The 68486-nt window shown below is 37.7% G+C and overlaps 7 protein-coding genes across 30 annotated transcripts; 5 read left to right on the top strand and 2 right to left on the bottom strand.

Annotated features, from left to right (window-relative positions):
- The first annotated feature begins 1599 nt into the window (after nt 1-1599).
- Nucleotides 1600-5462, top strand: LOC103937071 (zinc finger protein GIS2). Of its 5 annotated transcripts, none has more exons than XM_048576161.1 (4): nt 1600-1740; nt 2983-3190; nt 3827-3919; nt 4693-5462. In XM_048576161.1, exons 2-4 carry the CDS (start codon nt 3069-3071, stop codon nt 5249-5251), a joined length of 774 nt encoding a protein of 257 aa, XP_048432118.1. In that variant the 5' UTR covers nt 1600-1740; nt 2983-3068; the 3' UTR covers nt 5252-5462. The 5 variants fall into 5 exon arrangements, with proteins under 5 accessions (XP_048432118.1, XP_048432115.1, XP_048432116.1 ...); XM_048576158.1 differs by having other exon boundaries at nt 1608-1746; XM_048576159.1 differs by having other exon boundaries at nt 1614-1763.
- A 12766-nt stretch (nt 5463-18228) lies between these two features.
- On the top strand, nt 18229-30432 carry LOC103937070 (zinc finger CCCH domain-containing protein 19). Its single transcript, XM_048576155.1, has 10 exons — nt 18229-19808; nt 19895-19974; nt 21744-21931; nt 23064-23985; nt 24091-24218; nt 24595-24654; nt 24732-24782; nt 26711-26781; nt 27716-27870; nt 28043-30432. Exons 1-10 carry the CDS (start codon nt 18469-18471, stop codon nt 30130-30132), a joined length of 5085 nt encoding a protein of 1694 aa, XP_048432112.1. The 5' UTR covers nt 18229-18468; the 3' UTR covers nt 30133-30432.
- A 1671-nt stretch (nt 30433-32103) lies between these two features.
- Nucleotides 32104-40771, top strand: LOC125473404 (bifunctional aspartokinase/homoserine dehydrogenase 1, chloroplastic-like). Of its 20 annotated transcripts, none has more exons than XR_007255310.1 (10): nt 32104-32430; nt 32622-32977; nt 33065-33125; nt 36322-36464; nt 36593-36696; nt 37054-37152; nt 37333-37527; nt 38291-38356; nt 38565-38758; nt 40297-40771. XR_007255310.1 is itself a non-coding variant. In XM_048576151.1 (7 exons), the coding sequence occupies exons 2-5, from the start codon at nt 32765-32767 to the stop codon at nt 38345-38347; spliced, it is 561 nt and encodes a 186-aa protein (XP_048432108.1). In that variant the 5' UTR covers nt 32106-32430; nt 32622-32764; the 3' UTR covers nt 38348-38356; nt 38565-38758; nt 40297-40771. The 20 variants fall into 20 exon arrangements, 6 of the variants coding, with proteins under 6 accessions (XP_048432108.1, XP_048432104.1, XP_048432107.1 ...); XR_007255305.1 differs by lacking the exon at nt 36593-36696 and adding an exon at nt 36534-36592 and having other exon boundaries at nt 32105-32430; nt 33056-33125; nt 36322-36420; XR_007255304.1 differs by lacking the exon at nt 36593-36696 and adding an exon at nt 36534-36592 and having other exon boundaries at nt 32105-32430; nt 33056-33125; nt 36289-36420.
- An 876-nt stretch (nt 40772-41647) lies between these two features.
- LOC125473406 lies at nt 41648-43183 on the bottom strand. Its single transcript, XM_048576154.1, has 2 exons — nt 42926-43183; nt 41648-42293 (listed from the first exon to the last, which is right to left on the bottom strand). The coding sequence occupies exons 1-2, from the start codon at nt 43014-43016 to the stop codon at nt 41944-41946; spliced, it is 441 nt and encodes a 146-aa protein (XP_048432111.1). The 5' UTR covers nt 43017-43183; the 3' UTR covers nt 41648-41943.
- Nucleotides 43184-43481: 298 nt separating this feature from the next.
- LOC125473405 lies at nt 43482-46082 on the top strand. Its single transcript, XM_048576153.1, has 5 exons — nt 43482-43879; nt 44191-44260; nt 44514-44624; nt 45236-45308; nt 45446-46082. The coding sequence occupies exons 1-5, from the start codon at nt 43757-43759 to the stop codon at nt 45564-45566; spliced, it is 498 nt and encodes a 165-aa protein (XP_048432110.1). The 5' UTR covers nt 43482-43756; the 3' UTR covers nt 45567-46082.
- Nucleotides 46083-47617: 1535 nt separating this feature from the next.
- Nucleotides 47618-50410, top strand: LOC125473388 (protein FMP32, mitochondrial-like). Its single transcript, XM_048576117.1, has 6 exons — nt 47618-48126; nt 48266-48325; nt 48955-49031; nt 49158-49214; nt 49934-50000; nt 50088-50410. The coding sequence occupies exons 1-6, from the start codon at nt 47809-47811 to the stop codon at nt 50205-50207; spliced, it is 699 nt and encodes a 232-aa protein (XP_048432074.1). The 5' UTR covers nt 47618-47808; the 3' UTR covers nt 50208-50410.
- Nucleotides 50411-56646: 6236 nt separating this feature from the next.
- Nucleotides 56647-58157, bottom strand: LOC125473382 (GATA transcription factor 5-like). Its single transcript, XM_048576105.1, has 2 exons — nt 57652-58157; nt 56647-57556 (listed from the first exon to the last, which is right to left on the bottom strand). The coding sequence occupies exons 1-2, from the start codon at nt 57952-57954 to the stop codon at nt 56888-56890; spliced, it is 972 nt and encodes a 323-aa protein (XP_048432062.1). The 5' UTR covers nt 57955-58157; the 3' UTR covers nt 56647-56887.
- Nucleotides 58158-68486: the final 10329 nt, after the last annotated feature.

The following is a 68486-nucleotide window of genomic DNA, read 5'->3' as shown; positions in this document are numbered from 1 at the left end:
CCGACGGCCCTTGAAGAAAGTGTTCATTGTTCATCATCCGTTCATCCTAAGATCAAGCCCCAACGGTCTTTTGGATCAACAACATCAACAAATCCACACATCCAACCGTTCTTCAAGATCAAGCCCAAAAGCTCTTGAAGATCCGCTCATCCATCAACCTTCAAAATCAAGCCCAAAAGCCCTTGAAGAAATCCACACAACCATTATTCAAGATCAAGCCCCGACGGCCCTTGAAGAAAGTGTTCATCATTCATCATTCGTTCATGCTAAGATCAAGCCCTAACGGCCATTTGGATCAACAACCTCAACAAACCCACACACCAAAACCTTGAAGCCTTAAAGTTCTAAAGCTCTCAAGAAAATTCCGAAGGATCAAGAAAGCACTTTTCGTTCTTCGTCAAATCCTCCTTCAAGATCAAGCCCCGACGGCCCTTGAAGAAACTTCCACCATTATTCAAGATCAAGCCCCGACGGGCCTTGAAGAAAGTGTTCATCGTTCATCATCCGTTCATTCTAAGATCAAGCCCTAATGGCCCTTTGGATCAACAACCTCAACGAATCCACACATCCAATCGTTCTTCAAGATTAAGCCCAAAAGCCCTTGAAGATCCACTCATCCATCAACCTTCAAGATCAAGCCCAAAAGCCCTTGAAGAAATCCACACAACCATTATTCAAGATCAAGCCCAAAAGCCCCCTTGAAGAACTTCCACCAACTCAAGATCAAGCCTCGACGGCCCTTGAAGAAAGTGTTCATCATTCATCATCCGTTCATCCTAAGATCAAGCCCCAACGGCCCTTTGGATCAACAACCTCAACAAACCCATACACCCATTCTTCAAGATCAAGCCCAACGCCCCTTGAAGATCCATTCATCAACTGTTCATCCTTAGATCAAGCCTCGACGGCCCCTTGGATCAACAAACAAATCCACACATCTATTCTTCAAGATCAAGCCCAAAAGCCCTTGAAGAAAACCAACTATTCATTCAAGATCAAGCCTCGACGGCCCTTGAAAAAAACCAACCGTTCTTCAAGATCAAGCCCAAAAGCCCTTGAAGATCCGCTCATCCATCAACATTCAAGATCAAACCCTGAAGGCCCTTGAAGAAACTTCCATCAACCTTCAAGATCAAAGCCACGAAGGCCCTTGAAGAAACTTACAACTGTTCATCCAAGATCAAGCCTCGACGGCCCTTGGATCAACAAATCTACATCTTACGGAGATCGAATCAGATGACCAAATTTGAGAGATCGTAACCCCAAAATCATTAAACACCACAAAAATATTACTTTGTACACGTATTCTTGTATCTTGTTTTCAGGAATTTTTCGTGTTCATAATAACACTCAACACTTGTTTTGAATTTTAAAAATTAAATTTAAGTTGATTTACCAAACTGGCACTTATGTTCTTTCCAAAATTTTCCAGAACATTCTAGGAAAAAGGGAATTAAAAATAAATATTAAAAAAAGAAAGAAAAAGGAAACCAAAAGTGAGAGAGTAACCAGGCCGGAACATAGATGGGTAATTAGGCCCAAGGAGAGTGACTTTAGCCCAACACTTGAGAATGGGCTTGGAGGTAAAATCACATAAAATCCAGTCGAGCCCCAACCAACAATCCCAAATCACAATCGAAGCTCTGCGGCTTTCCGTCTACGAATCGCGCTCTCTCTGTCTATCGCTCTCCGCAAATATCTTCACTTCGTTGCTGCCACACAAGTCACAGTAGCGCCACCGTCTGTGTAACTCTTTGGCTCAGATTCCTTCTTCTTCTTCATTGCACTTTCCCTTGTCTACCATTTCTAGGGTTAGGGCTAATCTCGCTGTGTATGTATTCGTTGAATTGAATTAGTTTAATTTACTTTGGTTTAATGTTTAATTTGAGTTGGATTTTCTTCTGCTGTGAATTTTCTCTTTGATTTTGAATCGCTCAGACCATATATTGTTGATGTTACACGTAATTGTAATTGTGTGAGAGTATCAATTGAATATGCATGCTCGGAAAGAGGGAATTGGTGGAACCAAACAATAGATGATTTGGCCGAGAGCTGGGCTAGGTTATGGAAAATTTTATGAACAATGACCCTAACTAAATTATTTTAGCAAGTATTGGGAACTTTTTTGTGTCGTTTCATTTGTTCAGAAGTTTCTAAGTGAGGGCCACCGTAAGTTTGATACAAGGGTGGGAGTATGGAGTTAAAGAAATTCAAACAGTATCTTGGGTTGTAATTTGCAGAAGGTATTTTTTTTCAAAAATGAAGGCTTTTATGGCTGGTGGATGAGAGAGGTAGTTGCAACTTACAAGTAGGTTGAACACAGAACTTTGCTTCTCGAATACCAATAGGCAAAGAAAGATAGCTTAAGTGTGCACTATCATATATTTATTGTATATTTAGGATCATGCGGATAAGTAATGCTAACATTATTTTTGTACATACCTATGTTTTACAAAGAAAATTTGTTCTTCCGGGGAGATCTAAATCCCCAATGCTAAATGTTGTTTTGTTTGGAAGGGGAATTTTTCATAGAACTTTTAAGCGCTCTTGATTTCTACTTGTAATAAAGTCTAGATGATGGCTTCAGATTTTTTCAGTGGAAATATGTTGCCAGCTTGCTGATTTTCCTTGTGCTTCTCTTCGAAAGGCCTTGAAGTTTAGGGAATGTCTGACTGTTGATGATCATTCTGTTTAGCTGGTCTCAAGAAGTTGGAGTTTAGGGAATGTCTGACTGTTGATGTAGTTTGATGTTTGATGGGAATGCTTAATTATTAGCTAAGGATGCATGACTTTCTTTTGAAGGATGTGGTTGAGGAACCGGGTATTTAGTATCTGGGTTCTGAGTGTGGCAGTAAATAATTTTCTGTAATTTGTTGGGATTTGGTGTTTTCTATTATGAAGGGAAAGTAGTTGGTTTGGTTTTGACTCATGGATACGATCTTGGGTGTGGTTGTAATTTGGATGTGGTTGTGATGTGGACAGGGAGGAGGCAACGGCTGTTTGGTGTTGGTTGTGGTGGTGTTTATCATTCAATCAGTGAAACTAGGTCTTAATAAGAATTAATTAACATGAGTTCAGACAGCAGGAGCCGGAGCCGGAGCAGGAGCCCTTCAGATCGGAAGATCCGTTCTGATCGTTTTTCCTACCGTGATGCACCTTACAGGAGAGATGGAGGACGTCGGGGTTTCAGGTTTTATGGCCTATGACTATTTTTCTTTTCTTCTCGTCTTTATATATTTGGGGTAAGGAGAAAGTAATCTTCCAACATGTCTTCATTGGAGATGGTGTCGAATGTTACGATTAACCATATTTGTTGAGTGAGACCTCTACTTGAATATGCCTGTGAAGACCTTATGAAGTTGATATATGATAATTTTGCCTCTGGATAATAATTTTCTTTGCTTTGTTGTACATTATTTGGAGCTTTGTAAGTTTTCAAATACAAGTGTCAAATCATATTGATTGATTAATTACCCACTTCAGTGTAAGTCATTTTGCTTGTAGACAGACTGCCAGTGGTGCACAAAGGTTGTATACATTGTACTTTTTGTTTTGTCAGATAAATTTAGCTCAGTACATGTGGCAACTCCTTCACTTTTTTTGCAATTTGTTAGAAAATTTTGAAACCTTCAGAGTGCATACTCTCGTTTTTTAATTTTTTGGGTTTGAATGTTTCTTTCTCTGGTTGTGGCTCTGATTCTTCTTGATGATAAGTCAAAATCATGGAGTTATTTAATAAGCGACTTTCATTTAACTAGTTATGTTTTGAAATTTGGAATGCTGTTATATTCTGCTGAGAACTAAATGCATCTTTATTTTTTGCCAGCCGAGACAACCTGTGCAAGAACTGCAAACGGCCAGGTCATTTTGCTAGAGAATGCCCCAATGTTGCAATTTGTCATAATTGTGGTCTTCCTGGGTATGGAAACTTATTCTGCCTCATAACGTCATGATGTTGCATTATTATTTTTTATCTCCATTGTTCATTACAGTGTTTCTATTTTACTATTAAAGGTAACTGTTTATCAAAATATGGTTTTTTTTTTTTTTTTTTTTTTTTGGACCTTTGCTTTTTGGGAGAGGGTTTCAAGGTTTTAAGGTTCCAGAATTTCTAGAGTTAAAATCCAATGTGACGTTAGAATTTAGCTAGTTAATACTATAGTCTAGGGATACATGTCCTGAGTATGTATATTTTTCTTTTAACGCATCTACATCCCTCTTCTGTCTCTACCTGAAGTGCATCCCTCTTCTGTCTACACCTGAACTGCATCCCTCTTCTGTCTATACCTGAACTGCTTTGCAGCAAGACAAATGTTACTGCTTCATCTAGCGAGCAGTCCATTTCCATCAGAGTTACTCCAATAATTTAAAACTGATGTTTCTATCTCTTTTTTTCTGTTAAAATTTTATTTTCACCTTCGTAATAAAAAACAGTTTGTGTTCTTAGTAATAACAGCATCTTCTCCTCTGAGTCTTCAATGATTAAACCACTATTGCCACCATTCAGTACTGTCACTAAACTGATGTTATAACCATTTTGAGATAACCAGAGCGACCACTTTATAAGGTTACGTAGTTTCTTATTCACGGAATCATGGACCTGCGCCCTGCAGATATTTTTTTGTTTGCTGTTTATTTCAAAAATGGAAAGTGGGTTTCATTTCTAATTATGTGATTCGAATATTCTACTAGGCACATTGCTTCAGAGTGTACAACAAAGTCACTATGTTGGAACTGCCGGGAACCTGGTCACATGGCCAGTAACTGCCCAAATGAAGGCATCTGCCACACTTGTAGTAAGACTGGACATCGCGCCCGAGACTGCACAGCTCCCCCAATGCCACCTGGGGACTTGAGGTTGTGCAACAACTGCTACAAGCAGGGTCATATTGCAGCTGACTGCACAAATGATAAGGCATGTAACAACTGTAGGAAGACGGGTCACCTGGCACGTGATTGCCCAAACGAACCCATCTGCAACTTATGCAATGTATCGGGGCATGTGGCGAGACAGTGCCCCAGAGGCAATGTTTTGGGAGAGCGGGGAGGTGGAGGAGGTGCAGGTGGTGGAATGGGGGGACGCGGAGGCAGTTACCGTGACGTTGTATGTAGGAACTGCCAGCAACTTGGCCACATGAGCAGGGATTGCATGGGCCCCTTGATGATCTGTCACAACTGTGGGGGACGAGGACACTTGGCATACGAGTGCCCTTCGGGAAGATTCATGGATCGCTACCCCAGGAGGTACTGAGAGGTGGCAGAGTGCCCTCCGGCATTTACCCTTCGTCTCGAGCAAGCATTTCTTGTTTAGGTTTTAGATTGAAGGTTGAAACTTTAAACAGTATGAGGAGTTGAATTGAGATTTTATTTTAGAAGATTATTTTTGAATTTTTGGCAATTACTGCAAATATAACTGTATGTAATTACGTTTTATGTTGTGATGCCTGCGTATTTTTGTTTTCCTCTCGTTAGTACAGTAATTTGTTGTTCTTTTTCTGGTCAATAAGTGCCGTGCCAGCCCCCAAATTGGAGGGACCGGACTGGATTTGTCGGAAGGGACCGGACTGGATTTGTCGGAAAATGAAACGGGGTGGGGTTAATCCTAATTTTTTAACAACATAACCGGACTAACCCGTGCTTGAAATGAGCCGGTTTCTACGGGTCCACGAAGCCTCTTTTTTTTTTTTTTTTGGGCCAACTACTGTTTTAACCATGATTTTCTTTTATACTAGTGATACCAGGCTGTCAGAATTCGAACAGAACTTCAGGTCTAGGATTACAAAACCCTTGCCCCCAAATTATATTATTAACATTAAACTCCTGAAATTGTAAGCAAATAAGCTCAAAAAATAAAATGGAAAGTAGCAGAAAAACAAGGAAAATCTAAATTCCATTTCATCCATAAACAGAACCGAGAACACCACCAAAAAGGAAAAAACATCTTACCACGATGATGAGCATTTTTGGACGACCTCGAGCTTCGGCGGCATGGAATGGTAGTGAACAGAGCTTAGCTATCGAGTGAAGCGAGAGATAAAAGTGGGGCTAGACCTAGCATGTCGTGTTTTTCATGTTCAGTCGTTTGCTTGACATACCTAATATGTTAATGAGTCGTATCGTATAACATCCATTAAAATAACAGGTAAGACAAAATTGTCATTTGGGACGACTAGATTTCACCAGGAAAGACGACTGCAGGTCTTCTGTGGTGGTCGGTTCACCAGAAAACGATGAAGAAGGGTTTTTCAACACTAATGGCTCGACTCGACGGCACGGATCGGCTACTTCATGCTGCGGCTCACACGTGATTTAGGGTTTGAAAAACCCTTTTTTCTTTCTTTCTTTCTTTTTTTTTTTTGGAGAGAAACGATAATGTTAGTAAGTTAAATGTTAGATTAGCTACTGGCAGAATTCTAACCCATGCCATCATATTCAAGTCACTACAATTAACATAAATATAATAATATAATTGCAAACAATAATTTATGTAGAATATGTAATTTTATAAACAAAAACTAGAATTCACGATCAATGGTGAATGGTCATGCAATCAAGACTGAAATGATATTGACATTAGAACGTGTTTTAAAAGTTACTTGAATTGCGATGATCAATCTTGTAAACAAGTTTGCAGCAGAATAACCTTCGGTTCCTTAGCGTAGCGTCATAAGCTTGCTTGATAACATGTTGTGGTCTAGTTTACTGAAGGGAGAAAGAGAGTACGGCAGTAGAGAGAAAAGAGAGAGTTGAGGAATTTTTGTGATGATATTTTATGTGATAACTCGTCCCTTATTTTACGTTTTTATTAATTTTAAAAGAATGAATTGACAAAAATGCTCTTAAAGGCTAGGATGTTGACTTTCATTGACTAGCGTATTGTGAGATGTATGAAACGTTTTTTTAGTGTGTTCTTGTAGTGCTTGTCACTATGAACGCGTAGGTGCAAGCGGAATTGAATTTGGAGTTACGATAGAGATTGTATGGACTTACAAACGTGAAGGGCGATTTGATAATTTCTTGTGGAAGATATTTTGTGGCTTATTTTGTGAGCCACATGGGGCCCACACCCCATACTCCTCCCTCTTTTTCGTGTCTCCCATCTTCCTGGACCTTCGCTCATTTGTCACTATCTCTCTCTCTCTTTCTTTCACTTTCACTCTCTCTCACTTAAACTCTCTCTTTTCTTCATTTCACTTTAAACTCTAAAACTCTTTCTTCTTTTCTACAAATTGAAGGCTTCACCACCACGCCACTTATGGCTATCGCCACTCCGCCGAGTTCTCAGGCCACCTACAATGTGTCTCATCTCATCTCTCTCACGTACACCTCAAATCTCATCTCTCAAACTCCATCTCTCGTCATTTCCCTCGATGTACATCAATACACAACTGCACCACCTCGCCGTCCTCGGCGAACTCCATACCCTCACATCACCAGACTACCATCATCTGTGAGAACACTAGAAGTTAAGACCACACTCTAGACCTTCTGTATTCTTCTCTGCGCAACAGCAGTTAGGCCGAGGCTAGCCACCACCATTCTCTCCGGTGAGTTAACGTGGAACCAGACGATGAGGTGAGCATGACTTGATTAGGATTTTATCTCAGTTTTTAATGACTTTTTCTAGATACATGAGTGGTTTTTAAGTTGAAAATTGAGGGTTTTAGCCCTGTTCGTGTCTGTCCTGCGTTTTCCAATTTTCCAACGAGTGAAGTACCGATGTTCTAACCCATTTTCTAGCCTTCTCCACCACTCCTGAGTTTTGGCTTAGGTATAAACCAATCCTTTACATTCCTAGCTTCAAGTACATATTTAGAACATTGAAATTGATTGAGATTTGAAGCTAATCAGAGCCGTGAAAGTTTCCTGATCAAAATACTAGTGTTCTTCTTCGTTGGGTTCGATGACCCGAGAGTCAAAATTGGTCAACCCGACTTGATACAAAAAAAAAAAAAAAAAGCAACAAAAAAAAAAAAGAAAAAAAAAGGGCCTTAAGCCCAAACCTAGCCCAAAACCTAATCCAAGCCTTCGGCCTTTAAACCCTTTAACCCAGGTCCTGTCCATTCCCATTTCAAAATCTAAAGGGAATATTTCGTTAACTTTAACAGAATATTCGGTCTGAGAATGAAATATTTTGTTAAAATTAACCGTTGACTATTAATTGACTTTTTCAAAGGTTCTTGGAAACCTTCATAGGCTAATTTCGACGCCCTGAGTCCGTTTTTGCCATCTATTTAGTGAAATTTTAAAATTTTAATATAGTTGACTGACCGAGCGACTCTATTGACCTTTTAAGGTTGACCATTGACTTTTTCGTTGACTTTTTGTAAAATTTGTCGGGGACCCTCCTGAGTGTATTTCGAGGCTTTGATTCCAAATTCGCACTCCGTTTTCCCAAATTTAATCATTTTAGTTGAGTTTTACTAATGGGTCCCAATATTATGCTTAGGTGTAATTACTATCGGAGACTCCGGCTTCCTAGCTTGAACGGATATGACATCACAAGTAACTGTGAGTGGGTCTTTTCTTTTATATAGTGTATAAATAATTGTTAGTTTCCATTTATACATTTCATAAAGAGCTTTCTACAATACGCCTAAGTGTTGAATCTTGCCACCGCATTGAATATGAAAAACGTGTTAGCTTTTTCCTAAGTTTTGGGCATTTTAGACGACTTATTGATGCTTGGAAGAACGTTTCGACAACCACTTCTAGACTTTATACAAAGAAACTTACTGCGAAGGAAAATCCTGATTCGGAGACGAGTCTGTGGCCCTGAAGCAGGGCTATTGTGTTGGTAATTGTGTGCCACCAAAGACTTTACTCATCAATCCCACTACTATTATCTCGTCATCTTTACCAACCCTTTCGAGTTAGGAAACCATTAATAGTTTTGATTCCTTGGCAATATCCTTTAATATACCATCTATCAGAATTCCAACGAAGTTTACTTTTGTTGAGATTCTAGAAATTTCTTGAGCGACAACCTGGTGCTAAAGTGGTAGCACTCGATGAAAGAACATCTAGGGGATAACCCTTTTTGTCCACGATAACACTAATCTTTTCAAATGCACTAGTGATCATTCTAGATCTTCAGGAGGAAGATCGACTTCCGTTTAAGTCCGTTCTAAAGTAGATTATTTGCAAATTCCTTTTTCCGGCCTTAAGACATTTCAACCAACACTAGTTCCCATATTTCCTTTCGATGTTGTACTCATCATTTCGATGAGTATAGGCTTGTGAGTATGAGTTGTTATACCTACAATTAGTAGAAATCCCCATGTAGCAAGTATTTTCCCTAGAATCAACGGCACCACCTCACAAAACTAGTTCCTTACCAATTATCCAAAACTATCCATTTGAGCATGCTCTAATATGTAATCAGCCTATTGTGGCGCTACTAATTGACGATACTGTCCGATATCCAGAAGTTGTCAACTTGTATTCAGGTAGTATGATTTCTGATATCGGACACATGTACTAGTATCTGGGAGTGATACCTTCATGCCATAACGCCGGTTCACAGTTTCAGGGTAACTAACAATATCAAAACTATCAAAAGTATCATAAATGTGTTAATTAGCGGCGCGACTGATAGACTGATTAACAGTGACAACCTGAGCTGAAGAAAGTAAAATCGTGGAAACTTAGGAACAAGCCTTGTAGGAGGGCCGTAAACTTACAGTTATGTTAACCATATTACCCATTTATGTTAGCAAAACCTTTTCGACCAATCACTTTTCTGATCACTTCCACAAACAAACATTATAACTAAAACACGAGTTGAATTCCCGCTGTAAGAGTATCAAGAAAGCTGTGAAGACCTATTAGCATGTGGTGTAGTGAAATGAAGTAGTATGGTAGGTTTCGAGGACGTATATCTCTGGCGTCATTTCTCAAAATTTTACCTGAGATACCACTGAAGCGGGAAGTTGAGTACACCATCGATCCATTTTCTTATACTACATCAATTTTCCTTACTCCTTTTAGAACGACTCCTTTGACATTGAGGAAACTTAGTTGTGGAAGCTTACCGATTAGGAATTTACCCAACCAAACACTTTGTCTTAGGGAACCTTAAACCTATTCACTTAGACAATAGGCTGAACCTTAGGATCATATCTAGATTTTAGCAACTCCATCGGGTGACGATTAAAATCGTTAACCCCAACTTCGAATTGATGGTCTACTCGACCAACCTTTTTTAGCCGAGTTTTCTTTCGTAACCTGACGAATTCGTAGTAGTCTTACCAATGACTTTCCTATCTATCCTAGCAATGAGATTAAATCCTCTAAACACAACAAATCAGCCTTATACCAAATTTCTCAAGTGTTAGCCTTGTTTAGATTGGTACTTTTCTTGGGATACATAATCTTGGCTAACGATATTCTTTTCATTTCCCACAAATTATTGTGATATACAAGATACCCTAGGTTTTGTTGATTTCTATCGATAGTTTGTCAATAATTTTTCAGCTATAGCTCCGTTTTTCACAAAATTTATGACAACTGAAGAGTTTTCTTTCCCGAACATTATTCTTACACGTTTCAAGGACATTGATAATTACGAAATCCATGATGACGTTTCTTTTGAATGATTTGGTTACGTACTAATGTAGCATAACAAGTATTGCTTATGTTCCTAATGGTTGGAATCGTACAAAATGAACCATCTTACTCATGACTTAGAGTCAACAGTTACCATCTTTACTTGAAAACCGGATGAACTTCTCTATGGAGAAATGTGTCCAAAATCTTTATAAACCTTAGACTTCTCAAATACATCCTCATTTGAAATAAGCTAAATTTCTGTATTATCGTATATTGCCCGGTTATGCAAACGTAATTACTATTTACCACAACAAAAGACATATTTACCCTTAAACACTTCCAGCCTTCCTTATCCCATTCCAGTTAGAGTCCACAAGCATTGATTTGACGTTACTTTCGAATTCTCAAGAAATTGTTCGAGTGGTTATAATCAATTCATGTATATGAATGGAGTTGGGAAATATCATCATAAACTCTCGGTATGAGGTATCTTGTACATGTGGAGATTATGATGATGTTTCGATGATTATAGACCGACTTAACAAGTCAATTCACTTTCCGTTGGTCCAGATGGACAACATTTTAGATCTCTTGGTAAAATTGCCCATTCTTGAATTTATCGGATTTTCAAGCGTTTCGATCAGCATCTACTCTGATTGTGATTCCATATTCACCTCTTGGTGATGGAAGGCATTCTGGTTAACCTGAATACATGTTTACCTTACCGAACTTCGTATTGTTCTGAAGCAGACAAATCGTTAAGAAAAATCGCTCGGATATCTAATTTTTAGTTTTGAGCATTAATGCTTCAATCCCCTAACAAATACTCTGCTGAATAAATTTTACAGGTGATGATTAAATCTTCTGGAAGCTACTGTTGTAGCGAGATGTCATACATTCACTCCATTTACCTTGTATCCTAGATTTGATGGACTTGTTTTGACCCTCAAATTTTCTTGAGTGTTCTTTTAGCCTTCTCGACATAATTTTTTTTTGCTAAACTCGAGAGAAATTCAATATGAATTTGCTCATTATGGCGTTATGAGCTATATTGTTCAACTATATGGTGTGTGTGTCACTATTGTATTTCACCGTGACACATTTCTCACTTCTAAGCCTTAGGAAGTCTTCTTGAAGGCTATGAGTACTAAGTTGTTGTCTGATACCACACTTCACCCTCAGACTAATGGCTAGTCTGAACGAACTATCCAGACCTTCGTGGCATGTTGCGTTTATCCGTTCTATAGTTTTAGCATGATTGTAGTAGATACTTATCTTTGTTAGAGTTGTGTGTAACTGCGGTTACACTTTTAGTTTTTGGATATGGCACCATTTGAGACTTAGTATAGAAACTCTATACATAATACATAATTGGCAGGTGAGTATTGCAAATAGGTATTTGAATGATCGAGATTACGATGTAGCAAAAATTGTGCAATTGATGATGTCGCCAGTGAGTGTAGTGCGTGAGCGCAATCGAGGCGTTAATCAGATGATTTAGGTGTATTTCCCAATAAGGGGCATGATGATAATATTTCACCCTCGGAAATTTATCATTTGTTTATTGAGACAATAGTGAGTTGTTGGTATTGCGGGTTGCAGACCATAGTATCAATAACTTATTCGTTGGGTTCATTAAGTAAGTGAATAAATAGGTCGTCGACGTTAGTATTTGTATTCGTTTATTTAATATATCATTTAATTATTGTTTGGGCCAGACTCAAAGATACTACACTTATTCTCGGAGTATGTTACCCTACGAGTGCGTATGCGAAATCTTTCTATGTTCGGTTTTGATTTCAGTACAACTATTTTAACTTTACTTCACCACATATGTATTTTTGACGTTACGTTATTATGTATATATTTTTGACCTTATGCTTTTCTAAAGGTTTTATACTTCAGTATTGTACTGAAGGAGAAGGAAAGTTGGAGTTTGGAGGCATGAAAGAGGAATCATTGCAATCCGATCGCGATGAAATGGCATTCTCTTTCATGCAACCACTCTAGCTTGATTTCTTCTTTATGTATCTTCTATCTATCTTTGAGTATTTTATGTTAGCAACTTATTTCAAATTTCGGGGACAAATTTTTTTTAAGATGGGTAGATTGTGATAACCCGTTCCTAATTTTACGCTTTTATTAATTTTAAAAGAGTGAATTGACGAAAATGCCCTAAGAGGCGAGTATGTTGACTTTAGTTGACCAGTGTATTATGAGATATATGAAACATTCTTTTAGTGTATCCTTGTAGTGCTCATCACTACAAACGCGTAGGCACAAGTGGAATCGAATTTGGAGCTACAATAGATATTTTACAGACTTACAAACGTGAAGGGCAATTTGATAATTTCATACGAGAGATATTTTGTGGCTTGTTTTGTGAGCCACGTGGGCCCACACCTCATACTTTCTGTGTTTCCCATCTTCTCAGCCCTTCACTCATTTGTCACTATCTCTCACTTTCTCCCTTTCTATCTTTCTTTCTCTCTCTCTCTCTCTCTCTCTCTCATTTTCACTCTCTCTTACCTAAATTCTCTCTCTTCTTCATTTCACTTAAACTCTTTCTTTTTCTCTGCAAATGTAGGGCTTCACCACCACGCCACCTACGATTATTGCCACTCAATCTCATCTCTCTCACGTACAACTCAAATCTCATCTCTCAAACTCCATCTATCGTCATTTCTGTCCCTGTACATCAATACACAGCTGCAGCACCACGCCATCCCCTGCGAACTCCATACCCTCACATCTCCAGACTACCATCCTCTATGTGAACACTAGAAGTTGAGACCACACTCTAGACCTTCTGTCTTTTTCCCTACAACAACGGCTAGGCCGAGGCTAGCCACCACCATTCTCTCTGATGAGTTAACGTGGAACCCGATGACGAGGTGAGCGTGACTTGATTAGGATTTTATCTCAGTTTTTAATGACTTTTTCTAGATATTTGAGTGGTTTTTGAGTTAAAAACCGAGGGTTTAACCTTGTTCGTGTTTGTCCTTCGTTTTCCAGTTTTCCAGCGAGTGAAGTAGCGATGTTCCAGGCCGTTTTCCAGCCTTCTTCGGCACTCCTAGGTCTCGACTTGGGTATAAACCAATCCCTTACATTCCTAGCTTCAAGTACATATTTAGAACATTGAAATTGATTGGGATTTGAAGCTAATCAGAGCCGTGGAAGTTTCTCGGCCAAAATACAGGTGTTCTTCTTCGTTGGGTCTAGCGACCCGCAAGTCAAAACGGGTCAACCCGACCTGGCACATAAAAAGAAATAAAAAGGCCTGAAGCCCAAATCCAAGCCTTTGGCCCATTAACCCTTAACCCATATCCGACCCACTGCCATTTCAAAATCTAGAGGGAATATTCTTTTGGAATATTCCGTTAATTTTAACAGAATATTCCGTCTAAGAATGGAATACTCTGTTAAAGTTAACCGTTGACTGTTAGTTGACCTTTTCAAAAGTTCTCGGACACCCTCATAGGCTAATTTCAACACCATGAGTTCATTTTTAACATCCATTTAGTGAAATTTTGAAGTTTAAATATAGTTGACTGCCGGAATGACTCGGTTGACCTTTTAGGATTGACCATTGACTTTTCTGTTGACTTTTTGTAAAATTTGCCAGGGACCGTCCTGAGCGTATTTCGACCACAAGTAAAAGAGCAAAAAGATGCATCACTAAAATGACAGCTAAATTACTTATTAACACATTTCTCTTTTTTAAACTACCTATTAATAAAACCCTCTTTGTCAATCAAAAGAGGGTGAAAAGACCAAATTAACCTTATCAACAAAACTAAAGTAAAATGACCAAAATAAAAGTTATGGGTAATTTAGTAAATTAAGCACAAAATAATTTTACTGTTTTTTTTTCCAAGCTTCACAACCATACTAATTCTCAAATTAGAATTAATATTGTTAATATCTTGCAAATTCAATATAAAACTACTATAAGTAAGTATCTTGGTATCCAACATATTGTTTTCTAGAAAGACCAAGTTAATGGAAATGAGTTACTTAAGAGGGTAAAGCAAAAATTAGTTGGTTGGAAAGTGAGAACTCTTTTAAAAGCGGGGAGTCTTACTTTAATTAACTCTAATCTAATGGGTATGTCCCATCATGTTATGTCTTACTTTAAGTGTCCTAACAAGATTTGTTGACCTGTGCTTTGAAGAAAGTGGGCGGTCTGAAAGTTAGAAGATTGGATCATTTTAATAACGCTTGTCTTGCTAAATTGGGTTAGAAGGTGTTGACTGAGGATGATAATTGGTGGGTGAAGTTAGTCAAGAGTAAATATCTTAGAAAGGAAAATAGTTTGGATAATAAATTAGACAAAATCATTCTTTTGCTTGGAAATGTATCTTGAAAAGTAAGAATGTTGTTCTTAAGAGTATGAGATAGAGAGTGGGTAATGGTAAGGACATTTTGTTCTAGGCCCACAATTGGGTTTTTCCTTACCCTTTGTTCCATCTCTTACTTAGGATTGACAATCAAAACATTAATTGGGAGTTGAAAGTTAGTGACTTTATTGATAATAATTGTTGGGATGGGGGAAAGCTTTTGCAAGTGGTTCGTAATGAAATTGTGAGAAAATTTGTAATATTACAATTCCCTTACATGATTCCAAAGATGTGCTAGTTTGGGGTTCAAATACAAATGGTAAGTTCTCTATTAAATTGGCTACTTGGATTCAAAAAGGGACATTGACTCAAACTACAAAGCTTAAGTTAATTAATAAGATGTGAAAACTTAATATTCCTCCTAAAGTTAAGATGTTTGCATGGTTGTTCATTCGTGATACACTTCAGACTAGAAAAAGATTAAGTCGTATTGTGATTAATAATGATAAGACGTGTCCTTCTTGTAATTTCGAAGAGGAGGATCAAATGCATCTATTCTTTAATTGCGGTGTCATCAAATTGATTTAGGACCTTTGCTCAATTAAACCAAGCAATTTCACTAATGCTAACTTTGCTACGGTCATAAACTGGCTTAATTCTTTAAAGCACATTGATAAATAAGTTCATAGTGAATTAAGCTTGTGTTTGCTCCTTTGTTGGCAGATTTGAAATGACCGTAATAACATGGTGTTCATAAATGTTATGCCCATTTTAGTGAGATCTAAGTTACTAGCTATATCTATGGGTGAGCAATATCTTAATGCCAATTGTAAAGGTTTAAGAAGAAATACTGATGATATTTCCACGATCATTAAATGGCATCCTCTGAATTAGAGTTATATTAAGCTAAATTTTGACGGCTTAGTGGTTGGGGACAAGGCGGCAATGTGATTTGTCTTAAGGAATCCTAATGGGCACCTTATTGCCGGCGGAGCTTTAAATCTTGACAGTGCCACTATTTCTAAAATGGAGGCTAGGGCTCTCAAAGGGCCTTCTCTTTGTTCGGAGGAAGGGCTATACAAAGATTATGGTAGAATAAGACTCTAAGTTGGTCATTCAGTCAGTGTTTGACTAGGATGTGACGCCTTGGAGTCTGGTTCTTATTATTAAAGATATAAAGTAGACGACGACCAAATTTGCTTGCATTGATTGGAAACATATTTTTAGAAAAGCTAACTCTGTGGCGGATGCCTTCTCTCTCCCAAGCCTTCTTGTTGCTGATGTCATATTTTGGGATCACTGTATTCCTTCATTTGATCTTTATGCTCTACAATTTGATTTTGTAGGGAACGATTTTTGTGGCAAGTTTTCCCTTTAATATATTTTCTTGTTATTTTTAAAAAAAAGGACCATATTAGTTGCCCTCATTTTCTCTTCCACATTTTCTCCCATATAAAATAAACTTTTAGCGATGAAATAATTATTCAAAGCCAATCGCTAAAGATATGAACAACCTCTTCAGCGACTCAAAGTCGTCACCAAAAAGATTTAACGACTATCTTATATTTTCTTTCTTTTTAAATTTTAGTTTCAAAATATTAATAAGCACAAGCATATCATGTATACAATTTCTAGTAAGTATGAAGTATTGACCTTTGAAACTTTTATATACCAAACAAATAATTGTGCAATATTGGTGGTAAAAAAGCCATGAAAAAAAGGTCATAAGATGAGGACCAAGAAAAAATCAAACAAGTGTATAAAAGGCTTATGAGGGCTTGAATATACCAGCAAAATCTCTAGCAACCCACCCAAAGCCACCTTGTCCAATTTGTTTACACCAAGCCCCATCACAATTTAATTTAATTGTTCGAAACAGAGGCTTAATCCACTCGCCCCTGATCTCCCCACCTCCTTGAACCTGTCGACATGGCTGCTTCACTTTGTCCCCACCATCCTCAATCTCACGCCATTGTTGATGCAAGAGCTCCAAAGCAACATGAGGCTCCACATCAAGCTTGTCAAAAATCACACTATTTCTACGCTTCATATTCGTCAAAGACCACATACAATCCAACACATTAGTTTTTTGGCATCTTCAGTATCGTCATATTTACGACAAAGCCACTTCCAACACTCCAAGAAGTCACCACCCTCCACCATTACCAAATCCAAATCCAATTGGATTGGAGATCTAAACCAAAAAACACGGGCAAACAGACAATGGAAAAATAAATGTACTTGCGTTTCCATATCTTCCTCACAATGAGGACACAATGTCTCCAAACGAACACCATAGTGTTGCAAATTAGTACGCATTGCAAGAATGTTTTTGCATCCCTTCCATATAAAATGCAGTAGCTTTTGAAGGACCTTCAAGTGCCAAATTGCCGACCACACCGGATCCTTATTTTGTTCCCCACTAAATTTCCCCACACCTTTACGACCGAGCTCCCCGTTTTGATTCATCTCTTAAGCAACCATGTACCCCGATTTAACCAAATACACTCCATTCTTTGTGTAATGCCAAATAATTCTATCAGTACATCCGAGTTTGCTGAAAGGCATACTCAAAATAATACGGGCTTCCTCGTTGTTAAAACACCGTTCAATAATATCCTTTTTCCATATACCCCCGGGCACCACTAAATCCTCAACCCTTCCCGGCATCTCCACATGCCTCGAAAGGGGGTATCTCATGTTAGCTTCTTGTATATAATACATATATATATATATATATATTGTTAAATTGATCTACCTCTTAAAGGGTAGCTGTTATATAGGTACGTAAAATTGCTAAACTAGCATTACTCTTAACCAGTTGAAACAGGTACTTGTACTCAAAGCGACCCATTAGTTAATAGGCTACCAACAGGTTCACTTATTATCAATCCAAACTCATTAAGGTTCAACCCAAACACTTAATTTTTTGTGGCGTGTATGATTTTGCCAGGTATCGGGCCATTGAAAGAAGGCCTATAATATAATAGATTTTCTTGTACAACCAATTTATCATGTATAACTTGTCATTCATTGGATGTATACTATACTTTTTGAACACGAACAAATATATATCAGGCGATAAAATCACTAAAATTGAATACTCCATGAATGAGAAAAGATGGTGTAATCCACAAATCTCTTTCTACCTTTTACATACAACTCTCAATTTTCAATTGTTAAATTAAATGAATTGAATTAACAAGGTGCGTGAAGGTTAAAAATACGTGTGGATGGAAAATCCTCACATATATAGCATGATGCGTATAGGGCGGGCGTGTGGAATAGCATTGGAGCTTTTAGTAATTTTACCTGAAGCAGCCCACGTCCCAAACCCAAACCTACGAGCCACCAAAAAGCCCTTTTTGCTTACGGCATTTCTTCTGTTTGGCTGTCGTGGCAGTTGCCTCCTTCTCCTTCGCTACTACTCCCCTCAGTTAATACAATCGTTTTAGTGTTGTGTAACGATTAAACGACGACATATAGCCCTGCAGGGGAACCGGAAGGTTAAAACCCTAACCCTAGCTCTTTGGATTTTAGGGTTTTCAATCTCTGATTTCCAATTTCAGTTACTGCCATGGAAGCCGACGAGGAAGATGCTTCCAAGGTGAACGAGCCTTCGATTTCACTCCAAGACGACGCTTTACCGTTGCCTCATACAGGAGAGGAGCTCCGGAACACCGAATCACAATGCGACCCGGAGTCTGCACCTGAGCCCGAGCATGGCGGCTCGGGGCTTGGGGTCGAAGGAGAATCTGATTCGGTTGCGTCTTCGGTAGAGAGAGGCGATGGGGATGGAATTGGAGGAGGGTGTAAGGAGGGGGATACGGAAATGGTGGATGTGGCTGAGGCGGTGGCGGCGGCTGCGGAGACAGTTGAAACTGATGCAGTGGAGGATTTGCGGGTGGCGATGGAGAAGTCTGCTGCTGACGCGGGAGAGAAGATGGTGGTGGAAGAGGAGACGAATGTGATAGAAGGTCACGTGGCCGAGGACAAGGAGGTTGAGGAGGTGACGAATGTGGCTGAAAGTCACTTGAGAGAGGAAACGGAGGTCAAGGAGGAGATGCATGTGGCTGGAGGTCACGTGACAGAGGAAACTGAGGTGGAGGAGGAAATGACTGTGGCCGGTGGTCATGTGACAGAGGACACTGAGGTTGTGAAGGGGATGAATGTGGCTGAAGGTTATAGCACAGAGGAAGCTGAGGTTGGCGATGTGGATGATAAGGTACTGGAGACAGAGGTGAAGGTGTTGCCTGAGGAAGCTGCTGTGGCTAACTCGGACAAGCAGGAGGCTGAGGATTCTAATGTGGCTGAAACGGCTGAGGAGACTGTGCTTTCAGTGAAGGATGAAACAGAGCAAATGACGGGTGAAGCCAAGGGAGGTGAGGTTGAGGCCGAGACAGTGGGAGAGGAGACTGAGACCGAGGTGGAAGGAGAGGAGGATGGGAACGATGCGGTGGGAGAGGAGGATGGGAGCGAGGCGGTGGGAGAGGGGGATGGGAGCGAGGCGGTGGGAGAGGAGGATGTGAATGAGGCGGTGGGAGTGGAGGCAGAGGCCGAAGCGGAGGGAGAGGAGGCTGAGGCTGAAGCAGAAGGAGAGGAGGCTGAAGCAGGGGGAGATGATGAGGAGAATGCGGCAGACATGTTGGCTGAGACTGACACAGTTGGGGAGTTGGATATGGTTGATGATGTAATGGAGGAGACAACTGAGGCAGAGGAGACGGGGGCGGCAGAGGAAGAAGCAGAAGAAATGGAGGTGGAAGAGGAGGAGGAGACAAAAAGGGCCGGCAGTGGTGGGAAGAGGAAGCGTGTGAAGAGTTCTAAGGACACGGGAAAACTCCTTTCAAAGAAGAAAATGGAAGAGGATGTCTGTTTCATTTGCTTTGATGGGGGTGAGCTTGTGCTTTGTGACCGCAGGTCAGTTGAACTTTGCTTACTGTGTGTGCTTCTTTTGACGTTATTTCTGTGATTGGTTTATTGATTAGTTTAATTGGTGGTTTCAGGGGATGTCCCAAAGCATACCATCCTTCATGTGTTAATCGTGATGAGGCCTTCTTTCGAGCCAAGGGTCGATGGAATTGCGGTAAGTTGCTGCGGCTTAAGTCCTTAATTTTCTTTTCCTTTTCACCAAGTTTTATTGTTTTATTTAATTCTGATGTAGTACGTTAAGGGCCAGTAGACTATTAATGCACAATGTACTTGTTTGTACAATGTCTATTCAGGATTTTCTAGTATGCTCCGGGGTATTCTATAAACTGGGATTTGATGACTGTGATCTAACGGCCAACAATCCCAATATATTGGATACCCCTAAGTATAGTAGAATTTCATGTATATTCATAGTGGACATTCATTACTAAGTTTAAATGCATTTTGAACAAACATCCATTCAGCACATACACCTCATTAAACAATTCATCTAGTGGAATAGGCCTTTAAACTAAGACCCTTTGTAATCTTGAGGAGGCTTCAGTTTTCTGATCAGTTCCTAGATTTACCTTTGAGAATTTAGGTTCATCTCCTAGCTTCTGCTAAATTGAATTCTCTTTATTTTTATTTATTCCATATCTTCGTATGTTTGTTTCTTTGGTGATCATTTATGTGTTTGGCATGCGGTTTCTGTAGCTTCAAACTCCAGCTGCATTAGTGCTTCCTTGGTGCAGTGATGATTGAGTTAGTGTTTTTACGTTGTAAAATTATATTTTTGCTTTTCGTTTTCGTTTTTGATATTTGGTTTAAATTATATGAAAATGATATTTTATTAGTTGCTGGCTAGGTCTAAAATACTGTGATACTTTTGAAATATTTGTATTTTTTCAAGTAAGTGAATTTTTTTTGCATACTTTCAGTATCCTGAAGTATTGGACAGTTTGTGTCTAGTTAGAGTTGATTTGGAGCGGCATGTTTGTAATTATTGACCTGGAATATTATTATTCAGATGACTATTTGTTAATTGTCCTTCAACAGTTTGTGTGCTTTGAAGATATTAGTTAGTCTCCAAGTGATTATGTATTTGTCTGGAATTATGACTACAAGTACCCGCAAGATGTAGTTCTTTGTTTACTTTACAATTATAAAAATTTGAAATCGTTTACCAAGAGAAGGGCATTGCTTTCTGCAGAGAGGGATCAGTTTTTTGATCCTTGGTTTAGATTTTCTTTTATAATGACAAAGGTAGAAACAATTGCTGATGTAATGACCTATGACCGGCAGCTAAATAGGGAATTGAGGGACATTGTGTTTTGACCTATTACCAGGAGAGTTACAACTGCCTGTATAAGGTTATGTTATAATATAGAATGGGGACTTAAGCGGGTCAAATAAAATTCAAGTTTTGGGAAGAAATATATCAGGCATAAGTGTATCGTGTACAGTTAAGTTACTGTTAAAGTAACGTAACAAGTACCAAACTCCTACCAAGTACCTTAGCAAACCACTTTTAGGCAACACTTTATCAACTTCTTTTATTTTTTATTTTTTTATTTTTTATTTATTTTTATTCTTTACTCCTTTTTTCGGAAGAATTTTAAGGGTTCATGAAAGGTATTCAGCATTTACCTCGGTTCAGACTTCAGACTCTAGCCTTAACCTGGAAGTTATGTGTTTATCCGCTTCAATTTTTATTATTCATGTACTTTTAGTGAATCTAGTTGCCAGTGTCTTTTTTGAGAGAGATTGCAGGCATTATGGCTATTTTGAACTCGTCATCTTATAAGCACCAGTTCTTTTACATGTGTCACTGGGTTTCATCACTTAACGATGTTAACATCATTATAAAAATGCTTATTTGAAAATTATTTCAATTCTTTTGGTTGCTGGGCAGTATCTGATGTATTAATGAATGTATTTTAGGTTGGCACCTTTGTAGCAACTGTGAAAAGAGTGCCCACTACATGTGTTATACATGTACCTTTTCCTTGTGCAAGGCGTGTATCAAAGATGCTGATATCTTATGTGTTCGAGGAAACAAAGGCTTCTGTGAGACATGCATGAAAACTATCATGATGATTGAAAAGAATGAGCAAGGAAACAAGGACAAGGTATGATGCCCTCTTTCTTCTGTTATTCCCTAATCACTTTTGTATTTTCCTTTTGCTAGCATTGTCACGATTAGGGTCAAGGGTTATATCTTTCTTGGGAGTGTTTTAGCGTGTGAAAGTAGTGTGTCGTGAAGTTCATTTTTGCTACATCCTAATTAAATCAGTCAGCCAAAAGGGAAAAAAGAAACAACAAAGTGTATACATTTGGAGGTTTCGTAAGCCTCTGTATGTAATGAGGTTAGTGACTTCCCTTTCTTCTAATCGAAGGTGAACTGGGAACAGCAGTATCTTGGTTTCCCTGGTGATTTTTTCCTAGGGTTGTTGATGTCTGGGATTTGTCTTTATATGCTCTTTCCCTTGTTCTCATCTTGTTTTGTTTGAGTTCCCTTCTGGCAGACTGTAGTTCACTCGATGAACAATGTATCCAGTCAGTGCATATTGAGTTGCTTGAGTTTGTACAAGTCATATATCTGGAATTATATGTTGAATTATGTCAATAAATTTAAGGGAAGCTAGTTTGATTGAGTATTTTTTTTTGTAATATTTTTTTTATTTGTAAGAAATCTTTTATAATATGTTGGAAAATATGGCTTCAAGAATAAAGCATCTAATTGTAATTCCATGTATCGGTTTGAAACCTATGGCATAATAAAGTGTCTGGTTATAATTTTGTGCAAAAACGAACAAAAAAGAAAGGAAGATTAGATGTAATGTAGCTGAAAGCTCATGTGAAATGGTTGAGGTGTTGCATAGACTCACCCTATTAGAGATTATAGGTCTATCAATTCCTCTGTCGATAGTCCTTTGATACTTAACTGCTGCTGCCCAAGTTTTCATGCGACAGGGGAAATGTCGTTTTAATTTGTCATTGTACATATAAGTCAAAGTCAGAGTGTTTGTCTCTCCATTTGGTTGGGAATTCTCAGCAATGTCCACTTGTATAATTCTTGTGTGTCATGGTTTGAGTGGTATGTCATTAGACATTAGGTCTGGTCAATTTATTAAAATCAAAATTTAACATTACAATTTATAACATTAATCTTGTCCTTAACTATGTACTGTTTTCACTTCGCACGTTTAAACTGCTTGCAGTGGCATTCGTTTTATTCTTTTTTATCTTGTGCTTGTGCAGGATGAAGTCGATTTTGATGATAAAAGCAGCTGGGAGTACCTCTTCAAGGATTATTGGATAGACTTAAAAGAGAAGTTATCTCTAACACTTGATGACCTTGCTCAGGCCAAGAATCCAAGGAAAGGATCAACTGGACGTGCTAATAAACAGGAGTCACGTGATGAACCCTATGATGCTAATGATGGTGGAGGGTCTGATTCTGACAACTCTGAGAATTTGGATTTAGTTAACCCTAAAAAAAGAAAGTCCAAAAAACGAATGAGAACCCGTGCAAAGGGGAGGGATTCATCAAGTGCAGCTACAGCAACTGGCTCTGGAGGTCCATCTGCAGATGACAGTACAGGGTGGGCATCAAAGGAACTTCTGGAGTTTGTAATGCACATGAGAGATGGTGACGAGTCTGCTTTATCTCAGTTTGATGTCCAGGCTCTCTTGCTAGAATATATAAAAAGGAACAAACTTCGTGACCCTCGGCGAAAAAGTCAGATAGTTTGTGATATAAGGCTTCAAAATTTATTTGGGAAACCACGCGTTGGGCATTTTGAAATGTTAAAGCTTCTTGAATCCCACTTTCTTGTAAAAGAGGATGCTCACACTGATGATCTTCAAGGGAGTGTTGTTGATACCGATGACAATCAGTTGGAGGTTGATGGCAACTCTGATACCCCAGTAAAGGCCAGTAAAGATAAGAGACGTAAAGCACGTAAAAAGGGTGATGGGAAAGGACCTCAATCTAATATTGACGACTTTGCAGCCATTGATATGCATAACATCAATTTAATTTTCTTAAGGCGTAATTTAGTGGAAGATCTACTTGATGATCTGGATAACTTTCAAGACAAGGTTGTCGGCTCTTTTGTCAGAATTAGAATTTCTGGTAGTGGTCAAAAGCAAGATTTGTATAGGCTGGTGCAAGTTATAGGTAATTATTTGATTAATTGTCTTTCATTGTATTTTTGGCGTGGGCGACGAAGGCATTAAACTTTCAGAATCGTAAAGTTCATTGTCTAAATGATTTTCTGAACAGGTACATGCAAGGGTGCTGAGCCATATAAAGTTGGTAAAAGGATGACAGAGATCTTGCTAGAGATATTAAACTTAAACAAGACAGAGATCATTTCGATTGATATCATCTCAAACCAAGAGTTCACTGAGGTGATTTAGCATATAACTAACTATTTCCTTTCAATTCCAAACTTGGTTTAAAAATAAAATAAATGTGGCTCTTAAAGAGACATGATTTGGACATCCTTGTTCTCAAGGGCATGTCCTCCATTAGAAATAACATTAGAAAGACTGATAATGCTTGCCATTGGGCAAGAAATGGTACAAGGGAAACGTGAATAATTCTCACATCCAATCGAATGGATAGTGTAGTTTGCTTTTCCCTCTTTATTGGGAGAGACTGCAGCTTTATGTGCATCATAGTGAAGATTGCTGGAAAAGCAATTTTTGTTTGAATTTTTTTGTTTCTGCTTTCATTTAGAAATCACTTGTTTGATTATCACCTTGTTTCATTGTTTATTTTTAGGATGAATGCAAACGACTGCGTCAGAGCATAAAATGTGGACTTATCAACCGGCTTACTGTGGTATTTCTATTTTCTATTGTTACTTTTGTGTGTTGATGTTAATTTTTATTTTCTCCTGAGAAAGTGGTCGCTTGCAGGGTGATGTTCAAGACAAAGCAATGGTGCTCCAAGCAGTCAGAGTCAAAGATGTAAAACTCTTGCTCTTTTATCCCTTAAAGTTGCTTTCTCACTTGTAAACTTCTTTTCCTTCAATTTTTTATTTGCATCTTGGACATGTTCTATGTACTCTTAGGCTTGCACATGTTTCATGTCGCATCAGATGTTGGTAATTCATCTCAAAATTGAGCTCCATATTACAGCATTGACTTTAGGAATTGCAGTAGATTTGATTTCCCGGATAAAGTTTTAAAGTGTACTTAGGAAAGTTTTGTTTCACAGAAAAGGAAAGAAAAGAAAATATGATGATGCAAGGATGATGATGACGATGATGACGATGAAGAAAATATATACCTCCACTGAGTGTCCACTTAGGGAGAAGATTATAATATACTTTATTCATAAAAAGAACTGAATTCATTAACTAGTCTAAAATATACAAGATTTGTGGAATGCATACAATACAATGGAACTGAGAAGTTCCATTTATTGTTCATAAAAAGATATAGAAACCACTGATTAAAGGTAATTAAGCAAAGCTTTCCTTCCTCCAAATATATTAGATACAGTAAGTAGCCCTCCAATCTGCAAAAGTGACAAAGAAACAGTTTCTTGTAATCCAAATACATATGTTGCGTTACTGGCTCCTCATTATAAGAACCAGGGATCTTATGTTTCTGTAAATTGGTAAACTATATAATTTGGAAGCATGCAAAGACCAAATAATGCTTGTAGACTTTTAATATTAGTATAGGCTCATGTGGTTGCCAAATTCCAATCCCTTGAATTAGGTACGCTAGAAACTTACTCCACACTTAAGAAAGGACTTAGGTAGCGATCTGAACCAAGGTTTGTTTTATCTAATTTTTTAGCCCAAGTAGGCTTCTTTCTTCGTGTTTGGTTTTCCAACTTCAGTTATTGGCTTGTAAAGGGAAACGTAGCTTGGCATATTTGCTTACCACAATGGGTTTGATTATAGAGGTTATGGGGTCCTGGTTTCCAAGTTTAATTCTGATTGATTTTTTTATCTGTACCACCCATAAAGGCACAACAAAGAGGAGTAATTTTGGTGTTATTATGTTTTTCAATTTAGAAGATATTTGGGGTATGGTACACCATCACCATGTAATAAACTTGTCTAAGGTTGAGTACTAGCTGCTACTAGCACTATCGTGTAATGGTTTTCCACTCCATTTGTAAGTGGATCTGAAGGGTTGCATATGAAGCCTAGGTGAAGCAACTTATTTGCTTTTTCCAACTTAACTGGACATCTGAATGCTATTGATGTCGAGCTTCAACAGTTGCATTTCAAGTTGGTCTTGAACAAGTAAAGGCCGACCATTGAACCCCAAAAATCAAGCTTGCCGATTTTACTTGCTGAGCTTCGTAACCAATCAAGCTATGGATCCTTATTTAAGCCTTAAGTCTGTCATTCATAAATTTTCAAATGAAGTATAACACAGGGTGACATGGCATAAATACCTAATGTTGAGATAGGTAGGTGCTTTATTTTTGTAACCCTATGGTTGGGTTCCAGATCAACTCAAATATAAAACAAGCTCAATCCAGTCTTGAACTTGTGAGCAGATCAAGTTCATTGCAGCCATCCTCTGCCATTTGCTACCGGAGTTTTAATGTTTTCATGAAGAGATCAAAGACCTAACATGTCTGCAACATAGGAATATCGGCAAGAACTAGTTGCTTTTCCCCAATTAATTCCTAATAATCTCAACCAGATTTGTTCTTTAAGAAGGATTGTTTTTTCCTCTTCTTCTTAGATGCAATATGGATTCTGGCTCCTTTAGTGTTGACTCAACCCTTATTTTAAATCTTGTAGGTGTAAATTCAATATACATTATGCCCTCTGTTTTTCCTATAACTTGATTTTGATATTATTTTTGTAATAGTTTTCCTTGCTTTTCTTTGATGGATTTGGTTTTATTTATTTATTCTGATACAGTGGTTAGAAACGGAGATAGTTAGACTCAGCCATCTTCGTGATCGAGCCAGTGAAAAAGGGCGCAGGAAGGAATATCCTTTACTTTTCAAGTTTAATACATTTTTATTCACAATTTTTTTGTGGGAAAGTGATTTCTGCAGACCCTCCTTTTTTACCGTATAGTTCTACACATTCACTTTAATTTGGTCCTTGATTTGTTCACTCCAATGGCTGGAAAAAAGAGGGGTCTGCAAGAGGTGAAATATGGTGTGCAAAAATCATTTCTCTTTTCTTGGTGTGTGATATTTAAATGCATTACTCTCTTATTTACTTGCTTTCTGAGGCTGTGGCCTTCGATATAAATTGACCTGTTTCTTATATTAGTGATTTCCGGAAAACTTAAAAACTTTATATTGGTAAAGGCGGAAATTTTACCCTCGCATGTTTTTTTTTTTTCCTGCTATGATTAGAAGTAATCAGTGACACATGTGAAGGGATACTTTATACCAGTTGAGGTCTTCTTTTTCTTTATGTTTTGTTTTGGAGGGGAATTGGATGTTGCAATAAGCAGATGCATTTGGCCTTTTTCTCTCTTTGATTTTACAAGAAATTTTAGCACTCTAACTTTACAAGAAATTTTAGCTCCTTAATAGAGCATCAGATACCTATTTAATAGTTCCATCTGCCTTTTTCATTAGTTGATGCCAGAAACACGTATTTTCACTGTCAGTATAAAAAAATCCTATTAATTTCTTGATTCTTTGGAAAGAAAACCTTAAATTACCTTTTTCTTATTTTCTTTTTTTTTTATTTGTAATTTTTTGGAGATGCTTTTGTTGTATATATATATATATATATATGTATGTATGTATGTATATCCCACTTAATGGGATAAGGCTTCTTTGTTGTTGCTGCTACTGCTTTTGTTGTATATGGTAATTTTTTTTTTTAATGGCCAATGTTGTATATGGTACTTTAAGATGACTAGGAATAGGTATGATGTAAAATCCTTAACTTTCTTTTCACGCTTAGAGAGTGTGTAGAGAAGTTGCAGCTTCTGAAGACGCCTGAGGAACGCCAGCGTAGACTAGAGGAAACTCTAGAAATACATGCGGATCCAAATATGGACCCAAGTTATGAATCTGAGGAGGAGGAAGACGAAGGAGATGACAAGAGACAAGGTCCCATTTCTTTTTCTTCTTTTTTTTTTTTTTTTTTTGGGAATTTTTATACCTTTAATTCTCTAGTGCTATTTTCTTTTTCATTAATTCAATCATAATTTTTTAACTGAAACGATAGCGATAATCCAGTCATTATTTCAGTCATTAATAACATAGCTTTCAACCCATGCAGATAGTTACACGAGACCTACAGGTTTTTCCTTTGGAAGGAAAGGGAGGGATCCAATTTCTCCACGAAGAGGAGGATCTTCTTTTAATGATTCCTGGAGTGGGACAAAGAATTATTCCAATACGAATCGAGAGTTAAGCAGGAGTACGTCAAATAAGGGATTCTACAACAAAGCAGAAAATACAACTGGAGCTGGTGAGAGAGTGAATGATTCATGGGGTCAAGGAAGAGACAGAGAAACGCAGCAAACAAGCCACTGGGAGAAGAAACAAATTATTTCAAGTTTAGAAACAGGTGTTAAGAGTACGCAGTCTGTGGTACAATCTGAATCATCTCCTGGTGGTGGCTCAGGAAATTCAGTTGCACATTTCACCACTGGCGCAGCGCAATCTACACCCACTATCAATGATTCAGAAAAAATATGGCATTACAAGGATCCTTCCGGGAAAATTCAGGGACCATTTTCCATGGCACAGCTACGCAAATGGAATAACACTGGCTATTTTCCTGCCAACTTGAGAGTTTGGAAAAACACTGAGAAGGAAGAAGATTCTATCCTGGTAACTGATGTATTGGCTGGAAAGTTCCAGAAAGACCCTTCACTGGTTGACATTAGTTTTCTAAAGGCCCAAATGGTGCATGATTCATGTCTCTCACCTGCACCATCTGGGAAGCCTCAAGGAGGTCTCTTTCAACGGGGTACAGAAGGCCAAGCTGCAGGAGGAAGTTGGGGATCTGAAAACGAAATTACTTCATCCTCAGCCAGAGGTACTCCATCATCAGTTGAGGTTCCTAAGTATTCTTCAGATGGGTGGGGCACAACAAACTTTCCCTCACCTACTCCATCCCAAACTCCATTAGGTGGGGCAAGGGGTCAAGCTTATGAAAGTAATTGGTCACCCACCCCTGTTCATCCAACTGGCTCTGTCTTGGGTGGAAATGGAGTGATGCAACCTAGTACAGTAGCTACTCCAGAAAGTGCATTGCGAGTTTCTGGAATTGATCGCTCAAGCTCTCTTTCCGGCATTAATGCAGCACCCAAGTCTGAAACTGCTGTGCTTCTGGGCTCTACAAATACTCTTCAAATGCATGGTCAAGTAAATGCTTCAATGAATCAAGTAACAGATGTGAAAAATCTTGTTTCAAATCTGCAAAATCTGGTACAGACTGTTACTAATCGTACTCCCGGTGGTGATGCTCGAGGGTGGGCTTCTGGTTCAGTTCCAAAACAGGAAATGACTGCTCCAGGGCCAGCACCTGGGAGTGAAACTCAACCCTGGGCAGGTGCTCCTTCCCAGAGGATAGAACCAATTAATGCTTCTACTATGCCTGCACAACATCCGGCCCATGGTTACTGGGGTAACGCTTCATCTACTAACAATGCTACCCAGTCTATTAATACAGGAAATGCAGCTGGAAATTTGCCTTCATCAGGCTTCTCTGGTGTTCCACAGTCTGATCCTTGGAGACCCCAAGTCCCAGCTAATCAATCATACATTCAGCCTCCTGCACCATCGCCCCAGGTACCTTGGAACATGGGTGTCCCAGATAACCAAAGTTCTCTGCCAAGAAAGGGGCAAGAGAATCAAAACGCTGGTTGGGCGCCAATTGGGGGAAATCCAAACATGGCCTGGAGAGGACAAGTGCCAGGAAATACAAACATGAATTGGGGAGCTCCGGGACAGGGTCCAGGGTGGGCTGGACCTGGTCAAGGTCCAGTACCTGGAAATGCAGCGCCTAATTGGGTCCAACCTGCTGCTCAAGGACCTCCTTCGTTAAGTGGAAATCCCGGTTGGGCTCCATCTGGTCAAGGGCCAGCAGTTGCGAACACCAATCCTGGTTGGGGTGGGCAAACTCAGAATGGAGGAGATAGGTTCCCAAATCAAAGGGATCGCGCTCCGCATGGCGGAGATTCTGGTTATGGTGGCGGAAAGCCCTGGAATAGGCAGTCGTCCTTTGGTAGTGGTGGTGGTGGCGGCGGGGGAGGAGGGTCTTCGAGGCTACCTTTCAAAGGGCCCAGAGTGTGCAAGTTCTTTGAGAGTGGTCACTGCAAGAAGGGCGCAGCGTGTGATTATCTCCACCCGGACCAGTAAGATTTTTGGGAACACAGAAGCAGCAGCAGCAGAAGAGCAGTTCATAGTGTACAGCAAATTTCCCATGGAAGAGTTTTGACTTTTGTATAAAACCTTTGTTTTGTTAATCTTTTAATTACAATGACAAGGTTAGTTTAGTGTATTATGCTTTGTTTGGTCTTTCCTACATTCTTCGTTACTGTTTAGATATTCCAATGTGTTACAATCATGGGTGATCTTGATGCATGTAAGATTTCTTGTACTCTAAAGAGCGGAAAGAAATGCAAGTTTTTTATAAATAGAGGGAGATTCGAACTCGCATATCTATCAAGTAGGCGTATCTCAATATTAACACATCAATTGATCCTCCCTCGCAACTGTCATAATGACATCGGAGCCATAATCTCATGACTCCGTGAGTGGATTAAAAACATGAACGAGGATCGTTATGGTGACATAAAAGTCGGTTACGATTTACACATGTTTTAGCGCGTACTTTTGTACCGCACGTTCAGCATCGAACCGTCGAGGACATTCTACTATTCTAGCGCAGATGACAAGGAGGGAAGTGAAAAAACAACATCAGACAAACGAACAAGTAAATAGCAGGAGATTGGGAATTCATTGATGATTCTCAGCTGAATCATTGATGGATTTGATGGTCATGTTAATCCAATCACGCAAAAATAAAGGCAATTATTTGTGTCCAAAACATGGACACCAATTATTCGTGGAAAAAGAAAAGTGCAGATGGGAAATGCCCAACTCAGAAAATCAAAAGTGCAAATGAAAAAATCCCAGTTCAGAAAAATTATGGTCCGATTGTTACTCATCTTCCTAGATGAACAAACCAAGAGCATGAATTCAGAAAAATACAAAAAACATGAAAAACAGGGGAGTCTACCGGGAAATGCTCTGAACTCATGATAGGACTGTTCATCTCCTATGGTTTGGTGTGAAAAGAAATCTGAGGGGGAAGGTTGGATTGTTGATAGCATTGGTATTTATATCACCCACACTCAAATCAGTCAAAATCCTTCATTCACAAAAATCCTAGCAAATGTTTGACATTTCCACTACACCTAGATTTGTATGAACTTTTTAAACTTTTAATTAACTACCCATGGATTTGGATGTATTCTTTAAATCCTCTAAAATCCTAATTTAACTACCCTATGATTTTAAAATCATTTAAAATCCATATTCAAACTCCTAATTGACTACACTCTGATTTTAAAGTTTATTAAAATACTAACAAATTTTAATTTGACTACACCCCTTTAGTCTTAATTTCGGATAAGATTTCTAACCCATCTTGTCACGTTACGTGTCATTATCCGAAAATATTATTCTGTGGATAGATTTCCGGTAAGATTTTTAACTAATCTCGACGCTGCATGTGTCACTATCTGTTTACAATAATTTAGCCAAAATTTCGATCAGATTTTCAACCAATCTTATCATGCCAAGTGTCATTATCCGAATGTACTATTTTATGGATAGATTTCCAATAAGATTTTTAACCAATTTCGACACGCCACATGTCACTATTTGCTTACAATAATTTAGCCAAGATTTCGATAAGATTTTTAACCCATCTTGTCACGTTACGTGTCATTATCCGAAAATATTATTCTGTGGATAGATTTCCGGTAAGATTTTTAACTAATCTCGACGCCGTATGTGTCACTATTTGTTTACAATAATTTAGCCAAAATTTCGATCAGATTTTCAACCAATCTTATCATGCCAAGTGTCATTATCCGAATGTACTATTTTATGGATAGATTTCCAATAAGATTTTTAACCAATTTCGACACGTCACATGTCACTATTTGTTTACAATAATTTAGCCAAAATTTCGATAAGATTTTCAACTAATCACGTAGTGCCACATGGCATTGTCCAGAACCTTATCCTGTCTTTTTTTTGTCTATATAAACCCTATATTCATCATCATTTACTGAACTCAATCCTTTTTTTTTAGCTCATGATCCTTTCTTATTGTTTTTAAATCTTGAATTCTTATAATATTTTTTTTAAGAAGATTGTATGAAATCGATGAGCAATAGAAAAAAGTATTGGCACAACAGGAAGAATTGTTCAATCTGGAGAAAGGTGGAGATGAGGTTTTCGCAATGGAAGAGGATAAGAATGATGGTTGGAGATGAGGGTTGTACAATTTTAATTTTAATTTTTACTTTATGCTTCAATTATTTATATGTGTTGTTTCAGTTACCCACAAACTCGCATAACATATAATTTTAGGATGACGGATGGAGTCGCGAAACTACGGTTGGCTGTAAGAGTATTGAAAGGGTATGTCAAATTTTAAACATAAAATTGAAATTTGATAACATATGTGATAATTTGATATTTTTTAAAATTTTTACCCCCACTTCACATACCAAATTAAATTATTATTTTATTACATTATTTCTTTTTATAATTTTTATTTTACAATTGTGAAACCCTAAATCACAATTCCTTGTTTCAATCTTGTGTTGCAGAAATTAAACTTTTGTGGTTGTGTGGATCAAGATCGAAGAGAAATCCCACTCCTCCTCCTCCTCTCTCAACCCTTCTTCCGCCGGCCCACCCAAGAAAAAGGCCAAGTCGCAGGCGGTGGCCTGTTCCCTCGATCCCAGCAAAAATGGCCTCCACCACCTTCACCACCACCACCATCACACTCACCCATCCCAGGACCCCAATAACGATGCTGTATTTGACCCCTCTTCCATGTCCCTCGACGAAGATCTCTAGCCAAACGACCCCTCTTCCCGAGGCATCGCTGCCAATTTGTCCCCAAAAAAGGGACAGCCCCCTCAGCCCTCTACCAAGAAGCTTGTCATCAAGCTCGTCAAAGGTAAGCCTTCTCGATCCTAATACGATGTCGTATTTTGGGGCCAATTTTGATATACTGGGATCAGATAGTCATTTCTAGGTTTTGTAGGATTGGAGAGGACTCTGCAAATGGTTAGAGACGAAGAAGTTTGAAGGTTTTGGAATTCCAGGTGAAATGAATTAAAAATATTTGATGTTGCTGTCAAATTTTGTGGGCTGTTATTCTATATCATGACACATTAGATTTGGTTTTTTGATTGAAATTTTTTTGTTGCTGTCTTTTATAATTATTAAAGCTGATTTGAACATTTTTACAGTTTCTTTGAAGATGCTTTAACTGTCTATTAAATTAGAGCATTAGAAAATATTTGTGTACTCACTACGGAGTACCCAATTTCCTGACCAAATGACATGGCCCTGTGAAATGGGAACAGCTGTCCCTTTTAATTCTATATTAAACTTTTGCTATGTTGAGAACCAAACAGCCCTTTTTTCCTCCTATTACCTTTGCCATGTTAAATATGGACAAACCCTATCCTCTTCCAACCTTGGTCAACCCCACCCCGTGACCTTGTCGGCTCCGGCATCATGTGCAAGCTTCAAGCTCACTCGCCAAGCCGACGTCGATTCCTTAACCGAGATATCCCAATCTGTAATCCTCTCAAATTTCGTCGACATAGTCTCACTGCTGGGTGAAGTCATCGGTGGGAGGAGGGTGGGTGGGCTTGGTGGTGGTGAGAGAGGACCGTGGCTTGGGATAATGGGATGGAACGGAACTCATGGAGGGCTAGTAATTTGCTGAATCGAATCGTATTATTATTCGATTTTTATTAATCCATCTATTGTTATTTGTAAAATCTTCAATTCACCTATCTTTTAGTTTTTCAATAACCCGTGTCTTTGATGAAAGCCCAACTTATTAGCTCCAACATCAACAACTATATGTACCGAGGAACAGTCAGCCCCGACCACCATTCCGAATCGTCCATCAGTCAGACCTCACCTCCATTCCGGATCGTCGGACAGTCATTCGGGATTGTCCATCAGTCAGGTCCAACTGGCAATCTGGATCATCTATCATTGAGGTCCAATTGCATTTTTTCCCTATTTAAAACATCACTCTAGGGTTTAGGAAAAATCTTACATACATTTTCTCAGACTGTAGAACTCCTGACTCCCCATCATCTCCATGTTGCGCTGCGCTTCGGTGGCCTCCGCTATGCTACAATGCTCCGCCGGCCATTTATTGCTGGAGAAGCAGAACCCTACCTCCCTGCCTACAACCTTAATTAGAGGGCCGCCTACCATCTCTCCTGTCTCAATCATAGGATCTTAGTAAATCTCCTTTTACTTGAATGTTGTTTTTCGTGGAAATTAAGCTCATTATTATTTACAAATTTAGCTGTCATATATTACCATTTTTAATTTGTTCATAAAAAGTTAAAAACTGATATATGAAAATTTGTCAAGTTGGATTTGGTTGATGACATGACAAAAACCAACTTTCCTCCAACATTAAGCATCTTTATACCATGAGAGTTATAGGAAAACAAAAGATCTTTGTCTCAAACTTTCTGTGCAATCTTCATAATGCAATCAATGGACTTTAATTCAACAAAGAGAACAAATTGAACATAGTAGCTATCATTCAAAGAAGTCGTCGGATGTCCAAAATTATCAACGATTTAATATAACATTTTTTATTAGTGGTTTTGTAACACTGTTTCTTATTTAATTTAACATTGTTTCCAATTCATATTATTACTTTTTCAAATCTGTCAACTTACTGTATTTATATGTTTTTTTTTCTTTTTAGTATCTGACATTGTTAACAAGGTGGACAATTTGAAAAGAAAAGTGGTTGCTGCAAGAGCAGGAAATGTGTATTATTTGAAGTTATGAGTTTTTAAAATACTAAAGGAAAATTTTTCTAAAGGCAATGGTTGTCTTAAGGAGGTACTCAATAAAGGAATCCATTATGTAAATCAGTTGGAGTGTCATAAAAGTATAGCCTTTATGGTAATGGGATTTGATGATGAGATTAGTCATATGTTTCATCCTTGCTATTCACAGGAAAATGGTTCATTTCCGATAAGAATATTAGTGTAAAAGTCTAGGTTTTTTGCTATTTAATCAGGTGTGATGTACGGAACACAGTATGTCAAGTCTAAATTGTGTAAACTAAGTTGTATCGATGTCAAATCTACTTTAAAGTTAGCCGAATGTGCACTTCCACTTACTTGCATGAATGATCCATCCACTGGTGGTCACATTAATTTAAAACCAGTTATGTGACCTCAGTTAATGGATCATTCATGCAAGCAAGTAGAACTGCATATTCAGCTAACTTCAAAGTAGATTTGACATCGATACGACTAAGTTTACACAATTTAGACTTAACATTCTGCATTACGTACATCGCACCTGATCCAATGGCAAAGAAACTAGAATTTTCCACTAATATTCTATTTAGAAGTGAATCATTTTCCTTTAAATAGCAAAAAAGATGAAACATATGACTAATCCCATTACTATAAAAGTTATACTTTCATCACACTCCCAACTGATTTACATAATAAATTCCTTGATTGAGTACCTCCTTAAGACAACCATTGCCTTTAGAAAAATTTGCCTTTGGTATTTTAAAAACTCCCAACTTCAAATAGTAAACATTTCTTGCTCTTGCAATAACCACTTTTCTTTTCAAATAGTTCACCTTATTAGCAATGTCCGATACTAAAAAGAGAAAAAAAAAACATATAAATATAGCAAGTTGATAGATTTAAAAAGTAATAATATGAATTGGAAACAATGTTAAATTAAATAAGAAACAATGTTACAAAACCACTAAAAAGAATTGTTATATTAAACCGTTGATAATTTTGGATATCCAATGACTTCTTTGAATGATGGCTACTATCTTCAATTAGTTCTCTTTGTTGAATTAAAGTCTATTGATTCCGTTATGAAGATTGCACAGAAAGTTCGAGACAAAGATCTTTTGTTTGCCTATAACTCTGATGGTATAAAGATGCTTAATATTGGAGGAAAGTTCGTTTTTATCATGCCATCAACCAAATCCAGCTTGGCAAACATGAGGGGCTTTCTGCCATCTATAGATTATAGTTTTAATGTTTAGTTTTATGAAACAGACTTAAAATTTTGTTTTTAAAACTGTGCTTTGTTAATTTTGCTGGAAGTGTTTGTGATTGAGTTTAATTTACTGGTACTGTAACATAATGTATTGCTGCCATTTAAAACTATTCTAAACTCTGAATTTATTGTCAAGTTGTACTTTTGGTTTGGTTGTGCACTTTTTCCCATTATAATAAGGAATGATGTTGACCTTGCTGGACGTCGAACAAGACTATGTTGGTCTAATGAGGATGAAACTGCTCAAGGTTTGGAGTCGTTTCTTAAAGCATTTGCCAGAATAGACTACTTGGCCCCTGTCATGGTTTAAGGGTGAGCTGTGCATTACAGTGGTTGTTGCTGGATTATAATTTAAGGTTTACTTTCCCCCTGTTTGTAACATTCTCTTTTGTTTATCACTGGACTGGTTGGTGTTCCTGGTGCAGCCCGTGATATATTCAGTGCCGTAAAGGATGTTGGGGCTAATGTTATTATGATATCTCAGGTTATGTCATCCTCTGAATTTGTGTTCATGGTATATGCTGAAGGAAGTAAATGCTGTTTCTGAGTTCCTGCAGTCTAGATTTTGAATCTGGGTGTCTTTCTCAGGTGTTTGCTTTTTATTTGACTAATGTTCTTGACCAGGTTGCTCGATATGTAAATTAAGCAGATCAAGGATAATGTACTGACACTAACAATTAGTTTATTGTTTACTTGTGAAAAACCTTATCGGACCCATATTTTGTGGATCAGTTAAAGAATTATAAGAAGAGTTGAAAATGGTGACATGAATTTTAATGTGAATTAATGTGTTGGTTTGTATTCAGATATGTTTTATTCCATTCTTAACTGATTCCCACATTGAAATTTTTACTGCACTCTATTTTTTATTTTATTTTACTTATGTTTGAATGTATCTTTGTGGTCATTTTTTAATACCAATTTCTGGCACCGCTTCCCTCTCAGGTTCAAGTCATTCCAAACTGTAGTATTTTGGCAGCAGTTGGCCAAAAAATTGCCTGTACTCCAAGAGTTAGTGCAACTCTTTTCAATGCACTGGCAAAGGTTAGGGATTTATTATCATTTTATTAATTTTGGCAACAAGTTGGATTATTTTATTGATTTAACATTTCATGGTTTGTACACTGGTTTACAATCCGGGCTACTGTAGACTTTGATTCTACGCGTTTCTCATAATCCATTATTTACAATACGAAGGGATCTAATCTGTTTTATGAAATGCAGGCAAACATTAATGTGTGTGCAATTGCTCATGGTTGTACTGAGTACAAAATTACTGTAGTGATAAAGCAGGAGGATTGTTTTAGGGCTCCGAGAGCAGTCCATTTTAGATTATATCTTTCAAGAACTGCAATAGCAGTGGGCAATATCCGACCTGCTCTGATTGGTGTCACATTATTCGATCAGTTAAGGGATCAGGTACTTAATTTCCCTTTTTCTTCAGTTATTATAAGGCTGTTGTATAATATTGCACATGTAAGGTCAACTGTTATTGAAAATATTCATGACACTTTGGAGTTTAGAATTTTGAGGTGCTCAGTTTTGTTAGAGTCTGTCGTTCTGCGTGCTTTGTTGGTGGCCTTTTCTGGTTATTGCATATGAGTTTCCATCCTAGTCTGATTTAAGATTTGAAAGCAGCAAGATGTACTGATTCATTCTTCTCCTGTTTATGTGGTGGGATATGCACATCTAGTTTGTGCAAAGAAAACACGGTCAAATGAATGGTCAAAAACATTCTGAGGCCATGCATGTTGTTCATTTACAGCCACATGCAATTCAAAATTTGGTTTTACGGCCCCCAATTGAGTTATCCTCTCTGACTTTCATCATGTTCGTGATAAGTTGTATATTGCTGCTTGCTTATAAACCAAACTTTGATGAAAACTAGGTACTTTGAATTTCTTTTATTTGTGTGTGCAATTCATTAAAATTAAAATTTTCAAATCTCTGCATATAGCTACCCTCAAGGAAGAGTTTAACATTGATTTGTGTGTTATGGGAATTGCTGGCTACGGACAATGCTTTTGAATGAGGCGTAAGTAAAAAAGCTTTCAATGGAATATGATTTAATCAAATGCTTTGCATATTCTGAAGTAGACCTTGGAGTGGTGGTGGTCTTAATTCATATGTGTTGTTAATGAAATGTTTTTGACTTGATAATTGACCAACGTGCTTCCTTTAGCAGCGGAAGTTGCTCCTTTCTACAGTCCGAAGTTGCTCCTTTCTACAGTCCAATTAGTATATCTACGTACGTTTTATAAGTTTTTCTCTTTGTTAGTCATTTCCAATTTCATCCTTTTCCATTGTATTTTTTATATTTAATTTACAAAAATAAAGTCATCCATTGCTTTGTAGAGGCAGTAATTAGTTCAAATACATTTACTTCTTAAGTCATTGTCATTCTATAGTTTCACTTTGAGTGCCATAATTTACTTTTTAATTTTTCATTGTTGTAGGGTTGTTGACTTATCTAGATGGAGAGAACTCCGAAAAGAGAAAGGAGTTTTAGCAGATATGGAAAAGTTTGTGCAGCATGTACATGGGAATCATGTTATTCCAAATACTGTTTTGGTTGACCGCACAGCTGACTCTATTCTTGCAAGTCATTGCAATGACCGGTTGTGGTCACGAAGTCACTCCTGACAAAAAGGTAAATTCAGGGCCGCTTGATCTAGTAATATCTCCTTTTATACTTGCAAATTTCTTTCAAGTGTTTTATCTTTGATGATATCTAATTGCATGTTCTTGTTTATGTAGTACGTATAATTCCAATTAACTGAAAAGAACAAGAATGTCAACCATTTCCCTAATTAGTTGATCTACCCAAGTGCGTTTTGTGGTTTTAATTAATAATCTTGCATGCAAAACCCATGAATTTGGGATATCTTTCTTTCTGACAATTCATCATATAAGCGTGATCCAGTTTATAACGTGGTGGGATAAATATTGGATGCCTGATGAGCAAAAGTAGAGGTATCTAATATGGCATAGAAAGCAAAGGTTTTTGCTTTAACTTTCAAATCATCAAATATGCTTATGTAGAGACTCATGTTCAGCCAGAATAGAAATCTTATTATTGATTGTGGTTTGATCTTTTGTTTCCTTTTTCTTTAGTATTTAAGTCTTCTCGTAACTCACACAATCAACCAACATTGCAGTTTTGTTTAATAGTCTAAAATTCTTATATTCATCATATACACTGGGAGGTGTGGGGAAGTATATCTCAATATGAAATTAAGCTCATGTTTGATATTTGTGAATATACGAATACCTAATGTTTAGGTAAGTACTCATTAAAACCACCTGATTACACGATAAGAGTGTCTGTTTGTTGTCCATTTAAATGAATTTTGAAATTCATTGATGAACAAACACTGAAAGGCTTTGAAATCTTTCACTGTAAGAAATGATTTACATTGCTAGAAGTCAGGGGTAACTCAGAGTCTTTCCTCTATGCAAGGATATCTGCTGAGGAGTTGGCTGATCCTTGGATTCAGGGAATTTGTGAGCCAAGGAGGGCAAAATATCCTGTAAAGTTGATTTTCACCGTCCCATCATCATGCATTAGCAGGTAGAAAATTTCTAGGGTGAACTTGCTAATGCATGATGATGAATTTCCAGCCCATAAATATCCTAAATCGTGCGGTTAATCAGTACTTCTTTGGTGAATATATGGTTCTGCTGCACATTTTCACTTTAATGGACTGGCATTTGCTTTTTGTATGATACCATTTGGATAACACATTTGGGGGAAAAGCTTTCATTACTGTTTACTTAAATGAAAAACCACATTTTTACACCAAAAAGTCAATCCTGTACTATTCACTTTACCCTTTATTTTATCCTTAACGTTAAAACTCAAAGTTTTCAAGCCCTTTTTATTAGTTTTTCTTTATGTTTTTGGTTAAGGATCAAGGATGATTTTAAGTTTTGACCAAACGGAATGATGCTTTAAACTCGAACAAAAACTGACCCAACAGAATGAATGAATGGTGCTTTATATTCTGTCAGCATTTGCTTTTATGGCGTGTTGCTGTTTCCATTGAGCTAGAGACTCTGCCCCTGATTGCCATTGAGACTTAGCTTGCAAGTAAACCTAATAACAGTTCTTGATTTGTGCATTTGATTCTTATTTTCCCACACAAGCCATGAATTTTCTGACACAGAGAATGGCTCTTCACTTTGTAGCTAGTTGGCTGATCCTGGATTCAGGGAATTTGTGAGCCTATGAGGGCAAAAATATCCTGTGAAGCTGAGTTTCTCCATCCCATCATCATGCGTTAGCAGGTTCACCCTAGAAATTTCTCAACAGAAAATTGTTGCTAGTACGTGATGTTTAACCGTCATTACGCCCAACCCTCCCGGAGTCATTAGATTTTTGTGGTCATCAAGAGAATACGTGTCATCAGCTTGAAAGTATAATATTTATTTGGAATTATGCCCAGCATTTCAGATGGCGATGTGAATTGTCATACCTCTTTGGTAGACTTCGTGACGGTTCTCTTGGGTTTCCGACTTTGGTAACTTGTAGAATTGTGATCCCATCTATGAATGAATGATTTTGTAGATGTGAATCTTCCTTGCGAATTTTGCTCTTCTATTGTTTACCCTTGTGCTTTTGGTTTCTATTTGTATGGTAATTTGTGGACATTGTGCGTTGTTAGTTTTGCTGCAACTTCCTTCTACTTATAGGTCTCGTGGGTTCTTCCACCGCTTATGTCATTTCGTTAGGACTTTCGCCGTCTTTGAACCATCCTTTTGGGATAGTCTCGTAAGTGGTTTATCATTTCATGTATCATGAATGACAAAGTTATGATTTGAGCAAATTTTAAATAACCGAAAAGTGGCGGCAGAAAAAAAGATCAAAATAAGGAACCAAAAGTATTTTTAGAATTCGTCTGATCATTATTGGTGGTTGGAACATAGATGGGCAGATGAACAAACTGACTATTCCATACCTAACGTCAACAACCGCTGCATGCTTAGCACTTGAGAGAAAGTTGGTCATGTGTCAACGAGTTCTCTTCTCTTAATCCCTGAGGTCTTAGTCCTCCCTTCTTCCCATGAGCCTTGATTTCTCCTCTTTTCCTCGGCCGTAGTCGGGCCTTCTCTTGAGCCTGCATTACTTCTAGGAGCCGAAAAGGACCCTGTGTTAACAGTGGACTTGATGCATGTTCCCCAGAGAAGAAAAGAAAAATCGCTTCATCATATGCAAGATAACGAAATTGCTCTCTTAATTGGCTTTATATTTTTGGCGTTGCTTCTCCAAACGGTACGTACAAAATGCCAATTTGTCCATTGGTTTGGTTCGAGGGAGTACTCCTGAGGAGGTGGTTTGGAAATTAAACGTCAGAAGCGACTGAACTTGATGGAACCGAAGCCATCGATGTGGTATCACTTCTGATGTTTTCAGGCGATGTGCAACTTCTTTTTCACTTGGAACAACTAATTAATGCATTCTGGAAATTCACTCATCATCTTTTGAGGCGCTCCTTAATCCGAAAACCGAAAATAATTTTAGGGTATAGAGAGGGTAATATGATATCAAACAGAGATATAAATGGAAAGTCTCTTTGAATCACTCCAACCACCAATTCACCAACTTCATAAATAGTAAAATTGTCAACTCCCATATATCATCCATACTTAATAGTAAAGTAATTTAACTTCAGACAAAACCTGTAATTTGAGACGACACTTACATGCGTTCAACATCAAGTTCCCCATTCCTTTCCTCAAGAGTCATATTGTTTTAACTCAGCCATCCTTCGCAAGTCCCTCAAATATGCCTCTAAGTCCAGAAATTATTCTTTCTTGGGCTCCTCTTCCAATATATCATCCTCTCTCATTTTTTTTTCTCCATTTCTCACGTTGTTGGGGCTCAATGCACGGGCAATCTGTAGTCCAGTGCTCACCCAATACCATACAATAGGTACACAACTTGAGAGTAGCACGTCCTGTCCAGCCCCGGCGAGCAGGGTGGCCCCCCGGCCGAGCACAACAATCACACACTATTCCATACCTACCGTCAACAAGAGTCACCTCCAGAGGGTTTGAGATATGTATCATGTAAGGGCAACCAGCACTCGTGTGGTCTTTCTCCTTTCCACAAACTTCACAAGGACCATACCTAAGTTTTGCTGCTGCTAATTCTGCTTCCAAGTCCTTGTGCCCTTTCTTATTTCCTGCCATTATTAAATACCAAAAACAAAAAGAATAAAAATCGCATCAACGCCCATATTGTTCCCAACACATAAGATAAGGCACAACAACATGACATTAAGCTTAGCATAGCCATGCCGCCTGCTTAATATTATAGGGTTGGGGGATTTTATAACAAAGTTATCAATCATTTAATAATAGTTTAGGGCTTGTTTGGATGTATTTTAAAATGGCTGAAAGCGATTTTAGAAAGTGTTTATAGTTTCCAAAAGCGCTTTAAGTGTTTTCTGCAAGAATCACCAATTATGAAGCATTTAAGTGTTTTTTTTTCTTCAGGATTTGCTTATATTTTTACTAAGGATTTGTTCTAAAAATATTTTCACCAAAAGGGCTTTCAATCATTTTAAAAGCACATCCAAACGGACTCTTAATCTCTGTTACGACAACAAATAGTTACAACTGACACATACTCCAGGGTGGGAGTGCATTTTATCTGGTAGCAACGGAATTGAACTTCAAGGATAGTACGCAGATGGATATTTTATTTACATTAAACTATCCCTAAATAAATAAATGTAGCACTTTACAATTTATCTACATAAACCCCCTAAAAGAATCCAAATAGGTGCATAATAAACCCTAAACGAAAACTTACGATTACGAGTCCCTCTATTCCGCCCCTGAACCGATTCTAACTTGGCTTTCGCGTGGGCTTCTACTTCTCCGCCGATTGCGCGGCGGAACATGGCAACTCATTCCTGTACGCGGCCGACCACGGGAGCGGATCTCAAAGACCGGCGGATCATGGCTCTCTACGAGTGAGAGAGACCCTGAAACCCTTGCTATTGCTCGTTTTTGGAATTTGGATAATAACAGACGTTTATATCCTTTTGGGCCTGACTGGTGACCCATCTTTTGGGAGGTTCTCGAGCAGGATATTTATATATTCTTCCTATGAGGACCGGTGACCCATATTTTGCATAATAAAAATCGCCGCTCTTGGGTTCAATGCCCCTCCACGTCGGTGCCTGTCGACATCGTGGCCCGGAGGTGTATGTGGAACCTTATGTGGAGGGCCCTAAGAAGGGCTACGGCTACCAATTTGTTTGGATCAGGAGTCCACTGAAGATTGAACGCGTACACTTAGGAGGCTCATGTTTCATGTATTGTTTGCACTTTTACTTTCGCTAAACGATTCAAGTACAAATTTTACTAATTTTTTCATCACTGCATAGCTTATAATATGAAGCTTATCATATAAAAGCGAAAAAATACCATAAAGAGTCGTCACATCAAATTCGTAAACTTGTTTATTATCATATCTAATCGAGATTTTGAAGGAAACAGTATTCAAGACAACTAAAATATGTTAATCTTATCCAAGGAAATTCATGATCACCAAATGCAGCACCAAGTTGCAGAGAACAAAATCTGCAAAAGCCCGTTCCGGTGCTAAATCCTGCAGTCTTTACACGTATGGATCAGGATGACAGAATATGATGAGAAAGATGTGGAAAGTCGTGCAAGGGTTGCCTCTATTACTCTTCCAACCAGAAATCCAAATCCAAATACCCCACCTGCGTCGGCTTCTCCAAAACCCTCCAACAAGGTTTCTCTCTCTCTCTCTCTCTCTCTCTCTCTCCCCCCAAATTGATGAATGAATTTGATGGTCATGTTAATCCAATCACCCAAAAATAAAGGCTTGGTGCTTTTAATTCTGCTGCTACAATTTTTACAGGCACATTTGATGCTTGTACTTTATCATGCTGAAAAGAAAAGGCTGTCTCTTCATGGTGTATTTAATAGATAATTTCATAATTATATCTTTTTGGGTTTTTAATTTTATCTGAAACTTTTTATACTTTGTTATGCATCAATTAAGATTAAGATATGTGCTTATTCATGGTTTTATATGGCCAGTGCCGAGCTACATTGTGGGAGAAACCGAATTGGAGGCGTCTAAAGCAGACCGGACGCTTGCCCATTTTAAGTATGCCTGCGTTGGTTATTCTGTCTTCTTAGACAGCAAAGAAACTCCTACTGATCCACATAATAAACAAGCAGAATTATATCTTCACTCTTATCTCTTTTTCCTTGTTTCCCTGATTTGCAAAACTCATATTGGAATTTATCTGGTGGAATATCTGTATCACTTTTCTGTCCAAATAGGTTTCTTGTCCTTGTGTCCAAATTAAAAGTCTAATTACATAAATACTTCTAATACTCATATTTTTATGCTAAAGATCTTCTCATCAACTCGGTGGATTGTGACATAACTAGCTCGTGTCAGGTATTGTATGACAAAAAACCTGCAGGCCATACTCATGCTCCAACTCCTGCTCATAAAAGTGAAGGTGTGTTGAGTTTTTATTTTTATGTATCTTCTTCCTTTGTTAAGGGGAGGTGGTATGCCAATAAGGTTTTGATTCCATGAATGTCGAACAAATACATCTCTCCCATGAGGCACGGCTTTTACATTCCGTTTAATTTTATATAATAGCTATTGAGTCTGCGTGCTATATGGAACAGAATGTAGGGCAATTAGAAAACAACATTTTTAAAGTAAAGCCATGCTCAAATTTGTAAATGCCAGAAACCTATTTGGGAATGGTAGTAAACTAGCAATAGTTCGACATACACATTATGTCTCCACTGAACAGTATTAATATTTGGGAATGGTAGTAAACTAGCAAACTTTACCAAAGAACGAGATCCTGAGTTTGTATCCCTACACTTGCAACTTCAGTATCGATTGATTTCTACAAGAGAGACCCACATGTGATAAGAAGTCTTAGAAAGGATATGAAATAATTGATAGTTCATATGCTAACAGCTTAAGCTTCTCAGGTGTTTCTGGTGAACCAGCAAACTATTTTAATACATGAATACTAATTGTCAAAGTGATTGAGTTTTCTTATAGCATTCACTGCAATCTTGTTGATAACTTTTTGTGTCTCCTCTCAAGAAAACGGTCGGCCTATTCCTCAACCTCAAACCTACCAACCAGCACAGTCAACACGAGATGAATACCTCCACAGGTATGGCAGAAACTCGACTTAGCAGAAGAGAAAATGAGTTGTCAATGACATTTTTCCCATGATTTGTTATTTTAATTTCAGGTCTTGTTTGTTATCTTTCGACTTATGGTTCAAAAACCTTATATTTATATCTGCAGGTTTAAGAAGAATGCGGCACTAGTAGCATCAGGTGTTGCTCGAAATGTGAATAGAGTGGGAAACTACGTGAAACAGAGTGCGGATGACATTCTATACCCTTACAGGAGAAGGCCTAAGTAACAATTCTTCTATTGCAACAATAATTTATATCAATAGAAAATCTCAGTGCCTGAATCATGATCCCAGTTGTATAATCAAATTGAAAATCCCTTCCTCATTTCCCCTCCCTTCATTCCCTCACTTTCTCTGTGCTCGTATTGACAATATAGTCATCCCGGCGAAGGTTGAGTTTTTGCAGTTGAAATTTGTAATAATAGGGGCTGCTTGTAGTAGGTCTGCCATAGGTACACCTTGTTCCAACTTTTGTAATCACGAATACAAGACTAGCATGGTTGGTTGGAGATATGAACCCAGAAAACAGTGGGTTGAAGAGAAATACCTTAATCACGGGGCGAATCCACCGCTAGCTGAAGGGGTTTAAACATGAAAGGAACTTCTCCTTGTCCTCCAATGTGAGGGTTATTGCAGTGGATAAGTTTATTTTTGAGTAATCCATCATCTGCTTTGAAGTTAGACCCTAATTTTTTATTTCTTGCTTTAATACCATGAATCTAATGAAGTATCCATTCTATTTCAGTCCTAGAGACCAAAGCAAGACCTTGTGATACGGTATTATGATGTCAGCTCGTGATATTTTCACTCAAATTTTTGTAATGCGACACTTTTTTGAAAGAAAATTAAATTCATTTATACCGGTGCAAAAGGTATAAGCTAAATAGCTGCATCGAATATCATGGGTTGAGGTTTATCCTTAATTTCACCTTCTACCGACAGCATAGTTTGCATTGCGCCATTGCATTCCAACCGCACAAAGTCCTCTCAGCCACTTCAATTTGGTTAGTTATTTGTACTTGTCCACAGACCAAAGGGAGGGCACGTTGTTGGAATAACTTTAGTTAATTCAAATATTCTCCGTAGTTATAGAAAGGCTTTTTAGCCAAAATGGTTCCTGAGATTTGCATAACACATCATTTTGGTCCTTGGGATTTGGTCCTTGGGATTGAAAATCAATAGAAATTGTCCCTGAGATTGTCCACTATCCATTATTTTGGTCCTTCCATTAAAAACTTCATTAAGTGTCCCAGAGCTCTTGGCCGGAAGTTTGGGCAATTTTTAAAGCTTCGTAACTCAATCGTTTCTTAACCAAATTCGACCCATAATATATCAAAATGAAGATAGGAAAGTGTAGAACAAGATTATACCTATTTGGAAGCCCAATGGTTGTCGGAGATGACCGGAAAATAGCATGAAAGGTGACTGGTCCGTAGAAAAATTGGAAAACTCGCTCAAAACTGGATAAACTTTAAACGTTCATAACTTCTTCAATACTCAACGAAATCGAGTGATTCATAAACGAAAATCATACTTCTCAATGAGACGAAGAGAATGGTACCTTTAACAACGGCTAATTCACCGTGGTTTGGTCGAAAACGGCTTGAAAGTGGCTAACTCGAGACCAAGATAGCCACTTTTGAGCCATTTTGCAGCCAAACCACAACAATTAAGCCATTGAGATGCATCGGAGTCAATTACTATTCATTTGTGTGGATTAAATAGGCTGGGTGTCAGCTTATTTTTAGGGGTGGACTTGCTCTTAGGTGTTGGACTTCTTTCCAATTAAGTTCTTTACAACACGGTAAACCTTTTAGTTTTGCATTTGGCTTTGGAGAAATACAATATAAACTAAAAGAAATGGATGAAGTTAAAAGACCATCGTTTTAAACCATATTTTATAGATCACATGATGTAACAATGGTTGATGATTGGTTTAAACATTCAAAGAAGGAATCCAACCATCAATTGCCATATCATGTGATTTGTAAAATATGATCTAAAAATGATCTCTCTAGCATTTTCCAAAACAAAAATTATTATGATTAACCATCCATAAAAAATCTCCAAATTTTGAATTTAAAACAGGGTAGCGCTATCCACACATTTACTTTTCACCACCCTTCTTAATTCCGGCCATAGATCGAATAAATTAAAAAATCAATGACAAAAAATTACTTAAATGTGTGAAAAGTAAAAATGAGGATGTGAATAGGTATATATTAAGTTTGGAAGTACAACTGCAAGACTTGACTTGGGCAAAGGCTTGTAACGACCGAGACAGAGTCACAGGAAAGCATAAATATAATTTGCGTTTCCCCCAAGCAACCGCAAAACTACTTTCTCTTTTCGTTTTTCCTTCTTCTTAACGTCCTTCGGCCATCCACGTTTGTTCGCCGCCTCTCTCTTCCTCTCTCCAGTGGACCCCACTTCGATTATCATCTCTCCCCGAAAGATTTGAAGCAAATCCATGGCGCTCTGCAAGCGGGTGCTTCAAACCGGTGCCGAATCGGCGTTTCGCTTCTCCGGCTTCCGACGAAACTTCTATGCGCCTTCCTCGACGGGCAACAGCGGATACGGACTCATAAGCAGGCAGATTTCGCAGCTGGTCAAACCGAACGGAAACCGCGCGTTTCTTGTCGACACGCTGGCTCTGGTCAGGGGTTTGGAGGCCAAAGGCGTGCCGACGAAGCAGGCGGAGGCCATCACAGCTGCGATCACTGAAGTTCTGAACGATAGCTTGGAGAATGTAGCTCATGCTTTTGTATCTAAATCCGAAATGCAACAGGTAAAAAGCTGCTCCCCAACTGTTTGTTGATTTGCCTCAGTGGAGTGTGAGTTTAGAAGTTGTGCTTGTTTTGTTCGATGTTTTTACTGCTCATCTTGCGGTCTGATTTTGATGCGTTTTTTGTTTTTGGTATTTGTAGGCTGTAATGCTGCAAGAATCAAACCTGTCAAAGTTCAAATCCGAAGTACAGAGTTCACAGGTTCCAATAGATTTGCCCTTCCTTCTTCATAAAACTTAGCACTTCGAGAATAATTTATAGCTATTGAAGCAGTACTGCTACTGTTTTGGTATAGCGTTCCATGAAAGTTGCTGTCATATTACATGTCACCAAATGGAATTCAACATTGTTTGTTATGATAAAATAGACATGAGCTTTTGAAGTAGAGTAAAATTTGGTAATTTGCAATTTTTTAAAGGAATTGTTATTCGCACACCTAAATTCTCATTTTGTACTCCAAACTTTTTATATATAGAAAGAAAAATACACTTCTGAGGAGTGCACAATGAGTGCATAATGAGATTTTTGGGGTGCCAATAACAGTTTCCTTTTTTTTTTTAATATATATATATCAAAATTAGCAGGGCATGGATTTGTTCCCCATTCATCACCCTTCGTTCTTTATCAGAAATCGTATCTAGTTCTTTTGAGGTTGTTTAAACCTAATTCGATTTCCACATACATTTAACTTGAAATTCAATGAAGTTGAGGTAGCATAGCATGATTTTAGATTTATTAGACTTTTGAATGGTTTTAGTATTGAATAGTCCTATATATACAATACAAAAATTATCATTTTCTTATTCTAATTCATCGTTGTTTGGTCATAGGAGCATCATTTTACAGTGTTGCAACGTGAAACTGAAAAACTTCGTGGTGACATAGAGAAGATGCGCAGTGAATTGAGGTTTGTCTTCTGATGTATTATGTTTTTGGTTTCTACTGTCAAGGGAATTATTGACTCATAACTTATTATTCCAATACTGTTATTTTTCTTTGGGTTCTTAGTTCAATAGTTTGTTTACTGAAACAGGTACGAGATTGACAAAGTTACAGCAGGGCAGCGTTTGGATTTAAATCTTGAAAGAGGGTAAGTCAGTTTTCTTGTGTCTACAATTTTATTAGTCCGTTGGTACCATTGTAATAAGATTGTTTTTGTTTACACCCACTTTTCATCTTTGGACACCCATAAATTTTTCTTACTTTAATGACCATTGTATCCCATTATTAAGTTACTGAAAAATTAATGGAGAAAGGGCGGATGTTCAAGCCACCTCTGAATCCACTCAATTATCTCTCTCTCCCACCCACGGATGCAATCCCCCCACCACACCCTTTATCCTCTCTTTTTGTCTCCCTCTCGTCACATTTTATTACCCTTTTATCTCTCCTTCACCGGACTAATGGTGATCAGTGGCTCCTCCCATCTCCAGATCGGCGGAGTGGCAGACGGCTATGTTCCAGCCACCTGGGCTGTTGAGTTACCTTACAATAGAAGAAGAAGAATAGCCATTGTTTCTCCAATTTCTTTGTGCAATGGATCTTTTTGCCTTAGCCACACTTTTGGGTTGGGTGGGGATGGGGATTTGCTGTTGTTCGAGAAGAATAGGGGGAGGTTATTAGGGGTTGAGTTGGATTCACCAATGAAGGTGAGATGGGTGGTTGTGCAATTTTTTTGTTTCCTTCTATATTTTTTATGTAAGGTTGAATTTGGAATATTATAAGTTGAATGGGGTGTCCCGAGATGAAATTTGGGTGTAAACAGATTACTCTCGTAATAAATTAATAATTTCTGATTCATGATTGCAGGCGCATACGCGACGAGCTTGCCAATCAAAATGCAGAAACAACCAATCTCACAAATAAACTTGACCGAGTGAGCACTGGAAACTATTTGGTTTACATCAGTTGACTTATAACATAGGGTTTTATTAGAAATAATGATGTTGAACCTTGTTGACAGGAAATTCATGCATTAAGAGCACAGGTGGAAACTGCAAAATATGAGGTGATCAAATATTGCATAGGTACCTTGGTCTCCATAACTGCTGTTGGACTTGCTGTAGTTCGTATTTTCGTATAGGATTGTAGGTACGTTGATCATCGATGAGACACAGAAACTCGGAGGTCACTATTCTTTTCATGGCAATGTGATGCCTGTTACAGGGTTATATAGCCGATACAGACGTATGGTCATGGGAATTTGATGTTAGAACGAACAATTCAAAGTACTGTTACACATGTTTACAGTTCCAATGGTTATAGCTAATTTAATTTTTAATGGTAGATCTCACCCTTGAGTAGGCGAAAATCATTGGTGTAACTAGTTATTTATCACATGTTGTAGTGTCGCGTAACGTGAGAGATAGAAATTTGAATAAAAAGCAAGTTACAAGGTAAAATTCTTGCGTAAGTACTCTTGTAGCCACAGCCGTGACTGAGTCGAGAAGTAAAACATTACGACACCATAAAAAATTGAAAAGTTCAATTCTAACATCACAAGATCTACCAATCCATAGTTACAACACTATGGTTCCGAATTTTGTCAAAAAGAAACACATAAGTAAAGGAAAGGTAAATTGAACTCAGAATCTTGGCGCACGGTAAATATTGTGTGGCGGCTGGAGTACCGGAATGTTACACGGAACAGCATTGTCGAGAATTTTTTGAAGCTCATGTGCATCTAGAGCAGCTGCGATCCGGGCGTAACCAGGCCAGGTTTTACGGCCATCTGCTAGCTTAAACAAACACAAGTTCAACATGTCCGCCTTGTCGCTCACATCAACAGCTTCCAGATTCATGAGTTCGTCGGCCTTGTTGCTGGCCAACTTCAGTTCTTCTTGTCTCCTCGTCTCCTCCACTAGGGGATGATCAGCCATCTGCTTATGAATAGCGTACTCTCTCAAGGTATGAAGCGACACTGGTACATCTTGTGCTGCATCCATTCTAGGGTTTAGAAAACAATCAATAACATTTAATCAGTAACCTTAATTTGATGCAAATAAACATCAAATTTTCTGAATAATAAATTAACAAGAAACACACACACACACTACGCCAAAATCTCCTATTATTAACATTAAGACATAAAACAAATTGAACATACATACTTAAAAACTGGGCTACATCCATTGAGGTTAACAAAGACTAGTGTGGTCAGCCGTTGGTGGTTCGGGGTAGCAATAATAAGAACTAAATAACAAGATTTAAGTGATTCGCCCTAAAAAACTGGGCTATATCCATTGAGATGCTCAGATATATTGAATAAAGGTTGTAAGCCCTTAAAAACTAGGCTACATCCAATAAGGTATTCGTCCTCCTTATATAGTCCTTCAATGAGCCCCAATTCTCTGGGCTTGAGTTCTCCACTGCATTTGCATTTAATGAACCAAGTACATTGATGTGACCTGTGAGTTACCATTCCGTTCTTTAGTCGACACATGTGGCTAAGTGACACTCGTTCATATCCACTTGCATGTTTTCTTGAGCCAATGCATACCAAGTGCCTTTCAGCCCTAGGGTTGGTGGAAACTCATGCATGAGTACTTGATTTGTTAGCCTTTATGTCCCGTCATAGGCTTTTGCTCTCACAGCCATGCAACATGTGGCCTATGGTTAATGTCTGAGTAGGCATGCCCCTAAAACGTCGTGCTATAAAGTTGGCAGTATGCCAACTTGTTGCCAGTGATCGGAAAGTACTTTATCGGGAGGCGTTTAGCTTTATTGTTGGCAAGAAAACCAGATTGTTGGTCATCCATAGCATTCGGGATTGTTTTTCCCAGTTATGTTGGGCCTTGGTCTTCATTCCTTTGGGCCTTTGTCTTCCTTTGGACTTTTATCTTCCTTTAGGCATGTACAATTTTAGGGATCGAAAAGGATCCGGTGTTAATACTGATCCCACTAAGTTGAATTCCATAGCCAAATGGCCTATTCCCAATTTTGTGAAAGCTTTGGGAGGGTTCTTGGGGTTAACTGGGTATTATAGGAAATTTATTCCTCATTTTGGCAAGATCATAAGTCCATTGACTGCACTTACAAGAAAAGACAACTTCCAGTGGTCTGATGAAGCTACTATAGCTTTTAAAACTCTCAAATAAGCAATGTTATCTCTTCACGTTTTGGTATTACCGGATTTTACAAAGCCTTTTGTGATTGAAACTGATGCCTCAGGTCATGACATTGGTGTTGTGCTTCAACAAGAAGGAAAACCAATTGCTTTCACTAGTAAAGCACTTTGTCCTAGGAATCAAGTGTTATCTGTATATGAGAGACAGATGTTGGTAATTTTACATGCCATTCACAAGTGGCAGTCCTATGTAGTAGGGAATCATTTCATTATTCAAATTGATCACCACAATTTGAAATATTTCCTTCAAGGCAGGGCCTATACAAATGGGTTACCAAACTACTTGGATTCGACTATAAAATTCAATTTAAATAGGGTTGTAATAACCAAGCTGCTAATGCTTTATCAAGTTCTCCCTTGAATGTTACCAATCCTACTGATCAATTATTAGCAGATATGGAAGTATTGGCTATTTCTTACCCTTATTCTCAATGGTTGGATGATTTGAGAAGAGACATGGAAAGGGACCCTGTCGAAAGTTCAAAGCCTTATGTCTAAAGATGACAATGTCTATTTTGAAGTTTCAAGTGGATAATGGTCTTCTTAAATACAAGAATAGGATTGTTCTTAGTCCTACTAGTCAATGGAGAAGCGAAGTGTTCAATGAAAACCATGCAACACCCACTGCTGGTCATGGGGTTTTTTGAAGACTTATACGAGGATTTCCAGGTGCTTTTATTGGGAATGTATGAAGAAGTTTGTGAATGATATGGTAGCTTGTTGTTCAATATGTCAACAAAAGAAGGTGTGAGACTTTGTCTCCCCCTAGATTGTTGCATCCCTTGCCTCTACCAACCAAGATTTAGACCGACATTTCTATGGATTTCATTGTGGGCCTTCCCCCATGTAAAGGTAAATCTGTAATTTGGGTTGCTGTTGATAGATTTTCCAAATATGCTCATTTCATTGCCATTGGTCATCCGTATTCTGCATCCATGGTTGCTCAGCTCTTTGTCGATAATATTTTCAAATTACATGAAATACCCAATTCTATAGTAAGTGACAGAGATTCGGTGTTCTTAAGCAAATTTTGGAAAGAGTTTTTTCATCTTCAAGGTTCCTCTTATGCTTCAATTCTAGTTACCATCCTCAAACAAATGGTCAAATTGAGGTATTGAACAGATGTCTTGAAACATTTTTGAGATGCTTTTGTAGCTTGTAATCGAAGAAATGGGTATCATGGCTTCCTTGGGCAGAATGGTCTTTTAACACAAGTTTTCATTCTACAACCAAGATGACTCCATTTGAAATTGTATGTGGTCAAGCTCCACCAACAGTGCAGCTTATGAGAATGGCACTACTAAGGTTGATTCTGTGGATCAAGCTTTGAAGGACAAGGATCGAATTTTATCTTTACTCAAAAGTAATTTGGAAGCTGCTTAGTGTAGGATGAAGGTTCAAGCTAATAAATAGAGGTTTGAAATGGTATTTGAGGTGGGAGATTTGGTTTATCTGAGATTGGTGCCATACCAACATATATCCTTAACTTCTCATCCATTTCATAAACTACAACCAAAATTTTATGGTCCATTTCAAATATTGTCCAAAGTCAGTCCTGTAGCTTATAAGCTCAAATTATCAAATCATTCTAAACTTCACACTATATTCCATGTGTCTTGTTTAAAGAAACACTTGGGTTTGGATACACAGCCTATTGTTCCATTGCATGTCATCACAGATTCAAGTATTCTTCAGGATGTTCTCGTGGCAATCTTGGACAGAAGAATGGTGAAAAGAAACAATTTGCAGTGATTGAAGTTTTGGTGTAGTGGTAGAATTAGGGGTGTAACTTGGGTTGGGCCAATCCGAACCCGCCCATGTCTAACCCGATTTTAAACCCGAAGAATAAGGTTTTGTTTTAGTTATAACCCGTCCAAACCCAACCCAATTTCAACCCATTCATTGATTGGGTTGAGTTGGGTTGATCATTTGCCCGTCCATCCCCAACCTAACCCAACCTAACCCGACTAACCAAATCCAATCTAACTAGATTTTAACCCATATCAATTAATGCTCATACTACACCCAAGTGAGTCAAGTCCAAAAACCAACGAGCTTTCTAATATTTTTTTAATAAACTACCCTTTATAATTACTTAAGCTTTTAGGGAATAAGAGGCTATGATTAGTCAGCCCATATTAGTAGTTTCTAAATCCTAAAGCTTTATAGTAGATGGATTTATAAAATTAAAGTTGGCTAGCTTTGATGCTACTTGGCTTAATTTTTTTTAGGAATTCTTGGAAACTAAGTTGTTACAAGGTTAAACTTGAAAAAGTTGGGCAACCCGAACCCAACCCAAGTAAACCCTAACCCAATTAAACCCAAGCTCAAATGAAACCGAATGAAACCCAACCCGAATTCGAGCCTGAATTATAAAAGTTGGGTTAGGATTGGGTTGACTTTCCAACCCGCCCAGCCCGTCTGAGTTGCATCCCTAGGCAGAACCACTCTAAGGATGATGCTACTTCGGAAAAATATTAGGAGCTCAAGCTTAAGTTTCCAGAAATTGTGCAATTGTGATCAACTCTGTCAATGTTGTTGAGTTTTTTTATTGTATTGTGTTTTAGTTATGTTTTGAGGAAACACGTGTTTTAAGGGGAGTGGGGATATTGTTAGGATGTTAGGTGACATCATCTAAGATTGTACATTGGATATTAGTTAGTTAAGAGTTAGTTAGAGTTTGTTAGAAGCTGGAGTTCAGTATTAATAGAAGCTTGTAAGGAAAGAAAGGAAGTTAATGAATTGTATTGTTGTTTAGTTATACCTTGTCTTTGTGCCACCATTGAAGATGTGGAGCTAGGTTCTCATAAATAGAAAGTTTGTTTACATTTGAATAATTTGAAGTGAGAATCCATATCAAGTTAGGTGGAGGAGATGGTGAAGGTAGTGGTGGTAATCATGAGGGTAATGGGTGGAGAATGTTTTAATGGTGATGGTGGCGACGATGGTGGAAGGGGTGGTGGTGGTGCCTGTAGCGGTGGGATGGTGGAGGTGGTGATGGCTATGGTGGTTGAAGGTGATGATGGTGTCAAAAATGTTTTATTGGGGATTCATTGCAAGTATTTTAATGATGATTAGTCATGCCATGTGTGATTTGACCTACACAATCATTTTTTTTAACCTCAATTACGGCTCACCATTCTTTCAAATTGGCGTTTCAAGAATCAAGTTTCTTTTGGTCAACTAAATTTTTTAACAAAAACACGAGAAAGATCAATTTTTAAAACAAATTTGTAAACTAAATGATGTGTCACCAATTGAAAATAAACACGTTATTGACACTTAATTAATAATCTAATCATCCACAACCACATCATTTGGTTTACAAAATTTTGTTTAAAAATTTGGTCTCTCTAAAATTACCCAATTTCTAATGTTTCAAGATTCCACATCCATCAGATACTTAGTATACGGTCTAGTAGTATTCATCTTCACTTGTAAGTGAGAAGTTTTATGTTCGATTCTCGCAAAAGGCAAATTTGAATCAGATTATTGCTAGTCTATTATGAGACTAAGCCTAATTCCTTCTCATTGTAAGGCGAAGCCCACCCTCTTCGCTTTAGTATAGATAATATCATTTGTTAAAAAAATATTTAAAAAAAAAAAAAAACGATTGAAAGATTCCCCATCCATCAAAAACCGGAAGGTCCAAAGCTCCACTCAAACCCTAAATTTATATCAACCTTTCTCCATTAATTTTAAACCTGCAAAACAAATTAATAATACCTAATTGGATTCATAGTTTTATGTGATAATAAGAAAATCGGAAGATAGCTCATGTCTTAAAAAATTAGGATTTAAATCCTATGATGAGGTCTGTTAGGAATTAAGCCTAACATTAAAAGTTTCGTCAACTATCAATATTTTACATGTGAACTAAAATTTGTCTTTTTTTATTGCTTTTTTTAAAAAAAAAAAAGCAGCAATAAAAAATAAAAAAAAAAGCCCGGTTCAACATCAATCAAAAATCAAAACAAGAAAACTTCATACCTGTAAACCCCTTTCAATACTTTTGTGAGCCTAAAAAATTTCAATTCTCTCTCTCACTCAAACTCAAGTTGATTTCTCACAGAACCCTAACAACCTGCTGATCGTGATTTCATGGTTTCGTCGCTCCACTCTATGATTTCAATAGACAGTTTCAGTTCGATCCCAGTTCAAATTAGGAGGGACGCTGAATGACTTTCTTCTTTTCTTCCCTTTGGGTCTGAGGACTATGAACGCAGAATGAGTTAACGTAGAGTTTACGAAACTTAACATTGAGTTTACAAAACTTTTAATGTGAGGATCCCGCACTACCGATTAACGAAGAGTTTACGTAACTTTTAATGTTGGATTTAATTTCCATTTACGTAACTTTTAATGTTGAATTTAATTTCTAACAAATTTCATCACAGAGGTTTAAACCCTAATTTCTTTTACTACGGGGCCATGTAACAAGATGGAGACCATTAATTAATAATACAAGAAAAAGTATAGAGCTAAAACCTAAAACCATGGCTAAATTCTAAAAGCTTCCTAAAAGCCTAGTACTACCACCACTGCTACTACTGCCAACTACCAACAAAAATGTACAACACAATTGGGTCCATCCCATTCGATCCGGTTCAAGTGCACTATTCTCTAACTTTAACCCGTCAAAAACTCCGAATCATCCGGTTCAACCGCGGTTCGGGCTCGCCAATCTCTTTCCTCTTCCTCATCTCCAACACCTTACGGTGACTATTCGAGTGGACATCACCGGAGAAAGTCGGGCTACAAGCCGGCCTATACTCCGGGAAAAGCCGGCCAGACTTGAACCGAACGCCGCACGCATTACACAACGTTTTAGGACCAAGCGGACCAGTTCTCCATTGTGGAGTCTTCTGAACTTGGCAATGACTACACCTCCGCTGAAACTGTCCCCCAATTGAACCCTCCCCTGTTTGGACCGCCGGTTTTTTCTTTTGTTTCTTAGCCGCCGGTTCACCAACAAATACGTGCATGCTTTGAACCGGGTTGATGATAAGACAAGGGGTTGAAAATGAAAACCCCGAACCCGAAGAAGAAGAAGGCGACGACGGTGAAGATGAAGAGGACAAGGACCAATCCCGGCTGGCGAGTCTGCAACGTTTGGTTCTAGGTTTGACCGGAACTTCAAAAGGAAACAGAGAAGCTCTTAATTGAGCCGGTTTGGGTTCCGGTTCAGACCGGTTCGCAGGAAGAGCTTCCGGTTTTTGGACACCAATTGTGTGTAATAGAGAGAGGTCCGGGAGAGAATCGTCCACAAAATGAGAAACCCATTCAAGCTCTGCTAAATCATCGTCCTGTAAATTAGCCCAAAACCCAAAATTTAATTTCAAAATGTTACATAATTTAAAAGAGAATTAAACAAAAAATTGTCAATTCAAAAGATTGTTACCGGAACTAAGAGCTGGGTTGCCAGACCGGAGTCGGAGTCAGCCAAGACCGAATTGCTTGAATTGGAAGTTTCATCATCCACAGAAACTGAGTCTCTTTCTTCTCCTTCTTCTTCAACGGACCCGTCTCCGAATTCGCCATTGGAGAGGTCAAGAAGGTCATCCACTGAAAAATCCTCACAGGGCACACCAGAAATTCCAGTAGCACACCAAAGTTCCTCCAACAGAACATGCTGGGTCGACTTCACGGCCAGTTCTCTGCGCAGACTCGATTTCAAGGCCCTTGCTTCCATGCAGTACTCCATTATTATTAATAGTACAACAAGTATATGTGTAGTAGTACCTGGTGCTGGTGAGAGAGGAAGAAGAAGGAGAGACGGATAAAAACTGTGGGGCGGGGTGGTGTGGATGATTGATGGGGTCAGCGACTCACAGTGTGTTGGGTTAAAAGCACTGAAATAAAGGCTGGTTTGTGAGCGAAGCAAGTGCCTGAGTCATTGGTTTTATCTCTTTCTCAGTGTCCGTTTCCTATTTATTTTGAATTTTGGAGTCAATTCAACTAAATGAATTATAAATTTGATCCTTCCATTGTAGTGGTATTTCCACTTTGAACCTCTAATTTTTGTTCGTCTCAAGTTGATCTCAAATTTATTATTTTTAGTTACGCCTTCTGAAACTCGATTTTAGTCTCACTTTATTTTTTATTACTCAAAGGTTGTCCTTTACTCCGTGAAACTCAAAGTTCGCATTACTTTGCCCGCTAGAACTCGATTTTTATCTTATTTTGCCTCTGAAACTTGAAAGTCATCTTTATAAAATTTCAAAATTTGCTTCACATTACCTTAGATCTTTTAATTTCTTATGAGGTTTGATTTGGATGTGTCAAGCTAATCAATTTCTTTTAAACTGGATATACTCTGATTGTTGAATGTAAATACATAATGGAGATTTATAATCAAATTTATTGCACATGTGACATAGTCTTATTGAGTGTTGTGTCCCACATATATTTTAGGAGTCAATCTATATGTTTGAAGGAGAAGAGAAAGTCAAGAGTTAAAAGGGAACAAATTCTGAGTTTAAGGGAGCGGTGACTTTTAAGCTACAGAGGCAAAATAAGATCAAAATAGTGTTCCAGGGAGTGTAGCTAAGAACAAGCCATTATTTTTAAAGTGCATTTTTGTTCACCACCATAATTATGGTGTATGCTCACCATACCATACACCTAACCATTTGTCATGTGTCCTTTAACCTAACTTTAGTTAACTTTCACATTAAATATTACTTTTTCGATTTTGAAAAAAAATACCAAGGTTAAGTGAGAGGCCACACAATAGGTGATTATGTATATAGTAAGTATACAATGGTGAGTTAAAATGCTCCCTTATGTTTATTTGAAAAGATTTTAGTGTTGATGAATGGGGTAGTCGCACAAATGAATAATTATAATTTAGTATTAAATTTTTAATTCATAAGAGTCGAATTTAAGATTTTTTTTTTTATAATTAAAAATGAATACTATAGTTTAACAATTAATAAGATTTGAAATGTGTTAAATGAGAACACTGACAAGAGTTTGAAAATTTTGATAAGGTTTGTGGTGGGGCAATTAGTTGATGCCTTTTGTTTTTTATCAAAAAGATTATGCCCTTTTTAAAGTTGGAACATAATGCACTCGCACTTAATCATGTAACACCAAAATGACTTAAGAAACGTGCAAAAAAATACTCATATATCATTTGATCAAGTCAATTACTATTTCATTAGTTGAATATGCGCCACAAATAAGACCACAAAATATAATATTATTAAACAAACAAGAATGTCGAAATGGCTACAAAACTCTAAAAAACTACATTGTGAATGACTTATTATCTCTGAATTGCAAAGTTCTCTATTTATAATAAATTAACCATAGTGCCTAATAAGCAAGGAAATGAAAATCTAATTCTAATGGATTAAGCCCAAATCTAAATACTAAATAAATAACTATTTTCCAACAATTACTATAAAAAAAAGAAGGTGGGTTACTACTAAACGTAAAAACTAGTTTTTGACGGTTTAGATACTTTCAATATGAACTATAAACAACTTCAAACAAGACGGGCTCATTTTGATTTGGTTCGTTTTGATTGTATTTCACTGTAAATATTTTCATGTGGACTTAAGACGTTTGGTTTTCAAAATACATGGGTTATCAAACTTATTTCATAAGTGGTCACGTGCCATTATGTCATAGTGTTTGCACATTTAAAAGTTTATGGACTAATTTGGAACGGAAAAAAAAAAAAAAAAGATACCAAAGAGAAAAACAAATCAAAAGTTTTAGGGGCAATTCTAAAATAAAATATTTAAATTAAATACTGGGGAGGGGTTGTGACTCGGCGTGTTTTTGGTGTCTGCGCGTGACATATGGCTGTCCGGCTCTGTCCGGCTGACTATTCTAGGTCTCAACGGGTTGGCATGTTTGGCCTATCCGGACCAAGTCCATATCCACATTCCACATTCCACATTCCCATTTGAGCTTGACCATGACCATGCCCACCAATGACCATCATCGCACTGGTTCCATTCCATGACACTTCAAATTCTAGGATCCTTCGGTTCCAACTTTTTTAAGCCCTCTAAATTGAAAATTCGTATCTTAATTTGAAACCGTTATACCGCGTCATTGTACTGCAATCACATGATTAATTACAATGGTTTACGAGTTTTTGCAAACTTTTACACAAAGTACTTTTAATCAAAAAATATAAAAACTAATATATACATGTGTGTTATCACTCATTAATTTCACTAATTATCGTTTATGTTCGAAATTTGTTACCATTTAACAATCAAACTATATTTTTCAAAACAAGTAGAATATAAACATAGAAGAGTTCATTCATGTTAAAAGTACTAATTTCATTTTCACATCCGATATAAATCTTAATGGTGACTTATTATGATTAGAGCTCTAATGTTCGATATTCTCTCCAAACTATCAAGAATCAAGAAATTCGAATGTTTGAATGAGCGGTGGGTATTGCCTTGATTGGTGGTGACAGTGGGTTATGCTGGGATTTGGGCGCTAGGATCATTCAAAGTTCAAACAAAACGAAACCAAAGTCAACCATCCAGGAAACTCCATTCATTTAGTCCTGGACATTCGCCACCGGCATTCAAGTTATTTACGAGATTGGGAAGGAATGGGATTACTTGTCCGCGTTAATTCGCGCATCTTTTTCTCCGTAATTTCCAACGTCTTTCCCGCTGTTAAAACTTTCAAATTTGAGGCTAATGATGGCATTGATTGATAGCTAATCCACCCACTTCCTAAAAAGCTAAAGGGCCTCATTTATCAACTCGGATTGTACTGACTATTTTAATCAAATAGAATAAATAGTCGTCAAATAGTACTGACTAAATTAGTCCAGCATTTTGTGCAATATCGGACTAATGACGTATTAAGAGGTTTGATTATATTTTATTTTCTAATAACTTGTTATTAGTATTTTTTGAATGACAATTCAAATTAAAATAAATAAATAAATTTCACAAAAAAAAAAATCAAAACAAAAGTAACCGAGAGAAAAATGAACAGGGAAGACGAAGTGCTCAAAGATTTGAGATCCTTTTGAAACCCTTACCAAAACGAGAATCACAAACTGATCCATCAAATAGAAAAAAATCACAAAATAAAGGATACAAGAAAGGGAGAGGAAAATTGCAAGAAGAGGAAGACGATGAAGATGAAACAAGAAAACACCCATGAGGAAGATGATGCAATCATGGTGTGAGCGGGAGTGGTTTTGCTGATTTAGGTTTGAATCTCCAGCAGTAGATGCGAAATGACAGAGTAGATGCGAAAGGAGGCAGATTCTCTCCCCTCCTACTTCCCGTGTCCTTCTGTTTTGTGTGGTCACGGTTAAGCCATGTCAACATTTTATATTGTTTTTTTTTTATAGAGATAATAAGACAAAAATGAATAGTAATATAAAATGTTGACGTGGCTTAATCGTTACTACACAAACAGGAGGGCACGAGAAGTGGGAGGGCAGAAAATCTGCCTTTGATGCGAAAAGGGTGCGAAGCGTGTTTTTTAGTTTTAAGGCCGACTAATTATATCGAGTTTTTTTAGTGTACTAACTAGCAGGTATGAGGCATACTAATCAATTTGGACTAGATTCGTTAATCCGGGGACTATTTAGTACATAAGTCTCCAAACACCAGCCTCTGTATTATTAATCCTATCTGATACATAATATGGTTTGCCAAACGAGGCCTTTAAGAGTTTATTTGTATCATTTATCTAATAGAGTTGGGGCAATAATACATGTGGGTCCTATCTTTATTAGAGAGATGATATATATGGTGGTACATATAATGGTAAAAATAACATTTTTATTGGAAAGATGAAATAAACTTATGAAAGCCAAGTGCTCCGGCCCATCTTACATGTTAGAGAAGTACGGTGCGTAATGATAGATATTTTAATCCAATATATAAGGTAGTACACCTCATATTATAATATAAATGCATAAATATTGAAAAATATACACTAAAGTATGACATATCAACCATTTCATCTACTTATATTGTCATACATGGTGTACCACTTTATATTTTGGGTACACATAACATTTTGTAGTCGAACAACATGGACTTCTATGCTTGTAGTTGGCTTTTATTTTATTTCTTTAATAACGATATTTTATACTAATCTACACTAAACAGAAGATTATGCCAAGTAAATTTTTTCTACACAATATTGTTGTGACATCCCACATCGTCCAGGGGAGTGATCCTTATATGTATATTCTCATCCCTACCTAGCACGATGCCTTTTGGGAGCTCACTGGCTTTGGGTTCTGTAGGAACTCCGAAGTTAAGCGAGAAGGGGGTTAGAGCAATCCCATGATGGGTGATCCATTGGAAAGTTGCTCGTGAGTTCTCAAAAACAAAACCGTGAGGGAATGGTAAGCCCAAAGCGAACAATATCGTGCTACAGTGGTGGAGCGGGCCCGGGAAGTGATCTGTCCCGGGTTGGGATGTGACAATTGGTATCAGAGCCTAACCCTGGCCGCGTGTGTGCTGACGAGGATGTCGGGCCCCTAAGGGGGGTGGATTGTGACATCCCACATCGCCCAGGGGAGTGATCCTTATATATATTCCCATCCCTACCTAGCATGAGGCCTTTTGGGAACTCACTGGCTTCGGGTTTTGTAGGAACTTCGAAGTTAAGCGAGAAGGGGGCTAGAGCAATCCTATGATGGGTGACCCACTGGGAAGTTGCTCGTGAGTTCCCAAAAACAAAACTGTGAGGGAATGGTAAGTCCAAAGCAAACAATATCATGCTACAGTAGTGGAGCGGGCCTGGGAAATGATTTGCTTTGGGCTGGGATGTGACAATTGTCATGTCACATTGAAGCTACCATACTCACTATCAATAATTGAAAAAATTAATGCTATTTAAATGACTAAGTAGCTACTATGAGGTTGGGAGAGAGTACGCGAGGGAGCGGTCTTTTTTTTGAGAGTTTTAACTAAAAGCCCACTGTACTGTTCACTTTAGCGAAAAACCACATTTTTATACTAAAAAGTTAATCCTGGTACTATTCATTTTACCCTTTAGTTTGTCTTTATCATTAAAACTCAAAGTTTTCAAGCCCTTTTCATTAGTTTTCCTCTTTTTTTTTTGGTTAGGGGTATGGTCTCGAGTGATAAAATTACTAAGTAGTTATTATGAGGCTGTGTTTCCTACGCGAAAAGAAATTCATGGGAATTAATTTCTCGTGACTTTTTCAAGGGTATGGAAATGCACTTTTATGGGAAATTTAGATCTGGGTCCAAAAAATCAACATAGTTATTACGTTAAGTCTAGTATTATCTCTTCTCCACTTTTATTTCTTTTATACTCATATTACATTTTTTAAAAGGGTAAATACATTTTACCACTCAATTTTGAGTCACATAGCAAACTAATAACTCACCTTTTAAATATTGCAATGTCATACATCAACTTCTGAATTCGTTGCAATATTAGACCTTCGTTAAAAATCTGTTAAGTCAATCGTTAAGTGATGGTGTGGCAAGAAGGAAAAAAACTCTCTCTTTCTCTCTCCTATACTCTCCGAATCTTTTTACTTTAAAACCTCAATTTTTTAACTTTCTTTCTCCCCCAAAAGCTTCAGCCACCACCATAAATGATTGCTTAGAGACGATATTTCACACCCTGAGCTTTGAGGCAGAGAGGAACAGTGACACCATTGTTAGATTCAAAAAGAAGAAGAGGAGGCCTTACGGTGTCGTTTTAGGGACAACCTCCTCTTGGGACGCAACTTTGGGGTTCAAAGTCATCGACACAACAACTACCATCATAGAAACTCAAACTCCCATTCAAATCTCATCCCCCAAAAACACTATATTTCAAGAAACTCCACTAGTTTTTAAATATTTCAAGGACAGACAAAAATACAAAAATACCTAATGTCAAGCCTAAAAACATGGAAATAATTTTTGAAAATACCAGTCATACCCCTAAGAGTTATGTTTGTTAACATAGCCTAGCCCACATAAATTCAAAGAAATTAATGTGTGTCATCAACTCAACCTCTCCTTGACCATTTTTGTAGGATCATTTTCGAATCTATTTGTAGAATTAGTTTGTATCATTTATTAATAGAATCAATTTAACTCCTCCTTGACCATTTTGCATAATTAGTTTCAAATACATGTAAAATCAATACATATAGTTTCAGTAGAATTAGTTTGTATATTTTAAACAAAAGTACATACATGTCATCAGTCTAACCCGTCCTTGATCATTTTTTGCAAAACCAATTTCAAATATTTGTAAAATCATTTTTGTATATTTTTGGTAAAATCAGTGTGTATAGTTTCAATATAATTAGTTAGTATATTTAAACAAAACTACATACATGCCATTAGTCTCACTCGTCCTTAATCATTTTTGAAGAGTCAATTTCCAAATATATGCAGAATCTGTTTTGCATACTTTTTAGTAAAATCTGTCTATATAGTTTTAGTAGAATCAGTTTATATATTTTCAACAAAAAACATATATGCCATTAACCCAACCCGTTATTGACTATTTTCGCATAATTAGTTTCAAATATATGTAGAATCAGTTTAGTATAATTTTTAGTAAAATCGGTTGGTATAGTTTTAGTATAATTAGTTCGTATATTTAAACTGCTCTTCCTCACTTTTTTTTCTTCCCAACGAATGACAATGTTTACAAAATTTGACTAGTTCATCTATTGGTTTGTCAAATTGTGGGTATGCTCGACAAATTTTCATTTATAGAATTGAGATCTTGAATTATTTTTTCGTTTTAGAAATTCAAATTGTGGTTTTCCTTCAAATAAAATATCGATGGATTTTTTTCATTAACAGAGATTGAGATAAAAACAATAGGATTTTGGGGAGAGAAAAGCAAGCTAAAGGTGCAAACATACTACAACAATACCAACCACAAATGTTTAATAGCCCCAACCCCTTATAGAATCTAAACACTATAATTGGCTGAAGAACATTGATTTGTTCTGCTATTCAGCCTCGGTTGGATTCTGTCCCAAGGATCTCATCACAGTCCCCGAGGCAAAAGCTTCCTTGAACTCGGCGATCTGTCCTCTGTTAGCTGCTCTGCCATTTTTGGTCTCTGCTCTCAAGATTTTGGCCAAATGTGGGCTCTAAATTTTAAAATGGTTGAAAACGTTTTTAAAGAAAAAAATTTTGGATTCCAAAAACACTTTAAGTGATTTCTGCAAAAAGTATCAGTTATGTGCCTGCAAGAAGTATTAGTTATGTGCTTCTTTCAGGAAGCATTTTAAGTGCTTTTTCAGGATTTACTTGCATTTTTACTAAGGATTGGTTCCAAAAATATTTTCACCAAAATCACTTTTAGTTATTTTAAAAACACGTCCAAACGAGCTAGAAATGTGTGACCACAGTCCGTTCTAAACACAAAGGGCTTTTATGTAACTTACACTCTAGATAAAAAGTATATTCTATTGTGCCACTTAGTACTACAATTTAGTGATATTTCTCTTTAGTTGTAAGTAAGAGGTCTTAGGTTCGATTATCACCAAATGCAAAGTTGAACCACATTATTAGGTAAGCTCATTGTAAAACCTAGCTTACTCTTCCAACCTTTAATGTAGATACTATCATTTATTCAAAAAAAAGAAAAAAGTATATTGTAATTGGTTTATTCATTCATGAGTTTTGGTTTTATTTCATAGAAATAGTATACTATGAATGATCTAGAAACTATATTCCGAATTATTTTACCATAAGAACTATCTTCCGAATACCTATCATCACAGAAACCATTAATCCAATTTACTCTAATAACAATCTAGGTCATAGCCATAGGAAGGCCACTCAACATGATTATTATGATTAAGATGATAACCTTGATTGGGGCCATATAAAGGCGAATCATCATCATCATCCTTTGAATCGTAGTCATTGGAAAAGTACTGATGAGAATTTAGGAATTAGTTTCTACGAAGTCTCGGTGGACGTGTCAACATACGTTTGACCCCTGAAATGAAAATATGGGTGTAGATTAAGGGAAACAGGTATGCCACTATTAGAGGCTACTAGTAGACAGATTTTGGACATGAAAAATTGCACCTAATTGACTCCTAACCAAGGAATTGTGTAATTGAGTGGGGAGGCTCAACGTTGAGTCCTTTTCGCCTTGAATGCTATGGACCTCAAATTGTCGGAAACTAAATCTCAAGACTCAAGGAGAGAAATTGTACTGAAATACTTGGTAACGATTACAAGAGGAAATTGTAAATGCAAAGCTACAAAACAAGAGAAAGCAAATTAAAGCTTTGTCAAAGAGGGCTTGCTTGATTTTGAAGGAGAGCTTGGAGAAGGTATGGTACGTATTCACCGCAACTACTGGATTGGAAGACATTTGGAGAAGGAATGATACTTCTCTTTGAAATGCTTTGAGTAAAGCTTGCTTTCTTTGTAGAGATTTGCTCTTTGAGAGACTTTGAGAATATTGCTCGTAGGAGGATTTTGAGAGACATTGAATAATCTTGGTTTTTTTTTTAATTTAAGTTGTTTGGCTTCTCCTTTGCCCATACTCTTCGTTATATAGTGCTCCATGATCTCTAGGTCTTCACGCATCCTCATCAAAAATATCTTTAATTTTTGTGGCTATCTCATAATAATAACATGACATAGTGGATCTTTCAGAATCCATGCGGATTGTCAAATTACGGTCCAAACAAGTAAACAGATCTCAACTAAAATTCACCATATTTTAAGAAAATAAAGTAAAAGTAAATAAAAAGAACCAAGTACCTAAGGCAGCAAGCTCAATAGAGCTTCCCTGTCCTAAAGCAGCAAGCGCTATACAGCAAACCCAACATCAATACAAACAGGTCAGTTTTCAACTATCTTTGCTTCGAAAGATCGGCATGATCGGCTTATCAGAAGAACATGAGAAAAATCGTCACTCAAGATAAATCGAGGAACATGAAGTAACAGCTGCTCACAATCTCATTTAACCTCAGCATTTGAAATCCCCTGCCAAGATAACTTTCTCTAGGGCAACAACTAAGTATGAATGCTGGCTTTATTTAAAATCCCTTGGGTTCAAAAACATGTTGGGAGTTTACAAAGTCCATGGCAGTGTAGTTACCAATGACTTTGATCACAGCGGAATGCTATGGGAAGAGTGGAAGAGATATGTAACCTTGCACCCCGAGTAACCCAACGGACAAGAACTGCAGGCCATGCCAAACCTCTTGTCTACCGAGAGAAGTTGTCGTGTTCAGTTACAAAGTCAATCAAAACAAATCAAGTGCAGGAGTATGTCATAGCAATTCTTTTTACTGGTAGTAGGAGAGCTAATAGAAGGACATGATGTCAACGAAGATAAGACATGCAAGTGGAGGACATCATAACAACCCATTAGAGGAGTAACTAACACTGTTTATCTCAGAGAAAAGAGCATATGAATGGTTTGAAAGGTGGGAAGAAACCTGAACCTATGTATTTTGCTGCAGGAATAACGAAAACTGCATCAGAAAGTTTATATCATCAAGTTGTGTATACAAAATATGAATCATAAATACTTACAAATTCCTTGCAAATTGCACCAAGTTGCTGCAGAAAATTCAAATTCTGAATCAATGTGACAAAAAAGTACCCAACAAGCATACAAATTTATTCACCGCACCACCACAGAGGCACTAGGGTTAAGAGAGGAGGAGACACTAACCCCTCTTACAAGCGCAGTAGTTACCATATTTGAAGTTGCAATGGGAAGGAGTCACAGGACCATGACACATAATTCAGACCATCACGCCTCACAGTTCCAGGACCTACACAAACAAACTAAACAATGGTAAACAGAGCTCAGCCTTCTCACCTAGACAAATCTTGGTTAAATCCAACACCAGCATCCCTCCACTTGTGCACCTTGTCCACACCATCCTTAAAACGTTCTTCAAGTTGAGAAAACCCATCTGTATATGCCCCCTGATGTTGTCGTACATGTGACGGATTAATGCTGTAAAAAATGGGAATAACAAATTGTCTATCTCTTTCCTTGCATTGCAGTATATGCGCAAGTTCATCCAAACACCATGTAGAAGAAGCATAGTTTGCTGAGAAATGATCGCTGAAAGATATGAATTCTTGATTGCTTTCATAAGTGCAGGTGCAATTTCATCTACTCCTTTAAGACTATGATCCATGCATGTTTTGGTTTTCTTCGCATGTATAGCAGCATGAACATGGCTGCTAAAGGCACTGCGGGTGTCCTCACCTCTGAAACTGTGAAACACCTCATACTTTTGTT

This window comes from the organism of the source record quoted next, unplaced genomic scaffold (assembly GCF_019419815.1).
Source record: "Pyrus x bretschneideri cultivar Hongxiangsu unplaced genomic scaffold, Pyrus_bretschneideri_v1 Contig85, whole genome shotgun sequence".
NCBI classification, from domain to species: Eukaryota; Viridiplantae; Streptophyta; class Magnoliopsida; order Rosales; family Rosaceae; genus Pyrus; species Pyrus x bretschneideri.
Note: the sequence above shows the minus strand (reverse complement) of the source record. Positions and strands in the feature narration are given on the sequence as shown.

What these genes read in the sequence shown, in the direction of transcription:
- LOC103937071 (XM_048576161.1), top strand. Translation starts at nt 3,069, where the DNA reads ATGAGTTCAGACAGCAGGAGCCGGAGCCGGAGCAGGAGCCCTTCAGAT. An exon ending in GGAGGACGTCGGGGTTTCAG is followed by an intron (nt 3,191 to 3,826) that starts GTTTTATGGCCT and finishes ATTTTTTGCCAG; the next exon opens with CCGAGACAACCTGTGCAAGA. An exon ending in CATAATTGTGGTCTTCCTGG is followed by an intron (nt 3,920 to 4,692) that starts GTATGGAAACTT and finishes ATATTCTACTAG; the next exon opens with GCACATTGCTTCAGAGTGTA.
- LOC103937070 (XM_048576155.1), top strand. Translation starts at nt 18,469, where the DNA reads ATGGAAGCCGACGAGGAAGATGCTTCCAAGGTGAACGAGCCTTCGATT. An exon ending in TAGGCTGGTGCAAGTTATAG is followed by an intron (nt 23,986 to 24,090) that starts GTAATTATTTGA and finishes TTTTCTGAACAG; the next exon opens with GTACATGCAAGGGTGCTGAG. An exon ending in CAAACCAAGAGTTCACTGAG is followed by an intron (nt 24,219 to 24,594) that starts GTGATTTAGCAT and finishes GTTTATTTTTAG; the next exon opens with GATGAATGCAAACGACTGCG.
- LOC125473404 (XM_048576147.1), top strand. Translation starts at nt 32,765, where the DNA reads ATGGCCTCCACCACCTTCACCACCACCACCATCACACTCACCCATCCC. An exon ending in TTTTCAATGCACTGGCAAAG is followed by an intron (nt 37,153 to 37,332) that starts GTTAGGGATTTA and finishes TATGAAATGCAG; the next exon opens with GCAAACATTAATGTGTGTGC. An exon ending in TCGATCAGTTAAGGGATCAG is followed by an intron (nt 37,528 to 38,290) that starts GTACTTAATTTC and finishes TGCTTCCTTTAG; the next exon opens with CAGCGGAAGTTGCTCCTTTC.
- LOC125473406 (XM_048576154.1), bottom strand. Translation starts at nt 43,016, where the DNA reads ATGTTCCGCCGCGCAATCGGCGGAGAAGTAGAAGCCCACGCGAAAGCC. An exon ending in GAATAGAGGGACTCGTAATC is followed by an intron (nt 42,294 to 42,925) that starts GTAAGTTTTCGT and finishes TAATAATGGCAG; the next exon opens with GAAATAAGAAAGGGCACAAG.
- LOC125473405 (XM_048576153.1), top strand. Translation starts at nt 43,757, where the DNA reads ATGACAGAATATGATGAGAAAGATGTGGAAAGTCGTGCAAGGGTTGCC. An exon ending in CTCCAAAACCCTCCAACAAG is followed by an intron (nt 43,880 to 44,190) that starts GTTTCTCTCTCT and finishes TTATATGGCCAG; the next exon opens with TGCCGAGCTACATTGTGGGA. An exon ending in CGGACGCTTGCCCATTTTAA is followed by an intron (nt 44,261 to 44,513) that starts GTATGCCTGCGT and finishes TTTATGCTAAAG; the next exon opens with ATCTTCTCATCAACTCGGTG.
- LOC125473388 (XM_048576117.1), top strand. Translation starts at nt 47,809, where the DNA reads ATGGCGCTCTGCAAGCGGGTGCTTCAAACCGGTGCCGAATCGGCGTTT. An exon ending in CTAAATCCGAAATGCAACAG is followed by an intron (nt 48,127 to 48,265) that starts GTAAAAAGCTGC and finishes TGGTATTTGTAG; the next exon opens with GCTGTAATGCTGCAAGAATC. An exon ending in TCACAAATAAACTTGACCGA is followed by an intron (nt 50,001 to 50,087) that starts GTGAGCACTGGA and finishes CCTTGTTGACAG; the next exon opens with GAAATTCATGCATTAAGAGC.
- LOC125473382 (XM_048576105.1), bottom strand. Translation starts at nt 57,954, where the DNA reads ATGGAGTACTGCATGGAAGCAAGGGCCTTGAAATCGAGTCTGCGCAGA. An exon ending in CAACCCAGCTCTTAGTTCCG is followed by an intron (nt 57,557 to 57,651) that starts GTAACAATCTTT and finishes GCTAATTTACAG; the next exon opens with GACGATGATTTAGCAGAGCT.